The sequence below is a fragment of the Solanum pennellii genome, chromosome 10 (genome assembly GCF_001406875.1).
Source record: "Solanum pennellii chromosome 10, SPENNV200".
Taxonomy (NCBI): domain Eukaryota; kingdom Viridiplantae; phylum Streptophyta; class Magnoliopsida; order Solanales; family Solanaceae; genus Solanum; species Solanum pennellii.
Window position 1 is genome coordinate 48,941,823 of NC_028646.1, and position 72,089 is coordinate 49,013,911.

General features: G+C 34.5%; 2 long non-coding RNA genes and 3 pseudogenes across 2 annotated transcripts; all 5 read right to left on the reverse strand.

Moving 5' to 3' along the window:
* LOC107001318 overlaps positions 1-4,305 on the reverse strand; it is a 6,896-nt pseudogene extending 2,591 nt beyond the window's left edge.
* Positions 4,306-6,178: 1,873 nt separating this feature from the next.
* Positions 6,179-8,438, reverse strand: LOC107001319 (annotated as a pseudogene).
* A 7,482-nt stretch (positions 8,439-15,920) lies between these two features.
* Positions 15,921-18,254, reverse strand: LOC107032329. Its single transcript, XR_001458350.2, has 2 exons — positions 17,479-18,254; positions 15,921-16,171 (listed from the first exon to the last, which is right to left on the reverse strand). It is a non-coding gene; the product is annotated as an uncharacterized LOC107032329 (long non-coding RNA).
* Positions 18,255-29,869: 11,615 nt separating this feature from the next.
* Positions 29,870-30,677, reverse strand: LOC114074252 (annotated as a pseudogene).
* Positions 30,678-33,801: 3,124 nt separating this feature from the next.
* On the reverse strand, positions 33,802-36,090 carry LOC114074333. Its single transcript, XR_003574697.1, has 2 exons — positions 35,152-36,090; positions 33,802-34,116 (listed from the first exon to the last, which is right to left on the reverse strand). It is a non-coding gene; the product is annotated as an uncharacterized LOC114074333 (long non-coding RNA).
* Positions 36,091-72,089: the final 35,999 nt, after the last annotated feature.

A 72,089-nucleotide genomic window follows, 5' to 3' on the forward strand; every position in this document is an offset into this window, starting at 1 on the left:
AACCGAAAATTTTTGAAGAACTAATTTTTGGTCTGTTTTGGATACGGGTTGTTACAGCTGCTCTTCTATTTCAGGACAATGAGGAAGTCAAAACTCGACTCCTAACCGTAGAACGGAACGTGGAGACCCTCCACGATGTTATGGTAAAAGCATTTCGCTTACAGAAGGACATTAGAATTGATATTGGTAAGTTGTGTATTGTCATGACAGGGATCAAGCAGGAAGGTATCTCCACAGTCAATCGCCCGATCAAAAAAGTTGACTTTCTTTAAAGTGGAGTCAACTCCTCCAACAATGAGCTTGCCGTTATAGTTGAGACCTCATACTCCAGTCTTCCGCAGAATGTGGAACGTTCTTACAACACCTTTTGTGAGAGTGATCAACTCCCTTAAGTACTTTTGGGGTGGTCATTAACTCTCTCGCTCTTTTCTTGGCGGGTTTTTTGAACCTTTATTTTGCAATATCTTTCAATACGGGTTTGTCCCTCTCTCTTTGGACTACTGTTGTTTTTGCTTATATCTAGTTTGCTTTTGTGTATTCTTTTTTATTATGACAAAGGGGGAGAAAAAACTATCCTCTATATTCTTTTTCTCTAAGATAGAAGGATCTCTTCTTTGAGACAGGGGGAGCTACGTACACTATCACTCTACATTGCTAAACTAAGATAGGATGAGCTACATAAATTATCAGGGAAGTACAATTGAATTTCCATACTATTATTAAAATTGCGATCAAACCTGTCATTATCAAAAAGGGAGAGATTGTTGACTCTTTAGAGTTAGTTGATTTTGAATTTAGACTTTAACATGTTGATCTCAATTTCCGTAGGTCACAAAATCAAAAAGGAAATGGTCCGTGCAAACAACTTAAAGAAGGAAAAGAATAATTGTTTGATCAGTACAGAAGTGTTGGAAAGGAAAGCCTCAATCTAAGGAATCAGAAGAAGGAAAGGAATATTTGCTTGATCATCACAGAAGTGTTTGAAAGGAAAGCCTAAGTCTAAAGAATCAGAATATTCTCACACTTGGACAAGATCCACTAAACAACTCAATCAATACATATTGTGATTGACAAAATGAAATCAAGCAACTCAGCAAACCAGATTAGAAAACAAAACTGAGTCATCCAGAAAGGGAAGAGCCACGAATCAAGCCACAGAATAAGAAGTTTGTTGATCATACAAGGAAAAGGACCAAGGCAGCAAACAAGAGAAGAAGAAGAGGCGATTTATCTCATGGAATCAGAACAACTAAATCGCCTCAATCAAGGACTCCCTAGATCAATCCTTGATTGAGATAAATTTCTTGGGTTCTTCCTTACCAGAGCACATATAGTCATCTATATAAGCCGACCAAGACTTTAGTGTGGAGTACGCAACTCCACTTGAGCTTAGTAAACAACTTTCTTTTATCTTTCATAAAGCTTTGTAAACACGTGAGTGATACAATTGAAAATATAAGAAAAAGAAAGAATCTGAGTGTAGGTATACAAGTAGAGGCAATGTCATGATAGAAATCTGATTTGCATATTAGACATAATCAAGTTTCATATTGCTGTAACATGAAGATCTCCTCAAAGATCTTAAGGAAACCCCTTGAAACCCAAGGGGACTGGACTAGGAAACACATTGGTGATCCAAACCAGTATAAAACTCTTTGTGTCATTTACTTACTGCAAATTACTATTATTGTTTTATCTTTATACTAACAGGTAGTTGACTAAGAGAATTTAATTCAACCCTGCCCCGCTCTTTGTTATCAATTTCCTTTGATATTGAACAAGAATTGTTGATTCATTTACAAATTCTTTCGAGCTTATGATACAGGACACAAGTACACAAATCAGATTTATTGTCCTGTCCAGTCTACAATTAAGCTAATGTCAGTGTCTATCAAAATTCTGATGAAAAGTATCTTTAGTACCTGCTCACTTAATGATTCTTTAAGTTCATCTCTCAAAATCAACTTCTAATCCATGTTCCACTATATCACTGACCGCTTGAAGAGATATGTATTTAAGAACACAGTATTTTCACTATTTTAATATAAACTTTGAAAAAGAATTGTTGATTCATTTGATCATCTGTAGAAATAATAAAGGATACAAAGAGCAAGAGCTGGACACTGCAATTGAATGCAGGAAAACGAAAGAACAGTTTATTTACAATACTCAATATCAACGTGAGTACAGAAGTGACGCGGAAGGCGAAGATACTGCAGAAGCTGCTGTGTTATTTGAAGAACCAGTGTAGTCTCTAGTCCTTGAAGACTGTATTTCAGAAATCCGAGGACCATCGGAGTCACATGGTGATGCAAATGAAGTAGGTGATCCAGATTGTGACGTAGTGCAATATGTCGGCACAGGCATGTTTGGCAGGAGTGTGGGCAATGGAGCTTCTAAATTAAGCACCTGAATTGCTTTCTTAATAGAAGGCCTGCAATTGCTATCTGGGTGAGCACACCATAAACCAACAATCAGTAAGTGCTCCACCTCCTCTTCATTGAACTCTGATGAGAGTCTAGGATCAACTGCTTCACGAAGATTTCCCATCCCGTAAAGTCTACAAACCCATTCGATAATAGTTACTTGATGCTCCTCAGCTTTAGGATCAATAGGTTTCATTCCACAAGCTAATTTCTAACGCAACAACACCAAAGCTATAGACATCTGTTTCCTTGCCAGCTTTGCCAATGGTGACACATTTAAGAGCCATGTAACCCATCGTGCCTGCCAAAACTGTTGTTTGGGATCCCTTATCATGGGCAACTACCCTAGCTAAACCAAAATCCCCAAGTTTAGCATTGAAATTGGAATCCAACATTATATTGCTTGACTTTATGTCCCTATGCACCACACATTATTCATATAAATCATGTAGATACAGCAACGCCGAGGACAAGCCTAGGGCAATCTTGAATTTTATTGGCCATGTCAAATGGATTTTCCCTTGAAAAGATGGTGATCTAAGATTCCATTAGGCATAAACTCGTAGACAAGTAGCAGTTCTCTTTTTTGATGGCACCAACCAATGAATTGCACCAAATTTTTATGTCTTAACCGGCTGATGATCCTGACTTCTGATGCATAATCTTTTATTCCTTGCTTTGACTCCCTTGAAATCCTCTTAACAGCAATATAGGTGTCAGATTCACTGAGATATCCTTTATAAACACCTCCGAACTCTCCCTGCCCAAGCATCTCTTCCCGCGAAAAGTTATTTGTACATCTAGCCAACGCACCGTACAAAACTTTCTTTGGTCTTGCGCTTCTTTCAAATTCATTAGTCATGGAACCATCAATAATATCATCATCGTCACCTTCTTCTTCATCTTCATCTTCTCTCACATTTCTCTTTCTCCAAAATGCAAACAATATCAAAATAGATAGTGCTACCGAAACACAACCACCAGAAATCGATCCAATCACTAGCCCTGACTTATTTTTGCTTGGAGGTTCCTCTGGCACAGGGCTTGGTAGGGGCACATCTGGATGTGTTATGTTGTCATTATATTTTAAAGTAGAAGTAAAATTCCAAGAATAAATGGTTTCTATTGCAAATTAGGTTCCTGTTGCACCTGAGAAGCCAAAAGTGACCCATTCTGGCAAATATTCCCTCAGATCAATATTGTAAGATAGAGTCTGCAGGACTGCGACTGTGGTATTATTCCCTTGTGGTTGGAAACCAGCGAAGACTACACTAAGATTTTTTGAAGTTGAATTATAACTAATCCAGGCATCCGTTCTATTACCATTTGGAATGCTACTAAACCAGGTCACATTAACAACAGATACCATGTAGTTGATGTCGATGCCTACCTGATCACCCGGTGGATCATCAATGTTCTTAAAGGTGTCAAACTCGACAGCAACAAAAGAGTGATTTCTTGATGTATTTTGTCGACTATAATAATTTGCAAGGCCAAGGCCGCCTCCTACTCTTGAGTTATCAGTAATTCTTGAATCTGCTGGGGCGAGGAAAAAGACAATATCATCAGCATATATCTTTATGCCCTCTGAATTGATGATAAAGGAGAAGTGCGTAGTGAAATCTGTGACATTCCCAGAGGCCTTGTCCCAATGATAGATTGTTTTTGAATATGTGGCTCGGCCTATGCTATAGTCTGAACTACTATCGCGCTGGTTTTTGGTGGGCTGAATTACACGGTTTGCTGGATAAGCATCTGCCTCAAATGTTACTTTCTGATCATTGGGATTAAAACTATCAAAATTGAAGGACAGTGATGTGACAAAGGGGATAATCAAAACAAGGTATGTGAGAGCAGATAAAGATGCAAAAACAGTCATAGTTAGAGAAATGTTTTATCATATTGCTACACTACTGAATATATCCCTTTCATTTTCTCATCTTTTCAAGTGCAGAATAAGGAGTTGGTCAATTTTTTTCGTCGGCAAAATGTTACCATTTCATAGCAAAGATAGTAACAGGATAGTTGAAATTGATAAAGTCCTAATTTTAGAGGAAGCAACAAGTTTTCTTTATTCCCTAATAAAACATAAATTCAAGAGTCAAATATTGGTGAGAATAGTACAACAATCAAGTCATTTTACAATATTGAAATATTATCATATCCTATGCTAACCTCTAGAGTATTATAACATGTTCATCCTATTCTGTGGGAGATAACAAGAAAACATAGTCCTTAATCTCATAAGATTGTTTCAAAATACCTTTCACCGGTACATCTACATAATTAATGTTCAGATTCCTTTGAAAGATTTTGGGATTTCAAACTTTGACTAGGATCAGGAAACAATTCTTAATTTACTAGATTATCAAGTATGTCTATCGACACTATCTGATCATCCGAATTAAACATTTTGTAAAGAGTCTCACTTTCATTTATTACCCTTTTGAGGAAAATTATTTTCTAGAACTGTGACGTCCTATCATTCAATTTCAATAGTATTTTCATTCTCCAATTCATCAATTAGAACATATATTTTGAAGTGTTCTAAGTATCTTATAAATACATGTTTCTTCTTTTTGAACTCAGTTTACAAAGCTCACCAAAATGAATTCGAAAGAAGCACAGGACCAAAGAAGTTCTTTTACAGTAAGTTGGCTAGATGTAAAAGTAACCTTTCGCAGGAAGAGATGCTTGGGCGGAGTGGGTTTGTTACGGATAACTCAGGGAATCCAACTCCTATATTTCTGTTAAGATGGCCTCAATGGAGTCCAAGAAAGGAATATAAGAGTATGCATCAGATGTGCAACTCATTGGCTAGTGTCATGAGAAAATAGATTTTCTACTTTCTTATGAGTTCATGCCTCAATAGAAAAATCCATTTGATTTCGCCAATAAGATACAAAATTGTTGGAGCCTTAGCCTCCGAGTTGCTATATTTGTACGAAGAATGGGAAGAATATGTGGTGCATATGAGCATAAAGCGAGCAATATTATGTTGGATATTCGTACTGATTTAATTGCTAAACTTGGAGATAAGAACAACAGATGCTTACAGCTATGGTGTTGTCTCATTAGAAATAGCTTGTGGAAGAAAGCCTACCGATCATACAACTGAAGATCATCAAGTAAACATTGTTCATTGGGTTTGGGGACTTTATGAGATGAGAAATCTAGGTAAAGTAGTTGATCCTAAGCTATCATCCATGTTCAATGAAAAGTAAATGAACACTTGCCAATTGTTGGCTTATGGTGTGCTCATCCGGAAAACAATTACAGGGCTTCTATTAGGCAAGTAATTCAAGTCCTTAATTTTGAAGGTCCCATTGCCTGCCCTTCCTCCTAACAAGCCTGTGCCAACATATTGTATTTCATCACAATATCTACCTACATATGATATTAAATGAATACACACAATACTGATTCTTCATACAACACAGCCTCTTCATCTTCAGTAGCACTTCTGTATGCACGTTGATGTTTTCCATAAAATCAGTTCAGTGGGCCTTTGCCTTGTTGAGAATATAACTAAATAAATGATAAAAGTGTGCTCTCAAAAATAGCTTAAGCTTTTAGATTAGATGGTCACACACTTCTTCAACATGCGTCTTTTCCAGCTAGATATATTGTCCTCGAGGAAACAAATGATACAGGATGTAAGTATACAAATCAGATTACAATTAAGCTACATGCATTTAACAACAGAGTACTTACATTATTTAATGTAAACTTTGAACAAGAATTTTGATTCATTCAATCATCTTCATAACAGTAGAAATAATAAAGAATACATAGAGCAAAAGTTGGGCACTGCAATTGAGAGATTGAAGGCAGAGAAATAAAAGCCTTGTTCATTTATAAGACAATATCACCGTGTGTACAGAAGTGATGCGGAAGGCGAAGATACTGCAGAAGCTGCTGTGTTATTTGAAGAACCAGTGTAGTCTCTAGTCCCTGAAGACTGTATTTCGGATATCCCAGGACCATTAGAGTCGTATGGTGATGCAAATGAAATAGTTGGTCCATATTGTGGCGGTCTGCAATATATCGGTACAGGCATGTTTGGAGGGAGTGTGGGCAATGGAGCTTCAAAATTGAGAATCTGAGTTGCTTGCCTAATAGAAGGCCTGCAATTGTTATCTGGATGAGCACACCATAAACCAACAATTAGCAAGTGCTCCACCTCCTCTTCATTGAACTCTGATGAGAGTCTAGGATCAACTGCTTCACGAAGATTTCCCATCCCGTAAAGTCTCCAAACCCAATCGACAATATTTACTTGATGCTCCTCGGTTTTAGGATCAATAGGTTTCCTTCCACAAGCTATTTCTAACGCAACAACACCAAAGCTATAGACATCTGTTTCCTTGCTAGCTTTGCCTGTGGTGACACATTCAGGAGCCATGTAACCCATCGTGCCTGCCAAAACTGTTGTTTGGGATCCCTTATCATGGTCAACTAGCCTAGCTAAACCAAAATCCCCAAGTTTAGCATTGAAATTGGAATCCAACATAATATTGCTGGACTTTATATCCCTATGCACCACACACTGTTCCCATTCATCGTGTAAATAAAGCAATGCTGAGGGCAAGCCTTGAGCAATATTGAATCTTATTGACCATGTCAAATGGCTTCTTCCCTTGAAAAGATGGTAATCTAAGCTTCCATTAGGCATAAACTCATAGACAAGTAGAAGCTCTCTTTTTTCATGGCACCAACCAATGAGTTACACCAAATGTTTGTCTTAACCGGCTGATGATCCTGACTTCTGATGCATACTCTTTTATTCCTTGCTTTGACTCCCTTGAAATCCTCTTAACAGCAACATACGAGTCGGATTCCCTGAGATATCCTTTATAAACGCCTCCGAACCCACCCTGGCCAAGCATCTCTTCCCGCGAAAAGTTATTTGTACATCTAACAAACTCACTGTACAAGAACTTCTTTGGTCCCGTGCTTCTTTCAAATTCATTAGTCATGGAACCATCAATGGTATCATCATGTTCATCTTCTCTGGCCTTCCTGTTTGTCCAAAATGCAAAAAACATCAAAAGAGATAGTACTACCGAAACACAACCGCCAGAAATCAATCCAATTTCTAGTCCTGACAGTTTTTTGCTTGAAGGATCTGGATCTGGGGTTGGTAGGGATACATCTGGATGTGGCACAGGTCTTGGTAGGGGCACATCTGGATCTGTTATGTTGTCATTATATTTTAAAGAAGAAGTAAAATTCCAAGAATAAATTGTTTGTATTGCAAAGAGGGATCCTGTTGCACCTGAGAAGCCAAAAGTGACCCATTCTGGCAAATATTCCCTCAGATCAATATTGTAAGACAGAGTCTGCAGGACAGTGAGTGTGGTATTATTCCCTTGTGGTTGGAAACCAGTGAAGACAACAGTAAGATTTTTTGAAGTTGAATTATAAGTAATCCAGGCATCAGTTTTCTTACCATTGGGAATGCTACTAAACCAGGTAACATTAACAACAGATACCATGGAGTTGATGTTGACACCTACATGATCACCCGGTGGATCATAGTAGTTCTTAAAGGTGTCAAACTCAACAGCAACAAAAGGGTGATTTTTGGATGTCTTTGGTCCATTATATACTCGAAGGCCAAGGCTTCCTCCTATAGCTGATTTATCAGGAATTTTTGAACCTGCTGGGGCAAGGAAAAAGGCAAGACCATCAGCATAAAAACTTCTGCCCTGTGAATTGATTCCAAATGAGAAGTGCGTAGTGAAATCGGTAACATTCCCAGAGGCCTTGTCCCAAAGATAGAGTGTTTCTTTATATGTGACTCTGCCTATGCTATCATTTGAAGCAGTATCGCGCTGGTTTTTGGTGAGCTGAATTACACCATTTGCTGGATAAGCATCTTCTTCTTATGTTAAATTCTGATCATTTGTATTAAAACTATCAAAATTGAAGGAAAGTGAAGTGACAAAGGGGATTATCAAAACAAAGTATGATACAGATGCAAATACAGCCATAGTTAGCTAACACTAGTCAAAATAACTACTTTATATTTTCAAGTGCAGACTCAAGTTTTTCGTTGGTAAAAATATCACCAATTCAAAGCAATGAAGTTCTTCTCACACGCTAATGAATTGACCAATTATTTGTTAGAAATAAAGTCTTCTGGAAATTAAGGGAGTGGGGACTTGCTTTAGCAAATCCGTAATTGTCACTACAATTTGCGATCTTTTGAAAGTCATCTCACATCCAAAATTTAAAATATGTATTTATCAACCCTCTAATGTATATATTTTATTACTTATTTTTATATCTATTATATAGAAGAGTAAAGTGGCAGGACGATCAAGGGGAAAAATGTAATTTCACGCTAACAAAAATTTATTAATAAATATAATTAATAATTCTAGAAACATATTTCTATATATGAAGTGAATAATGATCAAGGGAAAAAATGTAATTTCAGGCTAACAAAAATCTATCAACAATGATAACACAATAATTAAAGTTCTAGAAACATCTTAGGTTATTATTATTACCATTAACTTATTTTGTTATTACTTCACTTTCTTTTCTTTTGTGAGTTATTGTGATATCTATTTTATTTTTACTCTATTTTACTATTAATTTAATTTAATTTAATTCTCAATATTTGTTTCTACTCATTATGCTTCTAAAAAATGCCTACTTTTTACATAAAAATTTATCATGAATTAATTATTTTCATCTTCATTTTGGCTCTAATTGATATACCTGAAAATAAATAAGTGTGATAAAATTAATAATATATATTAGATTGAATTTAAAGAAAAAGATGTCAAAAAGTAACTTTACGAATAAAAATGAATATGAAGATATATTTGTATTAAAGGCAACTTAGAATAAAAATGTAATTTCATTCTAACAAAAATTTATCACGAATAAATAATTCTAGAAACATCTTTCCATTTATGAAGTGAATGATGATCAAAGGTAAAAATATAATTTCATGCAAGTAAAAAATCTACCACGAATGATAAAAAGAAAATTAAATAATGCTAGAATCATCTTTAGTTATTATTATTAGTATTACCTCATTATGCTTAGCCCTTAATAATTATATATCGAGTATAATATTAGGTGAAATCAATGAATAAAATTAAAATTTATATGTATATTAAATTTTGTGTATTGAAATATTTTTTAATTTTGTGATCTTAAATATGCTATATAAAAAAATTAAAACTCGGAAGTTATTTCCTTTTTGAAATAAAATAAAAGAATAAGTTCATATAAATCGAAAAGGTGGGATTCATATATTAAAAATGAAATATATATGTGTTATTATTAAAATGAGATTTCATATATATATATATATTTTTTAAAATTGTTTGGCTTCCTTCTATTAATTTGTGCATATATGTGGAGTTTTAAAGATTTGAACATTTTAATACAAATGTATAATGATTTGAAAACTTTAATTTTTCGTTTTAATTTATAATTTGTCACATATTTGAAAATTACATAAAAAAAAGAGCTTAAAAACGCAATATAACAATTTAAAATATTTTTAGAAAAACATAGTTTAAAAACATAATGAAATTTTGTTGATTCCCTTATTTTTATCGAAACAGGAGTTGCATATATTGTTTGAAAATAACTTAAGAACTAAAAGTACTATAAATCACAGTAAACTAAAAAATAAAAATATGTGAGAATCATATAAGAAATTTCGTTGACTTTCCTAAAATCACTTGTATCACATAAAATAAAACAGATGTAGTAACATATATTATTCGAAAATGACACAAAAGGTACATAAATTAATAATATAAAATATTTTTAGAAAAAATACATATAAAATATTTAGTTCAAATTTCATTTGTGTCACATAAATTGGAAGGGAAAAAAACTAAGATACGTTAGGCTTGCGCTGGTCCAAAAACATCCTTTAACTATACCCCAAACTTAAATTACATCCTTAAAGTATCAATCTAGTTGAAAACATCTTTTAACTATACTCCAAACTTAAACTTTATCCTTAAAGTATCATTTTTAGCAGAAAACGTCCTTTAAGTATTTGTAAATAAACAACTTTCATTCTTTTGTTAGATATTGTCAAAAAACTAATGAATCTTATGAAAACATTAACAGTTAACGTGACAATCAACAAAAGTTATTCTGCATAATTTCATTACTTGCTACAAGAAGTTCTTGAAAAATATAAAAAATCTTAGACATTGTTGCTTATGGAAACTAAAAATGATTGGAAGGTGTGAGCGTACATAATTTGTCTTTTTTCGTAACGGAAAGAAGCTGGAGATTAATTATTTTTATCTTTTTCTTAACCAATTAAATCAATAGATTTTTAGGTCAATCTAATATTAAAGTGACCGAATATTGATTATGTCTCGTATTTGAGTTTCATTCTACATTATTAGAAGAGGAAGTCTTTAAGAAATGTCGTTTCTAACATATTCAATTGAGAAAAAACATATTTAAATTGATAATATTTTAAATTAAAATTACATGAAAAATAAAATAAAAAACGATCAAATAAAAGTTTTGCATAATTCTTAACTCAATTACGAAAAAGTTCACGATAATATTCTTCGCATATCTAAGAATAATAATTAGGAAGGACGACTTAATTTTTGTGGGATATATCGGGTAGTTTTACGAGAAATTCAAGTAGAAGAATGAAATTGCTCACTTTAAAATACTTGAAGGATGTTTTATGGTAAGAATGATACTTTAAGGATGTAATATAAGTTTGGGGTATAGTTAAAGGATGTTTTCTGCTAGAAATTATACTTTAAGGATGTAGTTTAAGTTTGAGATATTGTAAAAGGATGTTTTTTTCCAAAAACTCGGTCTGCGCTAGTGTGGACACCTGATATCTAGTATATTATATAGAAGAGTGAAGTGGGAGGACGACCAAGGGCAAATTTATCATTTCACGTTAACAAAAATCTATTTAGAAAAGTAATAAATAATTCTAGGAACATCTTTTTATGTATGAAGTGAATAATGATCAAGGGCATAAATGTAATTTCACACTAACAAGAATCTACCAAGAATGATAACAAGAAAATTAAATAGTTTTAGAAACATCTTAAGTTATTGTTGTTTCCATTACTTATTTTGTTATTACTTTACTTTCTTTTCTTTTGTGAGTTATTGTGATATTATTATTATTCTATTTTATATTACTTTAATTTAATTCTTAATATTTTTTTAATTCATTATGCTTATAAAAATGTTTATTCATTATGCTTATAAAAATGTTTACTTTTTATATAAAAATTTATCATGATATATTTGTATCAAAGACGACTAAGAATAAAAATAAAATGTCAACAAAAAACTATCAAGAATAAATAATTCTAGAAACATCTTTCTATGTGTACACAAAAATGATATTAATTCATTAAATTATATTATTATAATAAATTTATACAATTCAAATAAAAATAATTGACAAATAAAAATGAACAGAAAGAATAAATATGAAGGGTATACTCGTATAAGATGAAGAGTCACATTAATGTTCCCAAATAAAATATCAACGAGATATGTTGTCTTCTTATTCTCACCGAGAAAATAGTCAAATGTCACCTAAGCTATTCTTTATGATTTAAACGAAATAAATAACAGCTTAAGTGGTAACTAGTCATAGATAATGTGAAAGAAAAAATATTTTTATTATATTTTTGCTATAATTAAATAATATTTTATAAATGATAACGAGAAAGCAACCTCCTGAGAAGGTTAATTTATAGGCAAATTCAAAAATTCATACTAGAGCTTTGAAACTCTTTAACAACTGTTGTCTATGAATTTGTGTTTCCTCATTCATTCATCAAAGTTTTTTTAAAGCTCAAATCAATTGATCTAAATGCTTTCAAACTCAAGAACTCAACAATGAATTCCCGAAAAGAACTCAATTTATTCTCTACATATTAGTAATTGCAAATGAAAATTTTCCAAATTTTTTTTTCAAACCCATCAACTCACAAGATTTTGACAACTTTGTACGTCAATGGAGTTACCAAATTTTTTGCTCAAATCTTTACTCCAAATTCCAAATTAATTAACAAATAATGTGTAGATTCAATATACTAAAATCACATTAAAAAATTTCACAGATTTTCACAAATCGATGAACACAATAAAGAACAAAGGTTTAATTTTTTCTTCTTCAAATTTTCAGAAATTAATAAAGCCAAGAAATAGTTGAAGGATATGACAGAAGTATTATAATAATCTATAATATGAAGGATCAATTTCTGTGTATATATCAATTGCAAATTTTAAACGAAAAAAGAAAAGAAAAAAATATAATAAAAGTTAAAGAAGGAACTATAAATATAAAGAAATAAATATCATTATATATATCTCATAGCAGAGCTAGAAGTGTGTGTCTGTCACTGCATGTTAAGAATGTGGGTGTCTAGCTTTAGGGTTTTATTTATTTAACTTAATTTATTGGTGGTCTTTTAAAGTTGACACCAACTTTCACTTAGATACTTTAGCTAGACTTTGTTCATTTTAGACACAGTTTATGTCACTTCTTATGTCATTTTGACACGTTTTGCCGATGTAGTAAAGTGAGTATGATACAATCACTGATGGCGCGTGTGAGGTTTATTTAGCCTATTTTATTTTATTTGTCTCTTCTTCTTCCTCATTTTCAGCTAGTACATCTTACATCTCTAAAAAAATTTTGGATAATCCATCAAAGACTTCTTTCAAAGCTGTTGCCAATCCGTGTTAGGAAAAAAACAGAATTACTGATTCTAATAAATTTGCAGAAAGATGAAGTAGCCAAAATTTACTGAATCAGTAAGAAAGAAGAACATAAATCTAATTCACAAAAACTAAAATCTGTAAAACACGTACCAGTCCACTGAACTCACAGTGTCCCTCAAGAAAATTATTTCCCTCTATTATCCGAGGTTTGATTTGGAATATGTGCTCCCAGGGTAAAATGATCTCAATCACCAGCGTATAGATACCGAAAACTCTGGTGTCAGTGAACCACTTAACAATAGTAAAGTACACGAAGATTTTTTTTTTGTGCAGGAGAAGAAGAAGAAGAAAATCCAAAAATTTGTTAGAAAAAAATCTGAAGAGTGAATGGTATTTATAGGCAAGAGGAACATGTTTTGAAAGGTTGCAACCCTCTTAGAATCTACACGATTATTAATGAAAGTTCACAACCTTTCAAATGGTACTGAGTGTTCCTGAAAGTTGCAACCTTTCAGAACAGTTATTTACAAAACGGCGGAAAATTTAAATAATGAGGAAAGTTTTTAAAACAAACGGATCGCGCGAGGATCCGAGTCGGGTTGGGTTAATCAACTTAAAAGTTGAAACGTTTCGGTTAATTTTAACTAAATAACTGAAAACACTTCTGTTGTCAACTAATTGATTGAAAAAGTTCTGACCATTTGATTTAATTAATTAATTAAATAAATAATTAGATAATTAAAGAAACTTTGTCTAAAATATAATCTCTCAATCATTTTCCGATGCCAAACCCGAGCCAAACAACAACGACGGTGACGGCGACGGCGCAAGGGCGGTCTCTCTTTCCAACCCTTTTAACAATTAATAGGAGTGTTTCTATATTTAAACTCTCCTATTTTTCTTTCCACCACCGATGAGGGACAAATGACTTTTTCATTAAAGCATAAGAGGACTTTTCAAGTTCCCAACTCTTCAAAATCTCAACTTTTCATGTTCCTCTCTTTCCGTTTATTTCCCATCAATTCTTGCTACATACCCAACAATCCCCTACATTGATGGGGAATGATTATAACATAGGAATGCACAGACAAATGTGTACTTTACAGGCAAGGATAAATTGCATCTGGATAAGTAGGTTTTTCCTTGGACTTATGGTAGTGAACATATGTCGGATATACTCGAACAATAAGTATCTTTGAACCGTCGAGATTTGGTGTATACCTAGACAACCATATGTCATACAATTAACCTTTTACTGTTTATGGTTCTTACGATTTTGTTCGTTTCAGCCATGAACACCTCATGGTTTCATGAGTGTATAGAGATTTAGAGAATAGACTTTGGACATTAAATTCTCTTAGAAGTGGCTTCCACTTCACATTAACATAGGTGATTTCTAATCGTGTCATCACGTAGATACACTATTTGGTCTAATCTACCAAACATACAAAATAATTAAAAAACTTTAAGCTTTATTACCTCATAACAAGCCTTAAAGTCTTAACCTTGTTCCTGAACATTGTCTTCATCATGAGAATGCATCGAGTTAATTGACAATGTCGAACCATCAGCCACAACTATGTTTTTCTCCTTGAATCTAGCTCTTGAGATCTCCAGTCTGCTAGATAGAGTTACCTCATGCTGATTTGTCCTAAGCCGTAAACCCATTCCCTTAGATGATCTTTCAACTGCCTCTCTCACTAGGCCTTTCGTTGGTGGATCTGACACATTATCACTTGACTTTACATAGTTAATTGTGATAATTCCACTAGAGAGCAGTTGACTTACAGTGTTATGTCTCCGTCGTATATGACGAGATTTCCTGTTGTACATGACACTCTCTGACCTACCTATTGGTGCTTGACTATCGTAATGTATGCAAATAGGTCCAACGACTTTGGGTCAGAATGAAATATCCTCTAAGAAATTCCGGAGCCATTCAGCTTCTTCACCAACCTTATCCAAAGAAATGAATTCAGATTCCATTGTAGGGCGAGCAATACATGTCTGTTTTGACGATTTCCAAGAGACTGCTCCTCCACCAAATATAAACACATAACCACTTGTGAATTTTACTCCATTTGACCCTGTGATTCAATTTGCATTACTATATCTTTCAATCACAACAGAATATTTATTATAATGCAAAGCATAGTGTTGCATATATTTCGATTACCCCAACACACGTTTCATTGCCATCCAGTGAGTTTGATTCGGATTACTAGTGAACCGACTCGTTTTGCTAATACCACATGCTATATCTGGTCGCGTACAATGTTTTATCCAAAAGGAAAAATATTTATTTTATAAGTTTTCAACTTTTATTAGAGTCGCCACTTAATGTATTTTAAGAAAAATCAAGAAAAAACTATGTTTTCAAAAGACTTAAACAGTAAAATCGATTGAAAACTTTAAAGGGGTTCGGTGATTCCTATTAACGTCTTAGGAAGGTTTTGAAAGCGCCTAAGACGTCCGCTTACTTGCGGTTATCCGACAACTAATTTAGTTTGGCAAAAATGTTTAACTTAACAAAATAAGAAGTTGTTTGAGAAATGAAATATTTAATTTATCATCTTATTCAAAATTGACTTGAAAAATTTGTTTATTGCTATTTAAACTCCTTTAGTGGCGATCGACTTAATTAAGTTGTTTAAACAAAAAATAGCGTCTCGCAGGGATTTGGGTCTTTAACCCTAAAACTAACGACAAAAATAACAAGTAATTAAGCAAATAAAAGAGAGAGAGAGAGAAAGACAGAGAGAGAGAGAGAGAGAGAGAGAGAGATTGGGTTGGATCCAAATCCGGTTTCTGTCCGCCTGGATTGGTGTTTGGGGCCCATTTTCATTAAAGGCCCACTTTCGTTGTACATGTCCTAGACTAAACATACAATAATAACATAAAATAGAAGACGACAAGGGCTTAGGCCCGAAAAATAACAAAATACAATAAAGAATGAATAGGTAAAATGGGCCTCCTTTGATCCAACTTCTTCAAATCTCCGACTTCTTGATTTTTGAATTCTTCCAACTCGAGACCTGTACGTCAATTTTGGAGTGGGTTTGACTCGGACAAAGGGAAGTTGGGCATTTACGACTCTCGAAAATGAGGGAATAGAATAAAGTCCACGAGGACTCTAACAAAATTTTATATGTAAAAATAAATAAATGAAGAAATAAATAAATATGCGGTGAGTAATAGGTCACAATCCAAATATCAGAAAAATAACCAAAAGGAATAGGATCATATACTATCATACTTTATATTGGGGTGCGGTAATAAAACACACGAATCACAGAGAGATTTGAACTAACACAAATGACTTCACTGATTCTAGGCCACTAATACCATAATCAGAACCAAGCAAATTTAATACTCTTCCAGTCAACAAAGCAATGAACCATTTACAATTTTCAAACTCTGTAACAAAATCCTCCCTATCTAATAACCATATGACATTGGACCGTTGCACACAAACAACAGGACCACAATAAGCATTAAGGAACACAGTAAGATGACAAAATTTACCTAAGAGAACAAGACAAACAATGGCCAAATCTTGTAAATAAACAAAATGATCAAAGCACTTGAGATCTAAAGGAAATTATCATGCTAGGAATATTTTAAAAGAACTTTCAGACTTATCCACACTATATGGATACAGTAGCTGGACAGAGACAATTTGAAAGTGAAACCATGCTTAAAATAACTTGGTTACATAAGGGAAAATCACACGACCTAACTAAACATGAAACAAAACAATTTGAATTTCCCAATCAAAAGCAGAATCATGATATTAAGATCTAAATGAAACTCATATGACATTATACTTTATCGAAGCTATAATCTCACCTCCCCAAATCAGATTTGCAACAATCGAACATGAATAATAAGGTACATGCGATGATAAGCAATACAACTAGCTATTAACATGTAGAACAACAAGCTTGTTTGAAACCAGCACTAATCTTAATCCTATATAAATAAAAATAAAATTAGCAAGAGGAACATTTTTACATAACTCATAAATCATAGCATAACCGTAATATCAGACATGAGATAACCTATCGATGTGATACATATATTAGAAATTTTTTGCTGGGCAGGAACAAATCTTTGAACCCACTAACCAAAGCAGTTCACGCAAATCACATACATTGGAGCATATCACATATTTCATGCGACCACAACAACAAACCATCTAATCTTGGCTGTCACATAATTAATAGTGAATCGCAAATAATGAAAACAGGGACGAGAGAAAGACAACAACGGACTCCAATCAAAATCGAACACGACTTATCAAACAACACGTCCAAGGAATTGGAATTGAAATGGAGTTTACCTTTTCGTGTGCAGCGAACTGGGACAGCGAGCGAAAGGCAAAAACAAAATCCACAAGAAGATCAAATTTTTCCAACCCAAGGTAAAAGTTTTCAACTCTCGAGCCCCTTTTTTTTCTCTGCTTCTTGCCTAAAACTTCCAACTATAATCTCAAAATAAAAAACAAAAATAAGACTCTTACTACGATTCTTTTCTCCTTTTTGTGAGCTATCTCTCTGTAAACTCTTTCCAAAACAAAAGAAAAGATTTCGGCTAAAAAAATCCCCTTGATTCACAATGAAAGGATAGTATATTTGGGGGGAAGAATTAGGGTTTCACAAAGGTGAAGTTACCGAATCAGTCCCTTATCCCATTTGAAATTTGAAAACCAAAAACTTAGAACCAAAATGAATCAACACCTTTTCTGAAATTTGGACAACAAGTTAGAAAAGGAAAAGAGATAGACGATTTGGATCAATCCCAAATGCCCTCGCCTTGACGTGGCTCCATCTTGCAATGGCAAGGACGATTCACGTCTGAAAATCCTGCTGCGACAGGTGCCATCGTACAAAGATGAGAACATTGAAAGGAGACGACAAAGTCATCTGGTGTGTTAAATCTCCTCCCACTTCGTGTATATCGTGAGGCGCATGTTTGGGATCGGACGATTCAGGGATATGCTGCGCTATGACACACTGGGCTTTAAGCTTCTAGGGAACGTCTGTTCCTGAATCAAATCTACGAGAGGAAGAAAAAATCGGGTCGGGGGATATAAGGGTGTGGGTTGGATATCTTTGGAATGGATTGGGTCGAAATGATAAGGATTGGAGAATTTGAGTTGGATTGGGAAAAGTGACATGGGTTTGGGCTAGCTAAAATTCAGAAAACAAAGAGGAGCCCAAATTTGGCCTTTTTGTTAATAATGCTGCCAATTTAGTGAATTTAACTTGTGATTGGCCAATTTGATTAAATTTCAAAATAAGACGAATTAATATAATTAATTAACAAGCTTCTTAAGGTTAACAAAAGAAAATAATTAATTCAAAAATAAACTAAAGATTCAAAATATAAGCTAAAAACTTAACCAAATACGTATAAAACAAAATATTACTATTATTATTTTTTGAATATTGATAAAATTTGAATAATTATACAAATAACTATGTAAGACATATACATTAGCTAAATCAATATCAACATGTCGAAACCTTATTTAAAATAACTTGCAATCTAAATGTTTATTTATTTATTATTTTTATTATTATTATTATTTTTTCTTTCAAAAATTAATTATTTTAAATTGTTTAAGATCACAAAGCTCACTAGTTAATTACTATCGAGAAGGGTCAAAATTGGGTGTCAATAATTGTCTCTCATTTTACCTAGATTGATGCAAGAAATTCGAGGAAAATGAAATTGACTGATCCAATTTTGACCGACCACATACTCGTCTCTAAGAAAGGGATTTGGTACGGAATTTAGGAATTATGGCCGAACCCCGAACATGGGTTTCCTACATATCTGAGGCTATATGAGAATTTAGGCCACTTGTAGTTTGATATGGTTAATTTAACGCACGATTTTGAAACAAGTCCAAAGTCATCACGATACTGGATTATGAAGGTACCAAGATGCTCGAGAATAAGATTTAAGATCGAATGTTGGAATATAACCGAGTTTTTGACATTGAGCTCGCCTACATGTCCTTAAACCTTAGGAATCAGGCCGCTTGTAGTTCGACTCGATCGATTGAAAAGGAAATCTATTATGTTGGATAATCTTTGGTTCTGGATAAGTGATAAATTAAATCGAGTGTGAAAAAGAGTCTTGTAACCTATTAACCATGAATGTGGAGCTCTTCACATCCATAGGTAAGAACTTAAACGAACATAATCTTCAAAGGTCTTGGTATATTGTCACTCAGATTGGAAAATTTCTTCCAACAGACACAAAAATCCGGATGCGAAACTGAAATTGACAAAAGCCAAAGAAAAATCCACATGCCTTCTGATAGGGGTGTGGTTTGATTGTGGTAGGAAGCTCCTCTGCTCGCGCCCTAAGAGTTTGACAATCCACTTTGGACTATGTCCCAATTCGCTGCTAAGAAAAACTTCCACGTTGTGCTGCATTCCTTTTTGATGTCGTTCGCACCTGTGTTTTTTTTTTTGGAGAATTCATCCTTTCGGATGCTCTCGACAAAGATTGAGATAAAACTCGTCAGCTTAAAAAAATATAATTCAAATGGGAGACAATGTCTTTTATCATTTTGACATTTAGTTGTTCTCCTCGACATTTGATGTCAACTCGATTGGATTTGACGTAAAGCAAATAAAGCTTATGTCTTATGTTTGCAATGTAATCTTCATTGTATTCTTCAAAATGAATAAATGTTGATGCAGTGCTGATATTTCTCTTCGTCATTTTTGATGATTCTCTTGGCATTCGTTCTTGCCAAATAAAAGATGTGGTTGATGTTGAGGGGTGAATACTTCTCTTGAGATACATGATCTCCTTCTCCGACAGTGCATGACTTCTTGCCAGGCATGACTATCTTTCCGCAATGTGTGATTTCTTGCGGGGCATGAATATCTTCTCGTTATGCATAAATTTCTACGAGGCATGAATATCTTCTCGCGATGCATAACTTTCTGCGAGGCATGAATATCTTCTTGTGATACATGAATATTAACTCGCGATGCATGATCTTCCGCGATGCATGAATATTTACTCGCAATGCATGATCTTCCGCGATGCATGAATATTGACTCGTGATGCATGATCTTTCGCGATGTATGAATATTAACTCGCGATGCATGATCTTCTGTGGGTCATGAATATCTTTCCGCGATGCATAAATTTCTGCGAGGCATGAATATCTTCTCAGAATGCATAATTTTTCGCGAGGCATGAATATCTTCTCGCGATGGATAACTTTCTGCGAGGCATGAATCTCTTCTCGCAATGCATAACTTTCTGCGAGGCATGAATATCTTCTCGCGATGCATGCATATTAACTCGGGATGCATGAGTATTAACTCGCGATGCATGATCTTCCGTGATACATGAATATTGACTCGCGATACATGATCTTCGATGATGCATGAATATTGACTCTCTATGCATGACCTTCCGCGATGTATGAATATTGACTCGCGATGCATGATCTTTTGCGGGCCTTCTGGGTAATGATATCGTCTCGACTGACAATAACGGTAAATGACTCTCCAGTTAGTGTATTGTCATGATCGACAATAAAATAAAATGACCCCTCATGGATAGTGTATTGTCTTGATCAATAACAAAATAAATGAATCCTTCAGGTAGTATATTGTCTTGATCAACAATAAAATAAATGACCCATCCGGGTAGTGATAATATCATCTTTGATAATATGATGCAGATGACGTCCTTTATGAAAACTGTAAACTCTTTCTTGAGATTTTCACTTGATTTATCTTTGAATCTAGCTGGACGTTCCTCATAGACTTCTTGTTGTTGGAAATCGACTGAAATAAACCATTCATATTCCCAAGCTCCCGATATCAGCAAATAGTTCCTGCAATAAAAGATTTTGGGGAAGAGCTTTGTACCCCTTGACTTCCCATATTCGTCAATTGGAGAAATTTGATGATTTCTGAGCAATACTATAAATCTACATCAACATAAAAATTGTTAGTTTTAAAAAGGACTGATCTGTGTTGATTCTTCAATTGTTTGTTCCTTGTCCTGCTATCTCCGGTTGATCTTCCTGATCTCCCAACTCTTGATAGATAAGACAAAATATTTTATTCCAAAACAAATGAAACATAAAAGAAAAATCTTTAAGAAAATAAATTTTCGTAGTATTTTGAAAAGGATCACTGCCAAGTGTCATGTCACGCCAGGCTTGGTGACCTTCTTTGAGTCTGATACTTGGAGGTCTATCTGCTTTCGCTGGAGAGTATTCAAAGTCACTCCAGACTGCCGATGAACCATGTTGAAATTTGGAGGTCATCCTCAAAATTTCTATCCCAGTTACATGTCTCGGCTTATCTTTAACTATCTCTAAGTGAGTCATGGAATTTTTGAGATCCTCTCAAAAATTCTGTCCTAGTTGCAAATCTTGAAATGTTTTCAGTCTTGACTTGCTGAGGAAAAAATCTTCTTCTAGAGAATTTTGTAAGTCCCTCTCAAAAATTTTGTCCCAGTTTCTATTGTAAAATAGAAATCTTATGGGAAATAGGAACGAACCCTTACGGCGCCTACGTATCCTGTTGAGGCAGGAATCAGGTCAAACGTACTTCCCCCTCGAAGGTTGACGATAATAAGAAGTTTACAAAGAAACCGACCGAGGCCGACATAGGCCGCCTACGTATCTCATTCTTGAGAATTCAGGTCAAACGTAGTTCAAACAAAAGAAATATTAAAAGGGATAAATGAGGTGACCGAGACTGAAATAGGCCACCTACATATCTCATTCTTGAGAATTCAGGTCAGACGTAGTTCATTACAAGAGGGATATAACTTTAAACAAAGCAAATACGAGCAAAAACAGAATGCATACAAGGAAATGACAGAAATACAAACTAAGTTTCACACGTGGTATCTCTTGACAACATCTGAGTTGATCGGTTTCGGCCATGCGGTGCCATCCATCTTCGACAGGACCAAAGCACCTCTAGACAATACTTTGAGAACCATGTAGGGTCCTTGACAATTTGTTGCGAATTTTCCTTTGTACTCGTCTTGATGAGGAAAAATAAGCTTAAGTACCAACTGGCCGATTTCAAAAATTCTAGCTCTTACTCTCCTGTGGAAAGCATGAATCATTCTCTCTTGTTATAGTTGACCATAACAAATGTCAACCATTCTCTTCTCGTCAATCAAAGTTAATTTGTCAATCCGCTTCCTGACCACTCAGCGTTAGTCAGTTCTTCTTCTTGGATAATTCTCAAGGATGGTATTTCAACTTATGCAGGTATGTCTGCTTCTGTTTCGTATACTAGCGAATATGGAGTGGCTCCAATCGATGTTCTGACAGTCGTTCGATATCCCAACAAAGCATATTGCAACATCTCATGCCAACCTCGGTGATTGTCAATCATTTTCCTCAAGATCTTCTTGATATATTCTTATTGGCGGCCTCTACAGCTCTGTTCATTTGAGGACGATAAGCGGTTGAGTTTTGATGAGTAATCTTAAATTGCTCGCATATATCTCTCATCAAGTGACTGTTGAGATTTTCACCATTATCAGAAATGATCGATTCTGGTGCTACAAACCTGCATATCAAATTTTTGCAAACAAAATCAGCTACAACTTTTTTGGTCACCGACTTGTATGAAGCTGCTTCCACCCACTTGGTGAAGTAGTCTATGGAAACCAAAATAAATCTGTGTCTGTTAGAAGCGGCTGGCTCTATCGGACCAATGACATCCATGCCCCAAGCTACAAACGGCCAAGGTGAACTCATAACATTAAGTTCGTGAGGCGGCACTCGGATCAAATCACCGTGCACTTGACATTTATGACAATTTTGCACAAACTTGCAACAATCATTCTTCATAATCATCCAGAAATGACCGGCTCGCAGGATCTTCCTTGCCAAAGTGAGTCCATTCATATGTGTGCCGCAAACTCCAGCATGTATATATTCAATAAGCTTCACAGCTTAACCAATATTGACACATCTTAGAAGACCCAATCTGCAGTCCACCTATAAAAGGTTTCTCCACTTAGAACGATTTTGAGAGACATACGGCGTATCGACTTCTTCTTGTTGGATGTAGCATCTTCAGGATAAATCTCGGACTCCAAATACTTCTTTATATCAAAATACCATCGCAAACCATCTGGTTCTGCTATAACATGTGAACAATGGACTGAATGTTCCTTCAGTTCTATATCCAGAGGATCAATATAATCAATATCTGGATGTTTAATCATTGAAGCGATTGTGGCAATAGCATCAACCAACTCATTTTGTATTTTTGGAGTATGTCTGAACTCGAAACAAAATCTTTTACAACTTCTGTATATAGTGCACGTAACGTATAATCTTTGGGTTCTTTGTGGCCCACTCTCCTTGAACCTGATGAATTAACAAATCTGAATCTCCAATAACCAACAACTCGTGGACATTCATGTCAATGGCCATTTTCAAACCAAGAATACAAGCTTCATATTCGGCCATGCTGTTCGTGCAATTAAATTGGAGTTTAGTCGCCATGGGATAGTGTTGACCAGATTTAAATACTAAAAACGCTCCGATACCTTTTCCCTGGTGATTGGCCGCTCCATCAAAGAATAGTCTCCAGCCTGGATGCGTTTCAGAAATATCTTCACCCAGAAACGATACCTCTTCATCGTGAAAATAAGTCTTGAGCAGTTCATATTCTTCATCAATAGGATTTTCTGCAAGATGATCAGCCAAGGCCTGTGCTTTTATCGCCTTCTGAGTCACATACACAATATCAAACTCACTCAACAGCATTTGCCACTTAGCTAATTTTCCGGTCATCATCGCCTCTGGAAGATGTACTTCAGCAGGTCCATTATGGAAATGAGGTATGTAGTATAAGAAGACAAATAATGTCTCAACTTCTATGCAAGCCAAGTCAAATCACAACACGTCCTCTCCAACAAAGTGTAACGAGACTTGTATGGAGTAAACTTCTTTCTTATGAAATAAATAACCCTCTCCTTCTTTCCTGTCTTGTTGTGTGGACCAAGTACGCATCCGAATGCACAATCTGAGACAGACAAATACATCAACAAAGGACTCTTTTTTTTTGGAAAAAACCAATACCGGTGGATTTGACAAATAGTTCTTGATAGCATCAAAATCAATCTGACACTCTTTAGTCCACTTTTTCGAAGTGTCTTTCTTTAATAGCTTGAAAATAGGCTCACACACCACAGTTGATTGAGCTACGAATTGAATGATGTAGTTCAACCTCCCTAAGAAACTCATCACCTCCTTCTTAGTCTTCGGAGGAGGTAATTCTTGAATTGCCTTAATCTTGGAAGGATCGAGCTCAATACCTCTTCTGTTGACTATAAATCCCAACAACTTGCCCGCTGGCACTGCAAAAGCACATCTAGCGGGATTCAGCTTCAAATTTTAACGCCGCAAATGGTCAAAAAACTTCTTCAAGTGCGTCGAGTGGTCCGAACTATCGCGGGACTTGATTATGACGTCATCCACATACACCTCGATCTCCTTATGAATCATATCATGAAATATAGTCGTCATATCCCTAATATAGGTAGGACCAACATTCTTTAGGCCAAATGGCATCACATGTAATGATATACACCCCAAAGTGTAATAAAAGTGGTCTTTTTTGCATCTTTATCGTCCATCAGAATCTGATCATAGCTTGCACAACAATCCACAAATGACTGCATTTCATGCTTAGCACAATTATCGATCAGAATATGGATGTGTGGCAATGAAAAGTTATCCTTTGGGCTTGTTGTGTTGAGATCTCTGTAGTCGACACAAATTCTGATCTTCCCATCTTTTTTGGCGACCGCAACAACATTGGCCAACCAAGTTGGGTATTGCATCACTTCCACTAATCGAGACTCAATATGCTTGGTGATCTCTTCTTTCATCTTTAAACTCAACTCAGTCTTGAATTTTCGAGCCTTTTGCTTCACCGGACTGAATCCTGGATTAATCAACAATATGTGAGACACAACATTGGTACTCAACCCTAGCATGTCGCTGAATTTCCAAGACGAACACATCAATGTACTCGATGAGTAAATGATTCAGGCCCTCTCTTTGAGCTTTATCCAAGTGAACGCTGATCTTGACCTCTTTGACACACTCTTGGTCTCCCAGATTTACAGTTTCATTTTCCTCTAAATTTGTCATATCCTGATTTTCAAACTACAGAAAATCATCAACAACATATTTCGGTGCCTCTTTTTCCTCTTCGTATTCGTCAACCTCGTCATCATCTTCCTCATTTTATTCATTCAGCTCGTGATATGACATGACATTGACAGTTTTAAAACTTATATTACTGAAACCATAAACAAACAAAGTTAGGAAAGTAAAACATGGCAAAGAAATAAATAAACAAATTTTTAATAAAAGAGGCTTTCAATTAAATTGGAAAAACAACGCAAACTTTGGCCATGGCAAGGGGCCATGTTTCCTTTTCAAACATCATGGGAAAATTTTGAAATTCAAGCAGTTAAGAAAATGCAAAATGGTGGGTCTCAGGCCTCTTCCGAACCGCCACCGATTTAAATATGCATAAACGATGTCCTTTTACCAAGGAGTTCGGGGAATCAGGATCGGCGTGGAGGTCCAATTCTGCAGCATCTCCCTGGGATCAGCATCACAGATACCAGCTAACTCGACCTCTTCCTCAATAACAACATCGATCTCCTTGAAATGGCCACAAGTTCCTTCCCCAAGGTCGTCATGCTTGGCATACTCTCGGACTGGGAATGATTGATACAAATGTGGGATCATCTTAGCCAATGCTTGATCATTCTTCTTCTTCGTCTTCATATCATCATCTTTGGGATGTACCCAAACCATATCTAGATCCTTCGACGGGGACCGAAATAGGCTCAACAATTCCTTGGGAATTTCGTCCCAATCCAAAACCTGGTTCAAAACCCTTCTGCATCATCACAGTGGCTATCATCTTGTACACGGCAGGCATGGGAGTTTTTGGGGATAAGTCCTCATCGATGGCATTTACTAGCTCCACCGTGTAAAAATTTGTACCTCGCGATACCTCATCAATAATTGACGCATGTCTTCCGGAGTGACTCCCTTCGCCATAAATAACCAGCTCTTTGTCCTTCCAAACAAGTTTCATCATCTGATGCAGAGTAGAAGGAAAAATTCCAGACATATGGATGAAAGACCTTCCTAGAAGAAGGTTATAGCTAGTGTAAATGTCCAAGACTTGAAACTGTGCGCTGAATTCCGCCGGACCCATTTGAATGACCAGATTCACCACTCCCTCTATATCTCTTTGAACCCAACGAAGGCTCTTACATTATTTTGGGGTTGTTCCAACTTTCCCAAGTCAAAATGTAACTGCCTTAATGTCGACAACGTGCAAATATTCAGACCAGATACATCGTCCACCAAGACGCAATTTATGACCTTGTCTCGGCATACGACAGTGATGTGCAATGCTTTGTTGTGTGACCTCCCTTCAAAAGGCAACTCGTCATCGCAAAAACTAATCTGATTCCCTCGGATAACTTGGTTTATCATGGCGGCAACATTATCAGTGCTTGCTCCGACGGGCACATACGTATCATCAAGAGCCTTCATCACGGCCTGTCTATGCAATTGAGAGCTCATCAGCAGTGCCCACACGGAAATCTAGGCTGGAGTCTTCTCCAAATGCTTAACAATAGAATAATCTTTTGGATGCATCTTTCTCTAGAATTCCTCCACTTGTCCTTCGCTTATCGTTTTAACTCTGATCCTTCTTTTTTCCCCAAAGAGATAACTCTTGAAGAGTATAACACCTCCCAGAACGGGTCATACCCTGAGTGGTAGCAGTTTCAATCAAAATTTTTGGCCTGACGAGAGTTTCTGATGGCACCAAGGCAATAACCTTTGTGGGTGTCAGGATCACGAACTCTTTCTTTTCTTTGACGTTCAATGAGGCCACGACCCTTTCTAACTCATCATGAATTATTGGAGTTATCATCTTGGTTAAACAACAATCATCTTCTGTCTGTATCATACTGATATTGACGTCTCCATGATTCGCTAAAGGGTTGGAGTTGACATTAGGCACAGCTGCTTGAAAAGAGACCACCTCTTTGTCGATCAGATCTTGAATTTTGTGCTTGAGGTTGATACAGTCCTCAGTATCATGACAACATTGTTGGAATGATATGCACACCTTTGATCAGGCATGTAGAATTTAGAACTAGTATTGACCGGTTTGGGCCCCACTGGGTGGATATATCCGGCCGTAGCTAGTCGCTTGTAAAACTTTGTTCGGCTTTCGGCGAGCACAGTAAAGTTCCTGGGAGGATTCTTCTAAAATTTGGGTCGAGGTTGATCATAATTCTTTGTTCGGGATGAGGAACCTGTTGATAACTTCTGGTATTTGGACGGGAAGCTTGACCTCTGGGATATGGATTTGTTTGGTAATTTGGTGATGAAGCTTGGTAGTTCGGGGAGTTACTTTGGTAGAGTGGAGCTTGGTAATTCGGGAACGTATTTTGGTAGAGTGGAGCTTGGACTTGATAGACCGGAGGGAGTGCTCTGTAGCTCGACTACACATTGGCACAGTTGGGAGTAACATTTTGGTAGACTGGTGATGGGATTTGGTAAAGCAGATGAGGACTTTGGTAAACATGATGTTGATTTTTGTAACTTGGAGGGGTATTTCGGTAGACTGGAGGAGGATCGTTTGGATGACTAGCTTGCATGTAGCAAGCTTGGTATGAGTTTTGAGATGATCGAGCACGACTTTGGGAGGATGACGATCTTCTGGGGTTTTTATTCCCCTCATATGAGACAACAACGATTTCTTCTCTCTATTTATTTAACGATCTCGATGATCCGGGTGATGTGGCAACACGGGTTATTTTCCTTATTTTTAAACCATCTTCAATAGTCTCACCAACCTTGATTATCTCAGTAAATGTTTATCCAACAAGCAACATGATTCTATTATAATATTCGGTCTCTTACACCCGTACAAACACTTCCACGATTTCTTTCTCAGACATAGGAGGCCTTACTCTTGCAGCTTCCTTTCTACATCTGTCGGCAAACTCTTTATAGCTTTCCATGGATTTTTACTCCATTTTTTCCAAAGTGTATCGATCGGGAACGATTTCTCTGTTGTAAGCAAACCAATCAATAAATTCCTTGGCCAAGGCATTCCAACTAGGCCACGTCTGGACTCGTGGGAGGTGAACCATTCCAGAGCCTCCCCACATAGACTTCGGCTAGAGCCACATCAACAGAGCTTCGTCTCTACCAACTCAGACAAGCTGGTCACAGTAGGCCCTGATGTGCCATAGGATTCCCTACTCCTTCGAAAGTGTCAAACTTAGGAATTTTGAACCCTTCTGGGAGGTCCAAATTTGGATGGATGCATAAATCCTCATAGTTAAGACCAGCGGCATCGGGGATGCTTTGAAACTCTTTAATGGCTTTTCGATCTCTTCTTTTATATCCACCTTTTCCTTTTCTTTTGCTCTCCATTCTCTTTTCTAGTCCTCATAATGGACCAGCTCAGAACAAGGCACAGCGTGCTCAATCGGGATGGGAATCAGGAAAGTTGTTTTTTACGGCAGGTGTGGAGCTACGGAAGGACTTCGGGTATTCTGGGTGGTTTGGTAGTTTTGCGGATAAGTCTGAGGATTGGTGTTCTGATTTAAGTGGTGGTAGGATGTTTGGGTGATTTAAGTGGTGGTAGGATGTTTGGGAATTGAAAGTATTTTGGTTTGGATTTTGGCTCTGGTTTTGCGGCGGTGGAGCGGTTTGATGGTGGGTGTTTTGAGTATGAGGTGGTATTTGGGAATGGTTGTTTTGGGGAGGTGGTGGAGTATGGTAGAATGCGGAAGCATATTGAGGATTTTGTGTAGTCAAGTCTATGACGGAGGGATTTTGGGCAGGTGTAGATGGCAGATTTTGAGTTGGATCCATATTTGAAGCAAGGAAGTAGAGAGGGGGTCTCCCATCAGCAGAACTAACAGCAAAACCTAGTGGAGCAGATCCTGTCTCCTTTGCATCTCCACCCTCATCTCCGCAATCTATTGCGTCAGTTGCAAAATCAATTTGTTCTGGTCCGCTATGGTGGGTTGAGCCACCACAACGCAGTGAGACTTACTTCTTTGTTACTGTCTCTCATAACTTTTTTTCCTTTGTCTTAGTCTTGTCTGGGAAAAGAATCTGCGGGACCCTTGGATTTGGTAAAATAGGGATGATCTACCAGCTTAATCGACACAGATCAGTTTTAAAGTTCCTGGGAAGGAAAACAACTCAAAGACAGATTTGTCAGTTTAGATTCAGAATACAAAATGCATAATATTACACAGAGAGAGCAGATAAACACACAAGTTGCTTCGTTTGAGGATATCTTCAACCCACAAATAAGGACGAAAATAATTTCTTAGCAAGCAGGAGTTTGCTTGTTTTAGTTTGACATTATCTCAGAAAGGCTAAACCACGTTGAGCTTGGGTCTTCTTGTAGCTGCTCTTTGATGCCCGGTGATTTGTTCTTTGTATCTTTTTGTAACATGAAAGGGGGAGAATGAATATTTTAAAAGATAGGGGTCGGGCCTTGACAAGCTGCCTAAGTATCTCACAAGGAGAATTCAGGACCAACGTAGATCGAATAAAAAATAAATATTGATTTTTGATCATTCATGACAGATACAACGGAAATTGAAACACAACAACAAAGCTGAAATGATGACTACATCTTAGTAATTCTTCTTCTCTACGTCATCTCAGCCAGGGGGAACGAACTCAACTTAAATCTTTCCCATGTTGACGAGGGATTCGAGGTCGTGGCAAAAGTTAAGAAAATTTTCAATGTTGTGGTCTGTGGCATTGTAATAGGGATAACGCTTCCAAACTTCGTACTCAAGAGAATACGACATGTCCATGCCTCTATAGAAATAGGTGAAGACTCCACTCTGAGCTAATTCTGAGTAGATTTCCATCATCGTTATCTTGAAAGGCGTGAATGAGCAACGATAGAATATGGTGTTCTCTGTGACTGGTATGCCCAGCCGCGATTCATCACATACATGAAGGATGCCATCAACCCAAGTGTTCGGAGTACTGTCCATACTGAACAAACGACGGACTACATTCTTAAACTCTACGCACTCTTCTATCGTATGCCCTTTCTTGTTGGAATGACACTCACAAGTCTTGTGGCGGTCCCTTGATCCCACTTGGGGAGATGCTCTTTCTACGGGCTCCAACATACGTCTAGATCGATAATGCTCAAAAATGAGGGTGCACAAAATAGCCTCTATCCTTTTTCGGTATTCCTTCGGATATGCTTCAAGAGAAATTTTATTGTCTCCTTTTGCCAGACGTCCTTCAAAAGAGGGTTTGCGGGCAAGTGCTTCCTCATAACTCTCTTCATTGATTTCCTCCTGGGGGCTCCCAGGAAGAAATAGTAAGTCATATAATCGCTTTCCGAGCTGCTTTTGTGTGTCGATCTTCTCTTCTTCACTTGGCTCAGTCTGGATGCTCTTTACTTTGTCCATAGCAGTGATCTTGATTTTCTTGAGACAGTAGGGTACAGATTTAGGACTTGGAGTGTGAGAGGTATTTTTGGGGTGAGAAACTCAAGACTCGGAAAATTTGGTCGGACATTTTGTAGTAGTGACTTGTGCATATATATTCTGGAAATTTCTAGATAAGAGTGGGTTTACGATATCCTCATTCACAAAAACATAGCACATAAGCAGTTAAAACACACATACATCGCGTCCTATATATACAGGGGACCCTTTTGTGCAAAGGGTAGGCCTAACGCATTTGAATGATGTACACATGAATTTGATCCAAATAATCAATCCCCAAATCAAATTTCACAAAATAATACTTAATGTTCACAGGGGAAATAAAAGAACAAAATATAAAGACAAATCCACACAGGGGCTATTTAAATGTACGAAAGTACAATAAATACAAGCCCACACAAAGGTTGAAAATGACAGAAATACATATAAAAAACTCGCACAGAGGCGAAATCCACTATGTTTTCCCTGGCGATCCTGCTCCTTCACTACCTTCCTTAGTCTTGTATTGTTGAACATATTGTAGCATTAGCAAGAATCCTTCACCCAGGCGTCATTTGTCATCCCAGCTTTCGTATCGCATCCTCTCAATATTATCTTTGACCCATGAGTCAACTCATCATAACCACGTCTCAGCTTTTCCACTTCTTGATTTGCTTTCTCAAGAGCCTCTCGATTCTCAACAAACTTGACGTACATTTATTGGGATTCCCTTTTTACTTCTCTCATCTCGACCACTGCTTTGGCCTTTTGGTCTGTTACGCTGTAAAAAATGTGTGGGATTGGTGAGGAGATACTTAGTATGTTATGTCGCAGCCAAACTTTGTAACCCTCATCATATCCGACATTGAATCAGTCTGGGGAAATGGTGTCTTTATCCATCTGTTTGGCACATTTCCATTCCCTCAGCATTTCTTAAGCTTCGTGTACTCTGTCATCCCTAATATCGTATACATAGGTGCCATAGTACGCCTCTCGGGGTGTAGTTTGCATCCTCCCAAACTGTCGCAAGACTCTAAAGGGTGCATAAGGGCGGATTCCCTGAATACCTGGTAGAGGAAGCACAAATTGTCTACGACCCTCTACAACGACTTCTTTTGAGATAAAACGGTCAAGCATCCTTTGGAGATCTTCTTCTCTCAATTTGGAAAAGATCTGAGCCCATATTCTCCTAGTTCTCTTATTATCCAGATTTGCCCAGTACAACATGTTATTCAAATCTTTAAGGGTGTTCTTGTTATCGAGAGTATGCAAATCCTGAGTCCCATCCCCCTTTGCCAAGTGACTCAGAACCCACCACTGAAGGAGTAGGTTTCACCCTTGGAAGTATAGATGCCCCTCTTTACATTTTCCCAGGGCTCGGTACATGTCAGACAATATGACTGGGGCAATAGGATAGTTTTTCACTTGCCCTTAGTTCTCGTACCCTTTGAATAGAGTGTGCGTGAGTGTTATAACTCGAATGTTGATGCTCAGACTTGGGCCATGTGGGAAGACCATCGTTCCCAACAACGCTATGGAAAATGCTAGAGGACGAATTTCATTTCATTCTCTGTAGGAGACCCTAAACTCTTGGTTATAAGTGGCATAGAAGCTTGCGTGCCCAAATCTGACATAAATGTCTGTTAATAATATGTGGGATTCCTGACACCAGTAGACAAAATCTTTCCCCAAACCGAGCCAGTCTGCGATATTTTTTGTGGAAGGTTTATTAGGGATGAAAATATCCTCTTGTTTTCTTGCCTTTCTTTCTATCCCAGTACCCACTGAGTCGATGCAATCTCGAATATCTTTGATAGTCGGGGAAATCTCCGTGGTTCTGAATTGGAACACATTCTTTCATTATCCCAATACCTATTAGAATCTCAATCAGTTCTGGCCAACCATTCATGTTGATCAATTCGGTTAGCGCACCCACGTATTTGTTGAGGGTTTTTCTATGATCCCTGTCGAGATCATTATACTACATTTTGAGTTGAAGTGGTGCTTATATAATCATGTCAAACTTTGGGAATCGGTCCATACCTACAGAACAGAAACTAGTTAACTTTACCCACCCCACATTAGCATTCCCATGTACATCATTCTAATGTCAAGAAAAATAATGTGTCGTGAGGTCAGAGACCTTGGACACAGTTTTGGCGGTTTCAACTAATGGACTTAATACGCCTTCGGTATTAAGCCGTCTTAGGCTAATTCTTAAGTTTGGTTTGAGTTTCGCTCTATCTTAGGCTTACTAGAATTTGTTTCAAAGTGACGGTTACCCGAGTCGGACAGACAACGAGGTGAAGCTAACAAAAGACATCGGATGACCGCAATCCAACTATTCGTTTGATACTTCCAAATGAAATTTGTGTGTATTTCTGAAAGATGCCGTGGAAAGCCATGTAACTTCCGTTTTCCTAATGCAAACTATTTTCCGTTGGCGGAAGAATGCTATGAAATGCAACAATATCTCAATAATAAGATAAAGTAAACAAATAAGCAATATACCACATAGACAAATAGAGTTAGTTTTAAGGTTAAAATCCTCCTAATACCCAGCGGAGTCGCTATTTCTGTTTTATAAAAAAGGAAAAATATTTGTTTTTATAAGTTTTTGACTTTTATTAGAGTGGCCACTTAATTTTTTAAAAGAAAAATAAAAAAAAAACTATGTTTTCAAAAGACTTAAACAGAAAAATCGATTGAAAACTTTAAAAGGGTTCAGGGATTCCTATTAACGTCTTAGGAAGGTTTTGAAAGCACCTAAAATGTCCGCTTAGTTGCGGTTATCCGACAACTAATTTAGTTTGGCTAAAATGTTTAACTTAATTTTTTAGCTAAAATAAGAAGTTGTTTGAGAAATGAAATATTTAATTTATCATCTTATTCAAAATTGACTTGCAAAATTTATTTATTGCTATTTAAACTCCTTTAGTCGTGATCGACTTAATTAAGTTGTTTAAACTAAAAATAGCGTCTCGCAGAGATTTGGGTCTTTAAGCCTAAAATTAATGATAAAAATAACAAGTAACTAAGAAAATAAGAGAGAGAGTGTGTGTGTGTGTGTGTGTGTGTGAGAGAGAGAGAGAGAGAGAGAGAGAGATTGGACCCAAACCCATTTTCATTTTGGGCCTTTAGGACCACTTTTTTTGTACTTGTCCTAGACTAAACATACAATAATAACAGAAAATAGAAGACGACAAGGGCTTAGACCCAAAAAATAACAAAATACAATAAAGAATGAATAGGTAAAATGGGCCTATTTGGTCCAACTTCTTCAAATATCCGTCTTCTTGATTTTCGAATCCTTCCAACTCGGGACCTGTACGTCAATTTTAGAGTGGGATTGACTTGGACAAAGGGAAGTTGGGCCCTTACGGCTCTAAAAAATGCGGGAATAGAATGAAGTCCACGAGGACTGGAACAAAATTTTCATGCAAAATAAATAAATAAAGGAATAAATAAATATGAGGTGAGTAACAGGTCACAATTAAAATATCAAAAAAATCCCCAAAAGGAATAGGATCATATGCTATCATACTTTAGATTGGGGTACGGTAATAAAACACACGAATCACAGAGAGATTCGAACTAACATAAATGACCTTAGTGATTCTAGACCACTAATACCATAATCATAACTAAGCAGATTTAATACTCTTGCAGTCAACAAAACAATGAACCATTTACAATTTTCTAAACTCTGTAACAAATCCTCCCTAGCTTATAACTATATGACATTGCACCGTTGCAAACAAACAGCAGGACCACAATAATCATTAAGGAACACTTTAAGATGACAAAATTTCCCTAAGGGAACAAGACAAACAATGGCCAAATCTTGTAAATAAACAAAATGATCAAAGCACTTGAGATCTAAAGGAAAATATCATGCTAGGAATATTTTAAATGAACTTTCAGACTTATCCACGCTATATGGGATACAGTAGCTGGACAGAGACAATTTGAAAGTGAAACCATGCTTAAAATAACTTGGTTACATCAGGGAAAATTACACAACCTAACTAAACATGAAACAAAACAATTTGAATTTCCCAATCAAAAGAAGAATCATGATATTAGGATCTAAATGAAACTCATACGAAACATTATACTTTGTAGAAGCTATAATCTCCCCTCCCCAAATTAGATTTGCAACAACCGAACAAGAAAAATAAGGTACAGGCGATGATAAGCAATACAACTAGCTATTAACATGTAGAACAACAAGCTTATTTTAAACCAGCACTAATCTGAATCCTATATAAATAAAAATAAAATCAGCAAGAGGAACATTTTTGCATAACTAGTAAATCATAGCATAACTGTAATATTAGACATGAGATAACAAATCGATGCCATACATATATTATAAATTATTTGATGGGCAGGAACAAATCCTTGAACCCGCTAACCAATGCAGTTCACGCAAATCACATACATAGGAACATACCTCATATTTCATGCGACCAAAACTACAAACCATCTAATCATGGTTGTCACATAATTAGTAGTAAATCGAAAATAATGAAAATAGGGATGAGAGAAAAACAGCAACGGACTCCAATCAAAAGCGAACACGGATTATCAGACAACACGTCCAAGGAATTGGAATTGAAATCGAGTTTACTTTTTCGTGTGCAGCGAACTGGGACAGCGAGCGAAAGGCAAAAACAAAATCACAAAAAGCTCAATTTTTTCCAACCGAAGGTAAAAGGTTTCAACTCCCGAGCCCCTTTTTTTTCTCTGTTTCTTGCCTAAAACTTCCACCTAGAATCTCAAAACAAAATAAAAACTCCGATTCTTTTCTCCTTTTTGTGAGCTATCTATCTGTAAACTCTTTCCAAAACAAAAGAAAAGACTTCGGCTAAAAGAGATAACTTCCTTTTGTCCAAAAAAATGCCCTTTATTCACAATTAAAGGATATTATATAGGGGGAAGAATTAGGGTTTCACAAAGGTGAAGTTAACAAATCAGCCCCTTATCCCATTTGAAATATGAAAACCAAAAAATTAGCACCAGAATGGAATCAAACCCTTTACAGAAAGTTGGACAACAAGTTAGAAAAGGAAAAGAGATAGACAATTGGGATCAATCCCAAATTCCCTTGCTTTGACGTGGCTCCACCTTGTAATGGCAAGGACGATTCGCGTCTGAAAATCCTGCTGCGATAGTTGCCATCGTACGGAGATGAGTATGTTTAAGGGAAATAACAAAGTCGTCTGGCGCGTTGAATCTCCTCCCACGCCGTGTATATCGTGAGGCGCGTCTTTGGGAAAATGCATATGCGTTTGGGCTGGCTGAAATTCAGAAAACAAAGAGGAGCCCATATTTGGTCTTTTAGTTAATAATGCTGCCAATTTAGTGAATTTAACTTGTAATTGGCCAATTTAATTAAATTTCAAAATAAGACAAATTAATATAATTAATTAACAAACTTATTAAGGTTAACAAAATAAAATAATTAATTCAAAATAAACTAAAGATTAAAAATATAAGCTAAAAAAATTAACCAAATACGTATAAAACAAAATATAACTATCATTATTATTATTTTTTGAATATTGATAAAATTTGAATAATTATACAAATAACTATGTAAGACATATACATTAGCGAAATCAATATGAACATGTCGAAACCTTATTTAAAATAACTTGCAATCTAAAATTTTATTTATTTAGTATTATTATTATTTTTTTCTTTCAAAAATTAATTATTTTAAACTATTTAAGCTCGCGAAGCTTGCTTGTTAATTACTATCGAGAAGGGTCAAAATTAGGTGTCAACATACAATTCATAATATACATCAAACTTCCCAATACTCTGGCATATTTCAATTGAGAGTCACTTTGACCTTCATTCTTTTGAAATGTACGACTTAAATTAATTGGAGTTTTGACAACATTGAAATTCATGTACTTGAACTTATCCAATACTCTTTTAATATATTGAATTGAGATAATGCTAGTCCCTAGGGAATTTTGATAATCCTGACCCCTAAGATCAAATCTGCAACTCATAAGTCCTTCATATCGAACTTGCTGGACAACATGCGCTTAGTAGCATTTATATCGTCAATATTTTTACTCATTATTAATATGTCATCAACATACAAACAAACAATGACTTCATGATTCATAATGTTTTTAATGTTAACACATTTATCACATTCGTTAATCTTGAATCCATTTGCCAACATTGTTTCGTCAAATTTACCATGCCATTGTTTGGGTGCTTGCTTGAGTCCATAAAGTAACTTCACAAGTCTGCACACTTTCTTTTCTTTACCAGGAACTATAAAACTTTCAGATTGTTCCATGTAAATTTCTTCCTCCAACTCTCCATTTAAGAAGGCTGTCTTTACATTCATTTGGTGGATTTTAAGCTCATGCATTGCTGCTAGTGCTATTAACATCCTAATTGATATTATCCTTGTTACTGGATATTATGTATCAAAGTAGTCCAGACCTTCCTTTTTTCTGTACCCTTTGACTACCAATCTAGCCTTATATTTGTCAATAGTCTCATCAGGTTTCATTTTCCTTTTAAAGATTGACTGTGATCCTAAACGTTTATTTCATGGAGGAAGAGCAGCCAATTTCCAAGTGTGGTTACTTAAATATTAATTCGATCTCACTATTGACTGCTTCTTTCCAATAAATTGATTCATACGAAGACATAGCTGCTTTAAATGTTTGAGGCTTATTTTCAAGCAATAGTGCCACAAAATCTGGTCCACAAGAAGCAGGTTTCCGTTGGTTGGTCAGTACTACGCCTAGGATCCTCACTAGTTAGTGTATTTTCCATTATTTCTTCTCGTGGCCGTTTAGGTCTTTCACTTGTAGACTCATATTCAGTTTTATACGGATATATGTTTTCAAAAAACTCTGCTTTATCTGACTCAATTATCATATTAACATGAATCTCAGGATTATCATATTTGTTAACCAAAAAACGGCAGGCCTTACTGTTCACAGCATATCGAATAAATACACAGTGTACTGTTTTTGGTCCAATTTTAACCTTCTTTGGTAAAGGAACCTCTACCTTAGATAAACACCCCCACACTTCGAAATATTTCAAGTTGGATTTCCTTTCTTTCCCAACTCAAGTGGAATTGATTGTGTTTTTCGATGGGATACCTTATTGAGTATCTTATTAGCCGTAAGGATGACTTCCACCCAAACATTTCGCGGTGAATCAGAATTGATCATCAAGACATTCATCATTTCCTAATGTTTTGTTCTTCCATTTCGCCAAACCATTTGACTGTGGTGTATAGGGTGTAGTAGTTTGATGATTAATAACATATTCCAAACATATCTCTGCCAAAAGGAGATTCATATTCTCCACCTTAGATTCAATTGGTTCTCCACTTCATTTTTGTATTGCTTAAATGCAACAATTGCTTCATCCTCACTATTAAGCAAATATACTTAACAAAATCGAGTGAAGTAGTCAATAAAAATTATAAAATACTTTTTCTCACCCCGAGATGGTGTCAACTTCATATGGAATATATATGTGTGAATTAAGTCTAAAGTTTTGGAATTTCTTTCAACAAGCTTATAAGGACTTACTTTCCATACAAATTTCGCATATCGATTTATCGCATTTAAAGTCAGGCAACACTTTTAGAGTAACCAATTTTCGCAAGGCTTTGTCATTTACATGTCCAAATGGGCACGCCATAAATTATTTGACTCCAATAGGTAAACAGAAGAAGAATTCTTATTAATACTGTCAACAACCATTACATCAGTTAAAAGACCCTCATTGAGGTAGCCCTTTCATCCAAACATCTCATTCTTACTTATTACAACTTTATCACTAACTAGGACACACTTAAACCCATTCTTAACGAGTAGTGCAACAGAAACTAAATTCTTCCTAATAGTAGGGACATGCAGAACATTGTCCAAAGTCAACACCTTGCCAGATATCATTTTCAACATTACTTTCCCAGTTCATGCAATCCTTGTTGTTACTGTATTTCCCATGAACAAATCTTCATCGTATTCAGCAGGAGTGTACGTTGCAAAGGCTTCTTTCGTAGAGAAAATAAGTGGAGTGACACCTGAGTCGAGAAACCACTCCTTGGGATTTCCAACTAAGTTACACTCCAAGATCATTGCACGCAAGTTATCTGCATCTTCCATCTCTTCCACAATGTTTGTTCGACTTTTGCCTTTGCATTTGTCTTTGTCCTTTCTTGGAGCATGACAATCAGAAGACCTATGACCAGCCTTGCCACGGTTGTAACAGTTGCCTTTGAATTACTTCTTGGCATGTTCTGACATCTGCTTGTTGGATTTCTTTCTCTTTTTTGTCTTTGGGAGGAGCTTCTTTAACAAATTAACTCCAATGATTGTTGAGCTTTTACAAGACTTCTTTTCGGCGTTTTTGTTATCTTCCTCAATCTTGTGCCGAATCACAAGATCTTCAAGCTTCATTTCTTTACGCTTGTGCTTTAGATAATTCTTGAAGTCGCTCCACCAAGAAGGCGACTTCTCGATTATTGCAGCCACTTGAAAAGCTTCATTTACTACCATATCTTCAGCAACCAAATCATGGAGAATAAGTTGAAGTTCATGCACTTGTGATCCAACAATTTTACTATCTATCATTTTATAGTCTAAAAACTTTGTGACCATAAACTTTTTCAAGCATGCATCTTCTGTCTTATATTTCTTCTCAAGTGCATCCCACAACTCTTTTGAAGATATTATTTCATTATAGACATTATATAAGTCATCCTCTAAATCACTCAAAATGTAGCCTTTACATAGGAAGTCTGCCAATTTTCATGCTTCAATAATCATGAATTTTTCTCTGTCATGCATATCAGCAGCAGACACTGGAGTTTCTTCACTGGTAAATTTCTGCAGACCAAGAGTGGTAAGGCAAAAAAATACCCGTTGTTGCCATCATTTGAAATTCACACCAGTGAATTTACATGGTTTCTCTACTTGTGGTACAACAGTTCGGGTTGATCCAGCAACAACCACTATAACACTGTTGTTTGTCATTTTTGATAAACAAAAGTCGGTATAGTCTTAGTAAGTAATAAATTATAATTGCAGGCTTCAAGGAGTATAAAATCACAAAAATTTTTGCCTCCACCAGAAACAAAGTGAATTTTATATTAAGATTGTTGCAAATCTGTGTTAGAAAAAGCAAGAATTACTGATTCTAATAAATTTTACAGAAACACAAAGTAATCAAAATTTACTGAATCGTTAAGAAAGAAGAACAAAAATTTAATTCACAAAAACTAAAATCTGTAAAACACATACCAAAATCTAGAAAAAAAAATTTAACAGGAAAAAAAATCAAGTCCACTGAACTCACAGTATCCCCTTAAGGAAATTATTCCCCTCTAGTATCCGAGGTTTGATTTGGAATGTCCTCCCAGGGTAAATAATCTCAATCACCAACGTATAGAATTGAAAACTCTAGTGTCAGCGAACCACTCAAAAACAGTAAAGTACACGAAGAAAAATTTTTTGTGCAGGAGAAGAAGAAGAAGAAGAAGAAAATCAAAAAATTTGCAAGAAAAAATTCTAAAGAATGAATTGTATTTATAGGCAAGAGGAACAAGTTCCGAAATGTTGCAACCCTTTAAGAATCTACACGACCATTAACGAAAGTTTGCAACCTTTCAAATGGTACTGACTGTTCCTGAATGCTGCAACCTTTAAGAATGGTAATTTCCAAAATGGCGGGAAATTTAAATAAAATAGGAATGTTTTTGAATCAAACGGGTTGCACACGGATCCGAGTCGGGTCGGGTTAATCAACTAAAAATTTGAAATGTTTCGATTAATTTCAACTAAATAATTTAAAACGTTTCTGTTATCAACTAATTAATTGAAAACGTTTTGATCATTCAATCTAATTATTAATTAAATAATTAAAACAAACTTTGTCCAAAAAATAATCTCACGATCGATCATTTTCTAATGTCGAAACCGAGCCGAGCGAGCGACGACAACGACGACGTGAGGGGGGTCCCTCTTTCCAACCCTTTTAACAATTAATAGGACTGTTTCTATATTTAAACTCTCTTATTTTTGTTTCCACCACCAATGAGGGACAAATGCCTTTTTTTTAAAGCGTAAGAGGACTTTTCAAGTTCCCAACTCTTCAAGTTCTCAACTTTTCAAGTTCCTCTCTTTTCATCTATTTCCCATCAATTGTTGCTACATACCCAACAAAACTTCTATTATTTGTGTTGGGAAAACAAAATGTTAATATTATTGAACACAATACATACTTGACCTCACCAGTTGATGCCAAGATAAATTTTGCATATAAAAAACTCGAAATAGTACTTATTGCTCAGCAAAACAACTTTAAGAATGTAAGCCTTTTTTTTAAAAAAAAATGAAAAATAAAATTTAATTATAAAATTTTTTTACAATATAATCATGATTTTAATACAATCACATCGCCATTATAACTTATCAAATTTCATATTTACAATTCTAAACACCAAATTAAATGAAGAAATAGGAGAAAGGTATGGTGAAGAAGACGATGAAATCAAGTGCATATTACGAAAAAACCATGAAAATGGAGGAATATGGCGGGGAAGATAACTATATAAGGAAATGGTCAAAAAGAAAATGGAAAAGGAGAAATCTGAAGAAGATGATTGTGTTGTGGTGAGAAATTCTTTATGAAGAAGATGATCAAGGTAGGAGGGGGTGGGTGGGAGGTGAAATCTTCAAAATAATTTGTTTTTTAATTGGTCAAAACCCTTTCTATTTGACTTTTATTTTTTTTTATTTTTTGTGTGTGTTTAATGACATGACTTTAAAATGAGATAGCATGACATAATTTGTCATTTAATCCATATGGATATGTTTTGTCAATGTGCACGTAGGACCAAAAGAAAATTGTGAAAAAAAGTGTTAAAAGTTCGATAATAGGTTAAAAGGGGGAAGATGGGGGAATTTGGTCATTTTTTTATTTTCAAATATAGTCTTACACGCTATGCTTAGATTAAAATTTATCTCTCCTGGAGTCTTTATATTAAATCGAGGCTTAATCCATCGGTGGCCAACTCAAATTGGCATAATATTTTACTTAAACATCATAACTGGACAATGTTCATTTTAGTATTATTTATCTAAAATGAGTGTGTAAAATGAACACCGTCCATTTAAATTTATCTCTACTAAGTCTTTATATTAAATCAACTGTAATGGTATATTGATGTACATAAGGGAAGCAGGGAACAATACAACAAAAAGAAGAAGGAGAAGTAAACATGTATATACAGAACAAAACAAACCCACATGATGTTAATTAGAACAGGAGTACGAGACTTTTACAAATAGAAAATATATACTAATAGTGTCTGAATACAAGATGTTCAGTCCAAGGCAAAATAGGGGAAATCGACAACTCTGAGTGTTGGGAGCTAACCCAATCTCCGAACCCTAAAAGTTGTTTTGCACATGATCCATATTAATGCCAAGATCTTAGTATGATCTGCAGGGTGCAGAGGTGTAGTATAAATACAAACAAGCATTTTTAGTAGACATAGGCCGAATGAGCTCCTACAGTGCAAGTATAAATAACAAGTAAGTAAAAGTACAACACAAGTACCCAACGAAGAGATATCACATGGTAGTACAGGTAAACAATGTTGAAGGAATATGTTACATTGATTAAGAGACTGAGACAAGAAAACAAACTTGAAAGTGCTAGCCCAAACAACCTAATCACGACAAGATCCTATAATACAATTGCCATCTAACCAAAGATAAGCTCACCGTAAACACTGTGACCAAAAATTACACTATTTTGAGAATTTGACACGTATGATCCGTTGACCTTGTTGAAGAGTTTGAGTAACATAGCGATAATACCATGACAAAATGGAACTACATATACAAAGTCATTAGATTAGAGAAAGTTTTCTAAAATTTGACTCTCTCTCTCTCTCTCTCTCTCTGTGTGTATATATATATATATATATATATCTACATATACATATATATATATATATATATATATGTATATCATTCGATCTCATAGAGTTCAATTCCCGTTCCCAATCCATGACCAATATGAGCTCGAAGCTTCCTTCGTAACTCCGGGAACTTCTTACCGTTGGAACCAATGAAGCAAATGATTGACCCATCATATCATCCGAAGAAACATAAAATACCAAAAAGTTTGAATTCACAGCTAACAACATTGATTCAATTTGCATTGACATAATAGGAATATTTCGTCTATTAAGGAGGATTCCCCGAATACCTGAAATAGAGATAATCATAGAAAATGTGAAATATTTGATAGGATCCATTTCGGGAACGTAGAATGTAAGAGAAATTCAAATGTGAAACAATAGGTGAGCTCTTCTACTTGAAATATCCATTAATCATGGATATGGAAGAAATCTTCTTTTTCATTTTTTTAGTAACAAAATAAAAGAAAAGTAGGACCAAACTGAGAGTTAGTAGCATAAAAAAAGATGGATTTGTGAATGAGAAATACAAGTTTCCAATAGGAAAATCCATCAATGTATATATAAGTGGAATAAAATCTCAGTCAAAAGTTGAGTTTAGGAAAATATCCCTTACCTATTTATTTATTTTCTTAAAATTATTTTAAATAATTACTTTTTCATTTAAAATCAACTACATAACTACAGCTATTCATTTACAATACCTATATTCATTGATCTTGTGCCTTATCATCTTCATTACTCTTATTTTTAATAATCTCTATTATTTTTATGCCTTTTCAAATTCATAACCCAAATAGTTATTATTAAATATCTTAAATTCAATAGAAAATAGGTGTAATATTCATTATTTAGAACTAAATGAATAGAAGCTTAATACATTCAAATTCTTTTTTAAAAAATATTTATATACAATGTGTTATGTATTTGTTATTTGTGTTATACATTTGTTACTATTAGTTCTTAAAATAATGCAATTTATACCCTTTCATTTATGATTATTATTTTTGTTATTTTCTTGAAATGTTCACCTCCAGATCTTATATTTAGTCGCCTATTCAATTGTTACTCTCCAGATCTATAACTCTCACACTTTTTATGTTCATAACCTCCAAATATTAACGAATTTAAAATTTTAAGATATCTTTTGATGTACCTCTAGTTTTATCTATATAAATCCTTTTTTTTTATTTCATGTGATCTCTACTCAAGGTTATCATTTTCATTTTATAGTTGAATTAGTGAAGTGCTTATATCAGTATTATATTATTTGATTCATGCTTTACTTTATCAAGATGAAGAAGGGTATATGGAAGAAGGAGACAACATGAATTTGAAAAATACTTTACGAATTCTATATTTTCCTTTTGATCAATATCGTTATGATTACAGTCCTAAGAAGAATGTGTACATTATATTTTTCTTTTCTATATTATTTTGTATTTTCTCCCTATTAAACTTATAAAATTTATATTTTTATTTGAGCTCAAATTAGTCATTAGTTTGTTATTGAAAGTTTGCTAACTAATAACAAAATTTAAAATTCACAGTTAGATGTTTAGAAGAAATTAATTTTAAATATCAAAATACACCTCATTTGGTATTTTTTTGTCATATTATAAAAAGTCAATTCGTAAGTACTGAATTTTATTACTCTCTACATATACATTTTCATAAATCCTAACAAATTTATAAAAATTCACATAAAATATATGTGCAAAGTACGTGTCCAAAAATTAGTTGTTTACTATTTCAGCCCGAAGACACAGTATTATTCAATGTAAATTACTAGGCACATACAACAGGCTTGAAAAGTTTCTTCTTTACAAAGCTGACATAATTTTGATCCGGACTAAAATGAAAGAGAATGTTTTTTTTCTTTCTAAAATTAACTTTATATTATTAATGTTTAAATGGAGAGATTTCTCTTTTTGCTGCAATATTTATTTTCTTTTCCATATATGTGGTGCACATTTTTTGTGAAGACTGTGGTCCTATTCTTTTTTTTTAAAATTAATAAGTAGTAGTTGTGTGTCTATGTTCAAAATTTATTTCCTCACTTATTTTACTTTTATGGGTCATTTTTCATATTTGTTCTCAACTCTCACTTATATTAACCATTAAAAAATGTGGGCCACTGGGTTCAATTCTTCATTATCCTGAATGGTTCACAGATTCTTTTCCAATTAAATTTGGATGAACCCATCCATGACGCCCTCAACAAGATTTGGGGCCAAAGACAAAACAGTCCTATTATTTTTTTTATTTTTATTTTTTTTTAAAAATCATGTATATACCTATTTAAATCTATTTTTCTTGTCTTTTTGGAGGTGAAGTCATTAATTGTTGTTTCTAATTGATTTGTCTTAGTAATTCATTTTCAATTGATGATATAACTAATGCATTCAATCTCACATTGGTGATATTAGATAAGATTTTATCAATTTTAGTTTCGAAAAACTTCTTACGGTCGAGGCAATAGTTATAAGAATTGTTAACATTATTCTATAAGCAATATATGCATTAGAAAAATAATTATGTCTTTTTTATTTGATTGAGTATTTCTATTAAATCATCATCTTCTACTTATATTGTTCTCTTAATAATAACTAAAACGAGAATATATATACTTACTAACTAATAGTATCAACAATAACAAAAGTTCAAGAAAAATTATAAAATAAAGTTAGAATAAGAAAAACTCCAGATTTGATAAGTTGACATAATAATGTTGAAATGGTGTTGCGTTCCTTCAATATACTGGTTGTTTATTGCACTTCTTAAGATTTTGAAGAAGATACTCAAAAACAAATTTTGTTCCTTTTTTTTTGAACTTGTGAGCGACAATAAATCATTTTTTTAATAAGAGAGTTCAATATTGAGAATAAAAATAATAAAATAGAAAATAAAAAGATTAGTATGATAAATATTAATATAAGGTTAAATTTTTAGGAGATAAATAAGAAAACACAATTTTCCACTAAAGGAAAGTAGTTTCAGAAAATGTTTCATTCCCTTAGAAAAGTGGGGAAAACTTACCGCTATTCTATTTTTTTTTTATACTTCTTACATATTTTATTTAATAAAAATATTAAATTACATATGATTTTGAATAATATGTATATGTTTTTTTTTGGGCCCAAAGCGATAACATTTGTGACCTAGTGGTTATACCAACCATAGGAAGTCCTACAGGGGTCGTAGGTAGGCAATCATAGGATTGGCTTGAGTTTTGAAAAACATAAAGTCTCAAATATTTGACCTACAAATGAACATGACAAGTCATAGAGTGGTTTACGGGCCCTAGAAGGGACCCGTAGAGGCCATCAAGACTTGATGAAATTATAAACTTAGACTTGGATTCTACATATTGGACCTACGAGTTATTCTACATACTTGGACCTATGGATTGGAGGTGATCAAGACTTGGCGATTTGGAGGGGATTTTGAAGGTGAAATCGGTTGTCAATTAAACTCAAGGTAGGTTATGATTTCTTCTTTTTAGACTTGTCTTATTTAGATAGTGTATATTCTTTGTATAGTATTGATCCGTTAGGACGTCTGTAGGATAAGACTTTAGGTTTGCATGATCCTTACATTATAGTTTTGACAATTTTTGGATTATTTATCATAGCGTTTAACCAATAAGCCTTAATTTAGGCTCATCCTTATCTATGATTGTTGTTATAGAATCCTTAGAATGCTTCTAGGACATGTAACTTAGATATATGCACTTCTGATTAATTTGGTTGTTTTGGTGCCTTTTTTAGTTATGTTCGATCATTTATTACTTTATTGTTGTATTATTTTCGCCTACGGTCTTGGATTTGGACTAGCTGGAGTTTCGGGTGTTACATGGAATGTTGTGTAATGTGATTGAGGTGACTGTATTTTTGTATGTAATCGTGAGTATGGAATCTGCATTCGGTGTTTTTGTTTCTGGAAACGGGGGGAAAGGTTGTATCTAAGGTACTTAAATGATGTTACTAAGATTTTTCACTTGTTGAGCGGATTGTTGTTTTACTAGAGATTGACTGGATTTTTGAGGAAATGTAACAATACTGGGGTCTTAATGCCTAAAATGAAAAATACTCTAAAATCTTTTGGTTCATGTTCGAGGTTCGAGGTTCGAGTTCGAGGAAAATACTTGATTTTATTAAGTTTTGGATGAAAACGAAATCTATTTGTACTGACTTATAAGCTCGACAAGGTACTCCACGACGACCCATAGATTGAATTTCATGTTATATTTCTCTTGCATTAAATATGTTGACAAGTCTGAGGTATCATTTCAGACAACTCAAGGTTTTTATCGAGCATCTACTTTTATGCATTGACCATATTGCATTGTATCATCTTATTTGAATCTATATGGTTTTTGCCTCATTTTGTACCAAAAATTTCCATATTAACGATCTTTTAACACGTAAGACGGCGACATTTGAAAAAGTAGGCAAAGGGGAGACTTCAGTAACCGGACAAGTCGGGGTAGGGGTCTCTTCATCTTCCTCATTTATTTCTACTTCTTCTTCTAATTCTTCCTTAAAATTAGTTTAATGTCTATTTAAAGACTCATGATCTACTTCATTTTCAGAATTAAATTCAATAGGTCTTGGTGACGTAAAAAAAGTTTCATTAACACAAGTATAATCATTAGTATTAACTAAATATCTAGGTGGCAAATTTTTAGAACAAGAACTACTTACTCCTCCCTTTTTATTTTTTAATTCCGACATTGGTCTTTTACCACTATTTCTTTCCGAATTCATGTTAAAATTTAAAATAGTTAAATATTATGAGAAAAACAAGCAAAATAATATAATAAAAGAGATAAAACAACTAAATTAATAAACAAATAACAATTAAAGTTGATAGTTGGAACGAATGTACCAAACATCTACGTAAAAGTAGACGTATAACCAAAGCCGGATTTGATAGATGTGTATTGTAGCTTTCGAAATTCAAACTCCAACTCAATATCACAATATAATAATTAATAATTTATGAGAGATTTAAAATTGAGACTTTGAGTGATTGTATAAGATTGTATAAGTAGTGAATTTGTGATTTAAAATGGAAAAAAAGAATATATTTATAGTGTAAATGGGTTAGAAAGGGGTGGGGGGTGATAGTTTACCGTTTTGGGCCCCAGCCCAACGGCTAGAAGGGCCCAACGGTCATAAAACGTCCACCTTAATAAATAAAAAATTTGAAAAACTGACTAAACAGGTTCTTATCGCATCGGACCGGTCCGAAATCGGTTCTTACCGAACCGGTTCAACCGGATAAAAAACCGGGAATCGGTCCGGTATACCAATAGACCGGTTCCTTACCGGTTCAACCGGTATCGGACGGACCGGTACGGTAACCGGACCGGACCGGCCAAAATCCGGTCCGTTTGCCACCCTTAGTGGTTATATGGCTTCTATTTGCATTTATATTTAAAATAATTACTTATATACACAACTTTACTTACCTTTTTCTCCATTTTCCCTAGTTTTTTGAAATATTACATAAATTCCTCATTTCTCTCAATTCTTAAAACTTTCGTATACATAAGACTCTGCAACCAAACTAACGTTTATATTCCCCTTTTCACTCTTGTTTTCTCTCCCTAAATTCACTCCACATTTTTAGCAATTACAATTTTCAAATTAATTTGATTTTCAAAAGGATTCTCTCTCTCAGATCAATCAATTTCAAACATCCGAATAGGTAGGGTTTTGTCTTCACCATTGTTTCTTCTTCCATTTTTTGATACATCTGGGTCAGACCCCTTCATTCCGTATTGAGTTTACTCAACTAACACTACAAGAAACAGGATTATTGTGGCAATATTTAGCGGCAAACCTATTTGTTGCTACAAAAGTTATATATCCAGTGGCGACATATGAGGACGTCACAATAGATAAACATTTAGTGGCGAGTTACGCTAATTTGCCGCTAAAAGTCGTTGCTAATTCTCAATTATTTGTTCCCACTAATACCAAAAATTGTCGCATCTAAATGAATTTTGTGGCGACATGGACGCTCCTAATAAGTCAATGTAATTTAACACACATAAAAATTTAAAAAGAAAACAAATGAAAATATCTTATAAAAAAGTACACAACTCTTTCTTTCCATTAGCTCAACTTTTCTTTTCAAAAACTCATATTCTCAAATTTCCGCTTCATTTCTCTCCATTAGCTCAACTTTTCTTAGAAATTCTTCAAATTGTTACTCTCAAATCTGTTAAAACGCTTTTAATTCACAGAATGTGAACTATTTTATGTAAGTGCTCAAATTTCTTTCAGATGGTTTTTTCCCTAATCTTACTTCTATTTCTTTAACCCGTTCTTAAATCTTTAGTAGATTGAAGTGTTTCAAAGTTTTAAAGCAAAAGGTTCTCAAAAATCTACAGAAATCAGAAGTTTCTGGAAGGTTCTAAGAAGGACGGTTCGATCTTTTATTAGCAGTGCAAGATTTTGATGTTTTTGAAGCTTTGAAGCTGCTCAAAAGCTTGTAAGGTACCACTCATGTTAACATCTAGTTATTTTTTTATATTTTGTCGATTCAGAATCTTCACTGTTGTTTTGAGTTATCTCTTTCTCTGGGTTTATTGAAGATTTTTCTTTTTGAAATTCTCGATCTGTAGATGTTGTTAAGTAACTGTATGTTCATATTGATGTAGAAAAATGTACATAAATTGTTGTTTTAAAAGAAAATTGTAGTTCTATTTGTGTTGTTATTATTTCAATAGAACTTGATTGTGTATATACATGGTAATATGTCTGAAACCTACTAAAAAGTTTTAAGAGTTTGTAATGCCAGACATTAAATCTTGTTTGTGATTTGGTTTACTGAAGTTCTTGAATTGTTATTATTTCAGTTGATGTGTTAGGTTGGTTGTATCTATACGTATGCTGAGCTCTTGATCTTACTGGATTAGATTAGCTAAAGTTAAATATAGATATAGATGACTTAAGAGTATGAATTCATGGCCGACTTAATCTGTTTGTATGTAACTTTAGTAAATGGCCTTGAAATGAAGTTCTAATGGTTTTGTTAGTTCTGCAATTTTGGGTTTGGTGTAGAATTACTTTTTTTTTAGGTCTCAAGGCTTTCAAATTCATTTTAAGATATCTTTTTACTTATAGTTAAAATAGAGCCTTCAATCCGATCAAAACTTAGAATTTGAATCACAAGAGCTGGTGCAACACCTGCTGCTGCAGCCGCTCTTGCGAAACAAAGGCTCGATCCTACAAAGAAGTGGTTGCACATGCGAGGGTGACTAGGTCACCAAGCCTCGACCCTGTGAAGTCGTGGTCGCAAAAACAACCTCACCTATGGATCCAACGTCTGCTCCTATAGAGTCAGCCAATACATTCATCCTCGCGTTGGTGACCCATTTTCTACTTTGCCGTAGCAACAATAACAACAATCAAGTCACTAATGTGTTCTTATTTATTTAGTGGATTGGAGAGAGATTTCCTTGGCGATTTCTTGTGGGATTCTGTACATTTAGTGTAAAGTAGCTCGGGGACATCGTAAATGTTTTTTTTTCACACTCCTAAATCCACTAGACCTCGTTTAGATTCAAATTTTTGATATTTATGTTGTATTTTTATTTTTACCTACTTACTTTCTTTTAATATCCTCACAACTTAAGCTTCTTTTTTGTTTTGCTGAATTTTTCAGGTAATTTTTCGATCAATCTTGGCTGGATTGTGGTCTACATCTTTCTAGCAAACTTTGATATTTGTGTATTCTTTGATTTTCAACATTAGGTATGCCATAGAAAAATCACTACTCATTTGTTTTCAATTCTTGTCATAGCCTCCTCATTGCTGATATTTTTAACTTTATTTATCCAGTTTTCTCTGTCCACGCATGATCTCGCAATTTTCTGTTCTAGTAATTTTTTTCTTTTACGCTAAATTATGACATATCGACATTACTGGAAATATAATTCTTGTATGCAATTCATGATTTTTTATGGATACTTTTCACTGAAAATAAGCTCCTTTTAAATAAAATTGGTACTTTGAATTGTTGTTTATTCTTTTGGATAATCCTTTTTGTGCAGCAAGAGTCGAACAGATTCCCAGATGGGTCCTCAATTGATCTTTCTCTTTTGTATTTGTTACTTTTGTTAAGTTTATCATTACGAAAATTGAATTAATTAATTAATTGCTTTTTTCTTGAAAGTAGGAATGGATAAAAGTTGGTTAAATATTAGAAATAGAGTTGATCATAGGTATAGAGATGGAGTGGAAGGTTTTCATAATTGGGCATTTAGTAAACCCGGGGTGAACACTATGATTTGATGTCCTTGTAAAGGGTGTATGAACACAGTGTTCAAGTTAAAAATTGATGTAAGAGGAGACTTATTAAAACAGAGCTTTTGGGATTCTTATAAAGTGTGGTACTTGTATGTAGAAATGTTAGCTAGAGTTCAAAATTATAATGTCACACGTAGAGATGAAGTAGAAGATAATAGCAATGAAGATGATGACATTACTGAAATGATTCACGATGCTTTTGCATATACAAATGTGGAGAATAATATAAATTCTTCAGAGGGTAATGAACAACCAAATATCAATGCAACAAATTTCTACAAATTGTTAAAAGGAACTTTATCCTGGCTGCACAAAAGTCTCAAAGTTGTCTTTTATTGTAAAATTACTTCACTTGAAGTGTCTTAATCATTGGAGCAACAAATCTATGGATGAGTTATTAACCTTCTTTAAAGAAGTTCTTTCCGATGGGTCATTTGTGCCTATTTCTTTCTATGAAGCAACGAAAGTTCTTCGTGACCTAGGATGGGGTATACAAAAATAGATGCATGTCGAAATGATTTTATCTTATTTTGGCGCGATTATGCCAATTCCCAATCATGTCCTAAGTGTGGTAAGTCTAAATTGAAGTCACAGGAACACAAAGGCAAGAAAGTAGCTCATAAGGTATTGCAACATTTTCCTATCAAACCAAGGCTTCAAAGACTAGCATTGCAAAAGTAGACATCAAAGAAAATGAAGTGGCACAAGGAAGAAAATGTTTATGATGGTGTCATGCGACATCCGTCAGACTCAATAGAGTGGAAATCTTTCAATGAGTGTTATCCTACTTTTTCAGATGAATTAAGAAATGTCCGATTAAGTTTAGCAAGCGATGGATTCCAACCTTATGGAAATATGAGTATCAATCATAGCATTTGGCCTGTCATTCTAGTTCATATAATATGCCACCATGGGTTTGCATGAAAAATTCATATTTCATGATGACACTTCTTATTCTAGGCCCTAAGTCTCCTTGCAATGATATTGATGTATACTTACAACCATTGATTAAAGAGTTGAAATATTTGTGGGATGGGGTGGACACTTATGATGCACACTCAAAATATAATTTTCTTATACGTGTGGCTCTCATGTGGATGATTAATGACTTTACTGAATATGGAGATCTTTCTAGATGGTCAACCAAAGGAAAGTTTACTTGACCTTGTTTCCATAAAGACACAAAATTGATTTCCTTACGTAACAAGTTGTGTTATATGGGTCATCGTCACTTTCATCCCACAAATCATCCTTGGAGTAGAAATAGGGTGTTATTTGATGGGAAAGTGGAATTGGTGTCGTACCTAGACCTTTAGCAGGTGATGAAGCACTTATACAATTACAAAATTTAGCCAATGGGAGTTTTGGTAAAGGACAAAAGAGAAAGCGTAATGTTTCTACCAATGCTTATTACTGGAGGAAGAAAATTATCTTTTTTCAATTGCCTTACGGGAAGAGTCTTAGGTTAAGGCATAACCTTGATATAATGCACATAGAAAAAATGTGTCTAATAAAATTTTATCAAATGTGATGAGTATTGTTGGAAAGACAAAAGACACATTGAAAAGTAGATATAATTTGGTTGACCTTGGTATTAGGCAAGGGTTGCATCCAATTGAGGATGGGGATAATATTTTGTTACCAGTAGCATGCTATGCACTGTCCCCTCAGTAGAAGTTCAAACTATGTGAATTTTTAGCTTATTTGAAGGTTTCGATACCTTTTCACCAAATATTTCAAGGTGTGTTAATGTACTTGAGAAAAATATACATGGGTTGAAGTCTCATGATCATCATGTATTATCGCAAGACATTTTACCAGTTGCTATATGTGGTTTATTGCCTAAGGAAGTGTGTGAAGCAATTATAGCCTTAGACAAAATTTTCAAGAATCTATACTCTCAGTTCTTAACATTTAAAGATCTTGCCATCATTGAGGCTGAAATTTCTATAATATTGTGTGAACTTCAAATGGTTTTCCTCCAGCATTTTTTGATGTCATGATTCATTTGCCGATACACTTGGCCAGAGAGGTAAAACTTGATGGACCAGTTCAATATCGGGATATGTACTCTATTGAGAGGTAACATATACTTCTGTAATTTCGATGCCAATATGTTTAAAATGTCAGATTTTATACTTATATTAATGGGAAGTCTATTTATAGGTATTTGTGAACACTTAAATCATATATTCACAATCATGGTCATCCAGAAGGTGCAATTGTTGAAGGTGATGACGCAAATCAGCAAGAAATGATGATGGATTTGAATCAAACGGGGAGATGTCTATCTTTAAAAAAAGTGGGCAAACAAAGGGGTCTTCTAATGGAAAGAAACTACCCCACGATCAATTCAACCAAGCAGTTATGTATATTTTTCAAAACTGTGAAGAGGTTTCACCATTCATGGAGTAAGCCTCTTATTAATTCATATTTAATTTCACATTAACATAATTTAATTAACCTTAACTAACACAAAATGTAGGGAATACATGAGAGAGATTGAAACAGAAGGTTCAACGTGACCTCATGGAATTATGAACAATGATTTTATTGATTGGTTTCGTGCATGTGTAAGAATTTACGAATAACACTTAATTAACTATTATTTTTGACATCTAAGTATGAACAAGTCTTTTTTTTAGATAATTGTACTAGCTTCACAAGGACGCACAACTAATGAGATCATAAGCTTAGTTGTAGGTCCAGAACCATTGGTGCATCGATATTCAATATTTATGGTGAATGGATTTAGGTTCCAAAAAAAAGAACTTGTGAGAAAAACACAGAACAGTGGAGTTCTTGTGAGAGGAGATGATTCAGACACTAATAAAGAATAATATAGTGTATTAGATGACATTTACGAGTTACGCTACGTTGAACTGTTAATCGGGGAAGGTTTTTGGTGACAAGACCTGGAGATATCAGAAGTGAGAATGCTGACATGAGTAACGAAAAATCCTGTGAAAAACAAATAAAAAGGTTCATCTATTCAAGTGTCACTATTGGGATGTGGCTCACCTAGGAAGAGGATATAAGATTGACAAATATGATTTTACAAGTGTGAATACTCATTCTGTCTTAAATACAAATGAGTCATTTGTGTTGGCATCTCAGTATGAAAAAGTATTCTATTTGAAAGACATGGTCGACAAAGATTGGCTCGTTGTTGTTAAGACAAATCCTCGAGATCTTTTTAATATGCCTGAAGTTGGAGAAGCAGTAATGAATGAAGAAGCTTATCAACAAGAGAAAGTAGAATGTAATATTTTGTGTCCCAATGACCATGAAGCTGATATTCATGTGTATTTACACAAGGATGATGTTGAACCATAAATTGTTTTATGTACCAATGATATGGAAAATAAGGAAGATAATTTCATTAATGAAAATCATACAGATGTATCTGTGAGTGAAGAAACTGAAGAAGAGTTACTAGATGATAATGATGGAAAATGCAGTGATGAATATTTTTGAAGATTGAGAAACAAAGACTACTGAAACGGATGTTTAACTCTTGTTTGATAAGTTCTCTATATTTTGTTCTTATTAGGATGACATGAAATTAATTCATGACTTTTGTAGCTTTAACTTTGTAAGTAGAATCAATATTTTAAGTAGAATCAACGCTTTACATTTCCATCAATGGAACAACAATACTTGTTAGTAAAGTGTCCCACATTTTTTACTTTTTAATATAATACTCTTATTTATGAATCGATTTTCCTTGGCAGGTAGATATAATAAGCTTTAATTTCTGATTCTGATACTTCTCTTTTTATATATAATGTTCTAGCAAATGAAAGGAATTGGTCGAGGACGTGGACGACGTAAAGGTAATAGTGGAAGAGATGGTGCAGGAGGTGGACGTGAAAATTTCCGAGAACGTGAACATTTTGGTACTACATCTCAGCCAACAATACAACAAATAAGAGTTGCTGAAGTATAATTAGAGACAGGACAGACACCTAACCCAAGTCAACGACGTCTACAAGTGGAACAAATATCAAGTGATTCTCTCCAAAGAACATCTCCAAGGACAATCATCAAGAAATCTAGAAGAAAGTATTCGTCCTTCCCTAGAGGTTGAAATTGGTACATGCTAGTTCATATACCACCCTAGTAGATAGACTCAATTGCTTAATATCAAGCAACTTCAGCACATGATGGGTGAAGTTGGTCCAACACAGTTGACAACAGGATGTTGATTTTGATTCTCATGTGATAGTTTTTCTTTTTGCAAGTATATTAGGTGCAGTAATACGAGTGTATATCAATTTTATCAGGAATGTAGAGCTAGTTATTGTTTTATTCTTATTCAAGTGTATAACCATGTTACAACAATGAATCTCTAGCAGAAAGTAGAATTTGTTAAATGTTCTTATCTATATAACAATTGGTCTGGTTTGATGTGTTAACTTTGTAACAGAATTTCAAAAAACTCAAAACCCTTTATGACAACAATTTGGGGTCCTGAATTTATATTGGTGAAGTAACTATGAAAACTAGTATACATTATGATAATTTATTGTATAAATATTCACTAATACATTTCTTATACTGATAATTTATTCTTTGCAGTTTCTCGCATCAATAGGAAGAGAGGAAGAGGGAAATATAAATCTGTAACTGTTGATATTAAAACTAAGTATGGAGGGAAAGAAGTGTAATCATTCTAGATGATATTTATAGAGTTGGTGGTTTTGAGGCTAGAGATATTGTTAATTACTTAGGCTTGAAGTTGAGGAGCAGTACCTCGTTTCAAGATGGAAACAAGCAGAATATTGTTTCAAAACATGGCGAAGCAATGTGGTATAAGATCAAGGTAATAAATCACTTTCAAAGTTGTGTTTCTGTTATATTACTTGAATTATCAAATTCAAATTACAATTTGTTCAGGACAAATTTGAAGTTTGTGGTGGGCTGCGAGAATATAAGCTACAAGGCTTTGTGATAAGCACAACACAAAGACTCTTTAGAGATTGGAAAGATAGATTACATAATCATTATTCTGCCTATAGTACGGATGAAGACAAATTGTTTAATCGTCTTGAGGATGTTGAGTTGGAGGAGTGGAAATACTTAATTAAGAATTTTGACAGTGAGAAATTCAAGGTAATTTAATTAATAAATAGAGTTATTGAATTTAGAAAATACTTAGCATGGAAGAATGCTAGTTTTCTCTTTGAATAAATATTTTCTTACATGTTGTCTTACTGCAGATTATCAGTGAAAGAAACAAAAAGAATAGAAAAAAACAAATAACTAAGCATTCTTGTGGTACAATATCATTTACAGAAGTAGAAGAATGTACGGTGAAAATACATTTTTCTCCTGTTACTACACGTACATGTTCTTGTGTGTTTTCCTTAAATTGAATAATATTATAGAGAGATTCACTATCAGGAGAAAAAGGCATATCAGATAAAGTTTGGGAGATCCAACACACACGTAAAAGTGCTAGCGGAGAACGTGTATGGTTGGATCCACAATCCCAACTGATTCATGTAATTTTCTAAAATCATTCCCTTATTATCTTACTGATATGAGATTTTGGGGTTCATCTCGTCCTCCTCCAAATGTCGTTGTTGGTAGACTTTCTATGACAATGTATTGACAAAGTTTTTATTGTGCACTCAATGGACTACCCACAAACACAACAACAATCTGATACATTATTGATATATGTTGAGAAAGATATGAATTCATATATTTAGTGTATCAAGTTATTTTTAGTTTCTTAAAATAGTGTATAATTCATTCCTTTTAACAGTATGATACATTATAATTTCATCATGCTATATATATTGTGTACAAATTGTATAATCTATCATATATCCAAAGTCGTTATATATCAATAGTGTTAAATTTTAGATGAATTTAAATTTGAAGGTTATGTGCTTGTACAAATTAATCAATAAATATACTTGATACATAATTTCTATAGATAAAGCACCGTGTATCAAATTAATTGATATGTACATGATACAATATATAATATCAAATTCAACAATTTTCAAACTTTATTACATGGATCATATGCATATCAACTCATTATTGTGCTATGTATCACACAAAAATGGTTATTGAATACAATTACATGTATAATGTATTTTTTTATAAAATACAATATTTCTCAAAAAAAATAAGATACATAAATAGTAATGTATCATGCACTAATTTTTTCGCACGATACGTAAATTAAATTTATACTAAATATATAAAAATATATCTAATACATAACAACTATCACAATTCATACATTAATGTATCGATCTCAAAACTAACATCTTGTGGATAACAATTACTAATTTAATGTATCTATTAGAAATACAATCAATTTAAACAAGATACATACATAGTAATGTATTGATAAGTCTATCCATTCTCGAAAACACAGATAAAAAATGATTACACAACATTATAAAAGGTATGGATGATCCATCAAAACTATGTATCTCTTCAGCCTTTTGTCTATTATATCAATACATAGCTGATACATTGAAAATTTAGCCTCTTGTTTCTTCACATCAACAATTTATCAGATCTTCAAATTTTTTTTCTCAATTCATCGATATCTAACTCACCTGCAATGACTGATTTGAGATTCACAAAATCAATATTTTAACTAACAACAATTCCATCATTCTTGTATACCTCACCTCACTTTTTCAGAATGTGAAATATATCAACAAGATTTATAGGTTTATGTTGTATCAATACAATTCGATAAGTTTAAAAGATTCTTCGGTGAACAAGGAGAAGAGATTTTAATTATTAATTTATTAATTCTGTTGGGACTCAATTCGTTTCTCCATATTTATTGTATCAATAATTACTTCTTCAACTTCATTTCGTCTAAAATTTGATAACTGGAACACTTGATTTATTCTTCATCTGCCACAAAAAATGACCCTATTTTAATGTCAAATTCCATTTGCAACAATATCTTCATCTCTTTCTCCAAGAACTAAATTTACAAAAAATTTTCTTGGAAATAGTTTCAACCCATTTGCTAAAAACACCAAAAGAAGCTCCCGTCTCTTTGTTACGCTTTGAGCGGTTCTTTTATTCTCAATGACGATTTCGAATTTGATGATTTGAAACCATGAATCGTATGTCCAATCATATAAAAATTTGATTTTTAAGTTTTTTGAAGTTTTGTAGATTGGAATGAATTGATATCAATTAGTTATGCATAATTTGTCGGAAAGAAAACCAATTCTGTGTGATTTGTGGGGGAAAAAAATCAATTTTACGTTAATATTTCATATTAAGTGCAATAGAAAAGTTTTATAATGCACCACAATTAATGTATCCAAATGAAACTTATGTATCCGAATGATTGAAATTTTAAGGAATTTCAGTAAAACAGAAAAATAGGAATAAAATGTAATTTAGGATCTTACACTATGGGATTTGTGTAGTTATGTTTTTCTCCTTTTTCTTGTTTAAATTAATTTATTCTATTGGAAAAGTAAATTACTTATTTTATTACAATAAACATTTTTTTATTAATGGAGGAACATTTACGACAAAAACTCTTCACGTTTTTTTAATTTATTTGCCTCAATTCTAATCATAAAATGATAATATTTTTTTTATTTAAAGTATTTTTTGTCTTTATTATTTAATTTATTCACAAAGATTTATTACCCATGATTTACACCTCTTTAAATTTTACTTTTAATAATTTAATGACTCCCATATTTTTTTTTATATATAACCTCCAAACCAAAATTTGCAAGTTTATGATGTCTTTTATATTCCTCTATTTTGGCAAAAACATTTATATGTAGCTGCATGAAGATTCTCTTTCAAGATTATCCTTTCTTTTCTTCATCATACTGGTTTGTTAATGAACTAAAATGTAACAAAAAAGAAGTACATGAGGTAAGAATATATCATTCTCAAAGTCTTTATTTTTTTTAAAAAAAATCTCAAATTTCCAATAAATTTTAATAACAACTTAAGTTGGTTAGTATCTTACTAGCAAATTACCAACCTATTTCTAATAGAATTATATTGTAAAACTTAACAACGAAACTCTAACAGATTACCAACCAAAATCTCACTAACTAAGTATGTTAGTTGGTAAATACGACGGGAAAAAATAGCGCCAAATTTAGCAACATCCTATCAATGGATTAGTAACTGAAATATTACTAACGCACACCTTTTGTTGGTAATATTACCAATTAAGTATATAGTGGCTGGTAAATGACAAAAAAATTATTTATACAATTAGTAGTTTCTGAGAACGTACTTCACATGTGTGTTTCATGTAAATTTTCATAGATATGTTAGAATGACTAAAATTTCATGAAAATATATACGTAAATTGTAATGAATAATAAAATGCAACAATTGCAAAACAAGAATAAGGAAGTACAACAATAAAAGATTCATAAAAAACTAAATTAAGAAGTCTAATAGAGAAAAAAAAGACAAAAGAAACATATTTAAGAAAAATACAATGCAACATTATTCTTATAAGGCTGATGTATATATAGATAAAAAAATAAGTACAAAATTAGTAAATAACTCTTTGAGTTCTTATAACCTCCTTCCATATCCTATCAAAGTTCAAGAGTCTTGTTCATATATTTTAACTATAGAATAAAAATAATAGCCCAATAATCTTGGTAAGGTTTTCATGAGATAAAGAAGTTGAATTTATGTAGATAGAATAAAAGGAATATCAAAAGATATATTAAAGTTTTAGTTTAAATATTTGGAGGTTATGAATATATGAAAAGATTAGAGTTATGGATATTAAGAGTATAAAAGTTGAATAAGTAATTAGAAAATAATAATAAATAAATGAAGAATAGGAAAAAGAACGGAAAAGGGCCTAAAATACCCTAGAAATATTGAAAATGGTACAAAACTATCCTTCATCCACCTATTGGCTCCAAAATTCCTTTCTCATTCACCTATTGTCTCCAAAGTACCCTTGTCATCAATCTTTGGGTTCAAAATTGACCACTTATTTAACAGTATTAAATTTAAACTATGTAAATATTTTTTTAATAGGTGACACTAACCTATTTGTTATAATTTAACTTATCAATATAATTTATAAACCAATCCACTACCCAACCATTACTAATTAAACCCCACCCAAGTAATAAACGTGTCCCATTACTAACGCAACAACATGAAAGCTAGTGCCAATGAGTGTTTCTAAAAATTTGAGCATAAATGTCCATAGAAGTACATTATCATACATTCAAGTCCCCAATCAAAACATATTATAATTCAAGAGTCTAAATAAAAATTACCAATAAACTTAAAAGTATGTCTATGTTCATCTTAATTATTCCTTCGTCTCAATTATGCCGTTTTACTTAATAGATAACTTATTTAAAAATAATATATTCAAGTTTAAATATTTAAAACAAATAATAAATATTCATTATATTTAAAAAGTACATGAATTAATTAGGGATGTACTACTTCTTTACCTTTAATCATAAATTTCGAATTCACGCTTAAAAGAGAATCGTATTGGAAATGACCTCCTAAATAAGCGGCTCAAGCTAAATTTAATTTAGGCTTCGATTTGGACTCAGATAATATTGGATATCATTTGTAAAAATATTTAATTTCATCGTATTTTAGTAGTGTTTAGGGTGATTTTGATATTATAATTGATTTATTAATTGGGTAGGATTTAATTAGTAATAGGTGGGTAGTCGGTTGATTTATAAATGACAATAATAAATTAAATTATATCCAATAGTTGAGCGCCAAGTATTTTAAAAAATATTTCTGTAGTTTAAATTTAAAACCGTTGAATAAGTGGTCAATTTTTGTTAATCTTGATGTTTTGAAAATGGCAAATTTGTATCGAACAGGTGACGCAAAACATGATCCAACGAAATACAGAATACGTGTTCAAAAAAGGAATTGTCTTTGTTTGAAAAGGGTGTTGGAGGCGTACGAGTTTCGCTTATTTATATAAGGAAAATTGATAATGTTCTATTACTTATTGAAGGAAACTTATGTATACGTTTTGCTTAAAGCAGTTTACTTAGTTAAGGAAAACTGTTGGAAGGGTTTATATTATCAAGTAAAGTGCGTTGTGATTTTCTACGTGGAGAAAAAATTTGAGTTCGACATGGTTTTGATCGAAGTCCAAGTAGAAGTCGACAAGGATTTGTAGAAGACAAATACAAGTTGAATTATACAAGGATTTGTTGAAGTTTTTGATCTATAAATAGGGAGCTATTTGCATCAGAAAAATTGCGCACTTACAAAGAGAGGAGTTCAAAACACGATCAAGAGATTTGAGAGAGTTTTGATAAATACTTTTGAGTACTACGAGTTGAGTGATAAATTGTAAGGTTGTATTCAAGAGTCTTGTTTACAATCCGAGTAGTGTGAGTAGGAGTTGCTTGATAAGTTGATGAACTTGAAGAGCATTAAAAGATATAATACTAGGGATTAGTTTTGTGTCTTGGGTAGTTAGAATTAGAGTAGGTTACAGAGCTTTGTAATCGTTGTATTTTTTGAAATTTATAAATAATACAAAGTGTTGTTCAAAATAATTATTGTTATGTTTCAAACAAACAGAAAGAAGTAGTTTGTACGTGTTCCTTTTAAGAATTCAGGAGGGTAGAATTCCAACAAGTGGTATCAGAGCGAGGTTATCTTTAAAGAGTCTAACAACTCAAGATAAGATCAACATGAGTTCTGCATCTCCACTCGGACATGGTAAAGGGAAACACATCAACAGACCTCCATTATTCAATGGACAATACTAATCGTGGTGGAAGGCAAGGATGGAAGACTTTATTCAAGCTAAAGACTACGAATTGTGGGTGACATTACTAAGGGACCACTAAATCCTACTATTACTGATAGTGAAGAAAATAAAGTGCCTAAACCCACAGAAACATATAATGAAGCGGATTATAAGATGCAAGGAAAGAATGCAAAAGCTAAGTACATTCTTGTATTTGGACTAGCACCTGATGAGTTTAACCGTATCTCAAGTTGTACCTCTGCTAAACAAATATGGGATACCTTACAAAACGCTCACAAAGGTACAACTCAAGTCCAAAAATTTAGGATTGCCAGATTGTGCTCTGAATATGAAGCCTTTAAGATGAAATCTGAAGAGTCTCTTAAAGATATGATTACCAGATTTACCACTGTGGTAAACGAACTAATATCATTGGGTAAAGTATACACCACTGAGGAACAGGTTGACAAAGTACTTAGGACTTTGCCTAGGTCTTGGGAAATAAAAGTCACTGCCATTAGAGAAGACAAGGACCTAACTAATATGAATCTAGATGAATTAGTTGGAAATATCAAGACTTATGAGATGAATGTCGCCAAAAGAGGTGAAGGAAATAAAGAGAAAAATCTTGGTCATAAATCAACTGAAAGTGACGAATCTGACATAGATGACAATGATCTGGCTCTGATAAGTAAGAACATCAAGAAACTCTTCAAAAGGGGAATAAACGCTACCAAGAAATCACCACCCACGAAAGAAAAAAATCTTGAAAGACCACAAAACAGAGGTTGTTTCAAGTGTGGTAAGACAGATCATCAGATAAAGGACTTCCCAATGTGGCAATTAGAATGGAAAAAGGAAAAAGCTGATAAAGAAAGGAAGGAACTCTTTAATAAAAAGAAAAACAAAGAAAAAGAACAAGCAATGTATGCAGCCTGGGGAACAGGTTCTTCGAACACGTATGAAGATGTTGAGGACATTGCTTTGATGGAAATAGAAGAATCAGATGCTGAACCTGAATCAGACTCTGAAGAAACTGAGGTAAATCTTCTTAACCTAAAATATAAACTAGTAAAGTTCTCTAAGAAAAAGCTTTCATTCCTATTGCTTGCATCCATAGACACAATTCAAGAACTTGTTAACACCAAAAGCAAACTACTTGCTTCCCTGTCTAGCTCAAAGTTTGAGCACATTCATCTTAATAGAACAAACTCGACCTTCAAGAAAAAATCAAGCAACTTGAATCTCACAATCTGGAACTAAGAACTAAGAATTCAAAATTAAAAGTTCTTGGTAAAGAAAAAGGGGGTGAACTGCCTTACCAAAAACTTGAGGTCGACAAACTCAAAAATAAAAACTAGAAAAGGAAAACTCTAAGAGAATAAATCTCGAATTAACTAGAATGAGAAGTTATTTGGAAAGAGCAAATAAATGGACAAAATCCTCCATGATAGTAACACATCTAGGTAACAATAATAGGAACATGAAAATCGGAATAGGATATGAACAGTCCATAAATAGGAATCCTATGTTTTGTATTATTTGTGGTAACTCAGGTCATTCTAAACAATATTATTCTAAATACAAAACTGCCATTGAAGAAAATAACTCAAAAAGAACCTATAAAAGTGTTCAAAGTACATTCCTAGAAAAAACAGTCTGCCCAAATGGGCTCATAGAGATCTTATTACTCTTTTGATCAAAACAAAGAACCCTAGCTAATTTGGGTTCCTAAATCTAACCTCTAATTTTTCAGGAAGAAGTGAGAGAAAGCAAGAAACATTGGTACATGGATAGTGCTTGCTCAAGACACATGACAGGTAATAAGACATCTCACTAGAAGAAGGAAAAGGAGGTATGGTAGCTTTTGGTTGTGGAAAAAGGGTCAAACCAGAGATAGTGGAAAGATTGAAAGATTTGATGAACACTCAATAGATAAAGTCTACTATGTGGAAGTACTTAGACACAATCTACTCAGCATATCTCAGTTATGTGACAAAGGAAACAGGGTAATCTTTCGATTCGCTGGTGTTGAGTAATCAACCTAAACACAGAAAAATTAGTGTTAACCGGAAAAAGAGATAAACATGTCTACACTGTATATACCTCAACTATCTCTGACAAAAATTTGGTGTGTTTAAGTGTGTTGGATAAAGATCCCTTGTTATGGCATAAACGGTTGGGTCATGCTAGCCATGTACAATTGAACAAACATCACTAAGGATTTAATTATAGGACTTCCTAAAAGTAAGTTCAAGGAGGATAAGGTGTGTGTAGCATGTACTCTAGGGAAACAAATAAAATCATCATTTAAATCCAAACAGATGATAAGCTCAACGTGTTCCTTATAACTAATTCACATGGATTTATGTGGACCATGAGGGTTCAAAGTAGCGGGGGGAAAATATGTGTTTGTCTTAGTGGATGATTATACTAGGTACACCTGGACACTATTTTGTGCAGCAAAAGATAATGCCTTTGAGGCTTTTTGTTCACTGATGAGAAAATTTCAAAAAAATATCGAAAACAATTGAAGGCAATCAGATTCGATCATGGAACTGAATTTGAGAATTTAAAATTTGCCCAATATTGTGACTCTCATGGAGTTGATCATAACTTTTCTGCCCCTAGACCCCCCCAGCAAAATGGTGTGGTAGAAAGAAAGAACAGATCTCTTCTAGAAATGGCTAGAACTATGATGATCGCAAGTAAAATCACAAAGCAATTCTGGGCAGAAGCAATAAACACTGCTTGCTACACTATAAATCGATCCATGTCTAGACCACTATTAGAAAAAAACTCCATATGAATTACTAAAAGGCAGAAAGTCCAACATCTCTCATCTCAGAGTGTTTGGATGCAAGTGTTTTATTCATAAAAATGGAAAAAATCTGCTTGGATAATTTGATGCTAGGAGTGACAAAGGAATCTTTCTTGGATATTCTACACATAGTAAAGCTTATTGTTAGGACCGGAAATAAGCAGGTGTAAATGCGGAAGCTAGCAATGCAAACCTCGAAAGACCACGAGTAAGAAGACAACGAGAAATATACCAAAAGACACAAAGATTTAACGTGGTTCGGTCAATCGACCTACGTCCACAAAAGAGATGAGCAATCCACTATAAATATGAGAGTACAAAATACAGAGGGAAACAACCTCAACCAATTCACTCGGAATACATGGGAGGTTCACACAAGTGATAACGTATCAAGCTTGTGACCCATATATTCTCCCCCTAACCAAAACTCTCAAAGCCCTTAAGACTACATTGTGAATGCTGATTAAGTTAGAAAAAACATTCCTCTATTTATAGAGTCCTAAACCTTTTCCTACAAGAAAAGGATTAGTCAATCCAAAACCTTTTCCTACAAGAAAAGGATTAGTCAATCCAAAACCTTTTCCTAAAAGGAAAACCTATTCATGGTAAGAAATTTAGGGCAATTAAAACCCAACAAATCTCCCCCTTGGCCTGAATTTCTGACAAAATAAGTTTGTCCACCTTCTTCACTTAATCTTCAACAACTTGCTTCTCCTCTCCATAATCTCCTTTGCAAAATTTATGTCTAAACACAGAGAACCTCTCTGAAACAATTTCTCCAACAAAATCTTCATTACTGTCAAAAAGGTTGCGGCTAGAACTACACCCGTCAAGATGAACACCTCCTTCTAACCTGGTTCAATCATCGATTATCGAACCACTAAACCTGACTCCATCATTGAATCTGGCTCTGATACCACTTGTAATGACCGAAAATAAGCAGGTGTAAATGCGGAAGCTAGCAATGCAAACCTCGAAAGACCACGAGTAAGAAGACAACGAGAAATAAACCAAAAGACACAAAGATTTAACGTGGTTCAGTCAATCGACCTACGTCCACAAAGGATATGAGCAATCCACTATAAATATGAGAGTACAAAATACAGAGAGACAACCTCAACCAATTCACTCGGAATACGTGGGAGGTTCACACAAGTGATAACGTATCAAACTTGTGACCCATAAATTCTCCCCCTAACCAAAACTCTCAAAGCCCTTAAGACTACATTGTGAATGCTGATTAAGTTAGAAGGAACATTCCTCTATTTATAGAGTCCTAAACCTTTTCCTACAAGAAAAGGATTAGTCAATCCAAAACCATTTCCTAAAAGAAAACCTATTTATGGTAAGAAATTGAGGGCAAATAAAACCCAACAAATCTCCCCCTTGGCCTGAATTTCTGAAAAAATAAATTTGTCCACCTTCTTCACTTAATCTTCAACAACTTGGTTCTCCTCTGCATAATCTCCTTTGCAAAATTTATGTCTCAACACAGAGAACCTCTCTGAAACAATTTCTCCAATAAAATCTTCGTTACTGTCAAAAAGGTTGCGGCTAGAACTACACCCGTCAAGATGAACACCTCTTTCTAACCTTGTTCAATCATCGTTTATCGAACCACAAAACCTGACTCCATCATTGAATCTGGATCTGATACCACTTGTTAGGACCGAAAATAAGCAGGTGTAAACGCGGAAGCTAGCAATGCGAACCTCGAAAGACCACGAGTAAGAAGACAACGAGAAATATACCAAAAGACACAAAGATTTAACGTGGTTCGGTCAATCGACCTACGTCCACAAAGGAGATGAGCAATCCACTATAAATATGAGAGTACAAATACAGAGAGAAACAACCTCAATCCATTCACTCGGAATACATGGGAGGTTCACACAAGAGATAACGTATCATGCTTGTGACCCATAAATTCTCCCCCTAACCAAAACTCTCAAAGCCCTTAAGACTACATTGTGAATGCTGATTAAGTTAGAAGGAACATTCATCTATTTATAGAGTTAAAAACCTTTTCCTACAAGAAAAGGATTAGTCAATCCAAAACCTTTTCCTAAAAGGGAAACCTATTTATGGTAAGAAATTTAGGGCAAATAAAACCCAACAAATCTCCCCCTTGGCCTGAATTTTTGACAAAATAAATTTGTCCACCTTCTTCACTTAATCTTCAACAACTTGCTTCTGCTCTCCATAATCTCCTTTGGAAAATTTATGTCTCAACACAGAGAACCTCTCTGAAACAATTTCTTCAATAAAATCTTCGTTACTGTCAAAAAGGTTGCTGCTAGAACTATACCCGTCAAGATGAACACCTCTTTCTAACCTTGTTCAATCATCGTTTATCGAACCACAAAACCTGACTCCATCATTGAATCTAGCTCTGTTACCACTTGTTTGGATCGAAAATAAGCAGGTGTAAACGCGGAAGCTAGCAAAGCAAACCTCAAAAGACCACGAGTAAGAAGACAACGAGAAATATACCAAAAGACACAAAGATTTAATGTGGTTCGGTCAATCGACCTACGTCCACAAAGGAGATGAGCAATCCACTTTAAATATGAGAGTACAAAATACAGAGGGAAACAACCTCAACCAATTCACTCGGAATACATGGGAGGTTCACACAAGTGATAACGTATCAAGCTTGTGACCCATAAATTCTCCCCCTAACCAAAACTCTCAAAGCCTTTAAGACTACATTGTGAATGCTGATTAAGTTAGAAGGAACATTCCTCTATTTATAGAGTCCTAAATCTTTTCCTACCAGAAAAAGGATTAGTCAATTCAAAACCTTTTCCTAAAATGAAAACCTATTGATGGTAAGAAATCAGGACAAACAAAACCCAACAAATCTCCCCCTTGGCCTGAATTTCTAACAAAATAAATTTGTCCACCTTCTTGACTTAATATTCAACAACTTGCTTCTCCTCTCCATAATCTCCTTTGAAAAATTTATATCTCAACACAGAGAACCTCTCTGAAACAATTTTTCCAACAAAATCTTCATTACTGTCAAAAAGGTTGCGACTACAACTACACCCGTCAAGATGAACACCTCCTTCTAACCTGGTTCAATCATCAATTATCGAACCACTAAACCTGACTCCATCATTGAATCTGGCTCTGATACGAATTGTTAGGACCGGAAATAAGCAGGTGTAAATGCGGAAGCTAGCAATGCAAACCTCGAAAGACCACGAGTAAGAAGACAACGAGAAATATACCAAAAGAAACAAAGATTTAACGTGGTTCGGTCAATCGACCTACGTCCACAAAGGAGATGAGAAATCCACTATAAATATGAGAGTACAAAATATAGAGGGAAACAACCTCAACCAATTCACTCGGAATACATGGGAGGTTCACACAAGTAATAACGTATCAAGCTTGTGACCCATAAATTCTCCCCCTAACCAAAACTCTCAAAGACCTTAAGACTACATTATGAATGCTGATTAAGTTAGAAGGAACATTCCTCTATTTATAGAGTCCTAAACCTTTTCCAACAAGAAAAGGATTAGTCTATCCAAAACCTTTTCCTAAAAGGAAAATCTACTCATGGTAAGAAATTTAGGGCAATTAAAACCCAACACTTATCGGGTACTTAACAAAAGAACTATGCGTGTAGAAGAGAGTGTCCATGTAAATTTCGATTAAAGCAACACTATATCTAAAGAAGATGTGCTGGTCACTAAAGCATCAGCTGAAGAACATCTTGTCTCTGAGCAGGAACAGGTACAAGAAACTTGTTCCTCTGACACAGTAAAAAGAAAAGGTACTGAAACTCGTGAAATTCGAGCGGATTCTGATGAGAGATTTTATATTGATGAAAATCAACCAGATGTTAATGAAGAGCAAGATAGGGAAAATCAAATGTTGTTCTAAAACAGTACAAATACCAAGGATCACACCCATTGGAAAACCTACTCACTGATCTTTCTTCTGGAATTACCACCAGGTCAGGATTGAAGAATCATTACGCCCATAATGCATTCTTATCCATGGTGGAACCAAAGAAGATAAGTGAAGCTCTTCAAGATGCAGATTGGATTATAGCTATGAGAGAAAAATTACATCAATTTGAAAGGAGTAAAGTAGGGCATCTAGTACCTAAGCCCTCAAATAGAACTATAATTGGAACTAAATGGGTGTTTACGAACAAGTTAGATGAACATGGTACCATAACAAGGAACAAATTTAGGTTGGTTGTTCAAGGATATAATCAAAAAAAAAGAAATAGATTATGATGAAATTTTTGCACCTGTGGCAAGGTTAGAAGCAATAAGATTACTTATAGCATTCGCATCTCACATGGAGTTCACATTGTACCAGATGGATGTCAAAAGTGCTTTTTTAAATGGGCTATTACATGAAGAGGTTTTTATTAAACAACCCCCTGGCTTCTAGAATAATGACTTTCCTGATCATGTCTATAAGTTTGACAAGGCTCTCCACAGGTTAAAACAAGCTCCAAGGGCATGGTATGATAGATTGTCAAAGTTTCTTTTAAGTCATGGATATTCAAGAGCTAAAATTGACAATACACTTTTCTTCAAGAATAAATAAAAGGATCTCTTGATTGTGCAAATCTATGTTGACGATATTATATTTGGAGCAACAAATTAAGGATCTCACAAATGAATTTGCAAATCTTATGAGCAATGAGTTTGAGATGAGTATGATGGGTGAATTAAACTACTTCCATGGGCTTCAAATAAAGCAAACACCTGGAGGTACATGGATTCATCAACAAAAATATGTCAAAGAATTACTTAAAAGGTTTGAGATGGATGATTCTAAGCCAATTGATACTCCAATAGCCACAGCCACTAAGTTAGACCTTGAAAGAACATGTTCTACTGTTGAACAAAAATTGTACAGAGGCATGATTGGTTAACTTTTGTATCTTACTGCTAGTAGACCTGATATCGTGTTTAGTGTGGGATTATGTGCTTGTGTTCAAACTAATCCTAAAGAATCACATCTTCAAGCAGTCAAGAGAATTCCCATATATCTAAAAGGAACCAATGACTTAGGACTTCGGTATCAAAAAGGAAGTAACTTTGAATTGGTTGGGTACGCGGATGCTGATTATGCAGGGTATTTAGCTGATAGAAAAAACACTACAGGCATGGCTCACTTCTTAGGATCTTGTCTCATCTCTTGGGGATCAAAGAAACAAAACTTAGTTGCACTATCCACTGTTGAGGATGAGTATGTAGCACTTGCATCGTGTTGCGCTCAACTTTTATAGATTAAGCAACAACTTAGTGATTTCGGTCTCAAAATTGAAAGAGTTCCAATTTTCTGCAACAACACTAGTGTAATCAACATTGCAAAAAATCTGGTACAACATAAGAGAACTAAACACATTGACATTCTTCATCACTTTCTTAGAAACAATGTGGAGAAAGGTCAAATATCTTTGAACTTTGGTGCCACGGAACAATAAATCGCGGACATCATTACGAAGGCCTTGGCAAGGGAACACTTTGAAAGGAACAGGCTGGCACTAGGAATGATGAAGATCAACTAAGTATTTATGCCTGGCACCTAAAAGTTTTTTTTAACAAAATAGTTTATCATTCAGAGGTAATTAGAAGCAGAAGGAATTGGACCTCTAAAATCATCTTTGCATGCTTAAAGGTATGTCTACTCTCCTTAATTAAGATAGACCAAAATGTTAAGACTAATGCACTGGGTTCCGTTCCTCCAATTAAAAATAAATAAATAAATAAAAATTATTATTATTAATTAAAACCGCCAAAATCCAATCAACCTGCAAAAACCTTTCAAATCAAACTAGTTCCTTTTCTTAGAAAACCCTTACGCTTCCCTATAGTTTTTCTTAAAACCCATTTTAAGTTTCTTTTCTAATTTATTTCCATCCTTTCCCTTATCTAACCTTTGCCATCCACAAACCTACACTTATTTTCCAGAACAATGGCTCCCTCCTCAAGTCTCCAACTAGCTATAATTCCCTTTGATAATCAAGAAAACTTATTGGCCTTACCCGCTGTTCTATACATCGATTTGACCGGTGTAACCCGATACTCTCTTATGGAAGATGCATCAGTTCAGGGGGGAGAGAGAGATCAATGATTGGAAAAAGGGAATATGAGTGCACGAAGTAAGGGGGAACAAATATTCTTGTCACAGGACCGGGAAAGTAGCTCCGATGATGAAAACACTACTCTGATTCAAATGCTTTCCCATAGTCGATCTCGTTCCGAACGAATTTCTCCCTTTTGTAAACCTCTTGCTATGATTCTCCCTGAAACTCAAGAAGGTTCTCCTTCTACCTTATCAGCAAAGGTATCAGTGCGAGTAACTAGGTCTAGACAACATACTAGGGATGCAGAGATTTTGGCTCAGTCGACTAAGAAAACTCGCACAGTAAAATGTAAGTCTTCTCCATCTTCAATTCCTATAGGGAAAGTTGATGATGTAGTCGATACAGTGAATAGTCGGAAACGTAAAAAAATTTCACCTAAACCTAAATGTCATGATCCTGTTGAGACTGATGATGATTACTCTGCGTGAACATTAGCCTTTAGGAAGAGAAGTGTGATTAGGGGGAGAATAATTTCAGGTTTGGGGGATGGTGAGATGGATGAGTTAGTGGTTATCTTACAAGCTCAAGTGTGGACAGAACTGCTGCTCCAGGGATTTCATAGGCGTAAAATGGGTAGAGTAGAAACCAGGGAATTTTATATCAATGCAACAGGGTCTGTGTCTTCAATTACGAGTACAGTTTGTGGCGTATCTTTTACACTTACTGCTGAGATTCTGTCTTCGATACTTAGGATACCTAACAGGGGATGTGACAAGAAGGATTGGCCTCCTTTAGAGGGTAACACCTCTAAAATTGAAATATGTAGGCGATCCTCAAACGATCCTACTCTATTTGAATATTCTAGTGTTGACAAGAGATCTATGTTATCTTTACATCAGTTGTTGTTTAATTTAGTTCATAAAATTCTTCGCCAAGAAAGAAAAAAAGGATGGAAGCATGTTACTTGGATCTTACTCTTATGGAATTACTATTGTCTAAGATTCAAATAAATTTGCCGATCTTGATACCGAGTCATATACATAGTTTGTCTATGCTTGATAAAAAGAAACGGGGGTTGGCATATGGATTTTGGTTGGACAAGTGTTTGAACATTTTGGTGTGCCTGTAAAGAAAAAGAAGATTCAAAACATTTCTGATGTTTTAGGGAAGGTGAATTATATGAACATGCCTGGTACGCAGAAAAAGGTTGATGTAAAAGGTGAACGGTTAAGGGCTTCTCTCAGTGCTATAGATGAGGAGATGGAAGCATTAAGGATGGCTCACTTAGTGGAGAAAGAGTAGATTCGTCTTGCTCATGATTTGGAACGAGAGAAATTGATTGCTGAGAACTATAGGATTAAGGATGAACTAGCTCAGACTCGGGCTGCTTTACATCATGAAAGAGAAGTGAATTATGGGCATCTACAAAGTATCATGGGTTTG